General features: G+C 39.6%; 1 protein-coding gene and 2 long non-coding RNA genes across 4 annotated transcripts; 1 reads left to right on the forward strand and 2 right to left on the reverse strand.

Annotated features, from left to right (window-relative positions):
• Nucleotides 1-38,162: 38,162 nt before the first annotated feature.
• LOC132635529 (bZIP transcription factor TGA10) lies at nt 38,163-49,073 on the forward strand. 2 transcript variants are annotated; one of them, XM_060351964.1, is made up of 11 exons: nt 38,163-38,731; nt 38,845-38,942; nt 39,444-39,514; nt 39,682-39,813; nt 39,969-40,037; nt 40,397-40,456; nt 40,565-40,642; nt 40,753-40,828; nt 41,560-41,831; nt 43,266-43,505; nt 48,730-49,073. In XM_060351964.1, exons 1-11 carry the CDS (start codon nt 38,487-38,489, stop codon nt 48,871-48,873), a joined length of 1,485 nt encoding a protein of 494 aa, XP_060207947.1. In that variant the 5' UTR covers nt 38,163-38,486; the 3' UTR covers nt 48,874-49,073. The 2 variants fall into 2 exon arrangements, with proteins under 2 accessions (XP_060207947.1, XP_060207955.1); XM_060351972.1 differs by having other exon boundaries at nt 41,569-41,831.
• A 7,494-nt stretch (nt 49,074-56,567) lies between these two features.
• On the reverse strand, nt 56,568-59,112 carry LOC132637622 (uncharacterized). The gene is made up of 4 exons (XR_009581574.1): nt 58,094-59,112; nt 57,829-58,008; nt 57,337-57,765; nt 56,568-57,247 (listed from the first exon to the last, which is right to left on the reverse strand). It is a non-coding gene; the product is annotated as an uncharacterized LOC132637622 (long non-coding RNA).
• Nucleotides 59,113-60,004: 892 nt separating this feature from the next.
• LOC132637664 (uncharacterized) lies at nt 60,005-62,674 on the reverse strand. The gene is made up of 3 exons (XR_009581578.1): nt 62,453-62,674; nt 61,625-61,675; nt 60,005-60,243 (listed from the first exon to the last, which is right to left on the reverse strand). It is a non-coding gene; the product is annotated as an uncharacterized LOC132637664 (long non-coding RNA).
• Nucleotides 62,675-72,089: the final 9,415 nt, after the last annotated feature.

The following is a 72,089-nucleotide window of genomic DNA, read 5'->3' on the forward strand; positions in this document are numbered from 1 at the left end:
GCAAGACTACGATAGAAAGACAGGTAGAAAGGGAGTCGCCAATGGATAAAGAAGAGAGTGAATCACATAATGAGGCTCCATCTAATGTTTCTCCCACTCCGCCTAACCTAGAAGAGCAAGAAGGGGCTTTAATTCCAGCTCATATGCCTCCAGTTCCTCCACCGGCTGCTTGGGGTCAACAAATGACCGATGCTATTCAGCTACTGAGGCAGTTAGTTTCCGCCCAGGCACAGCAGCAGAGTTCGGGTCGAAGTGACAGGGCAGTTAGTACTAGAGCCCGTGATTTTATGAGTTTAAATCCTCCAGATTTTTTCGGGTCAAAGCCGGATGAAGACCCTCAAAGTTTTATTGATGAAATGTTGAGAACATTGAAGATTATTCATGCTTCCGAATCTGTGGAATTAGCATCTTATAGACTCCGATATGTGGTGGTCTTATGGTAAAATAATTGGAAATCTTCAAGAAAAGAGAATGCACCTCCTCCAGTTTGGCAAGAATTCGTAGATGCCTTTTGTTATATCCCGTGTCTTCACACCTTTTGAAAAATTTGGAAATATTCTTGACTTGTAAGAAATAAGATCATAACTAACTTTTATTTGACATAGGAGTTGTGTATGAAAGAATATTAATGTGGAAGTGTCGAGGAAGGCCAAGGGCAAAAATTGGAATTTCGGAAATTAGTTTCGGGAATTACAAAATAAATTTATAGCCAATTGGGCTCACAAAAATGGAAAGAAAAATGAGGCCCAAGAAGTTGAGGGTGGTCGGCCATGGACTTGGTCTTGGCCCAAGTCCATATAGTTGATCATGTGACTAAGCATGTGATCAACTAAAATAAAGGGGGGCCAATGTTCATGAAAAATCAAGAAACAAAAAGAAAAATTGAAGAACACCCCAAAAGGAGGCTCTCGGCCGAAACCCTTAGGAAAGAAAAAAAAAATCTAAGTCCTTCAATCTTCTTCTTAAAATCTTGTTCTTCTTGTATTGGTAGCAAGTTCAAGACGCTCTCCGACGTGATATAATTGGTTTAGCGAGAGGGCGACGTTTGCGGCAAGATTGAAGTTTGAAGAAGAGGTAAGAATTTATCCCTTATTATTGTGTTATGAAGTATTGTTTGTGTTGTAGCATGTAGAAATGAGTTGAAATTTATGTTGTATTCTAGTTGTGTGTATGATAGAATTCATATGGAGAATGAAAGTTGAATAAATTTGGTTGAAGTTGAAATATAGGGGTTTGGCCGTGTGGTATGGTGTTGGAAGGATGCCAATGAATTAATTTTGTTTAATGTGTTAGTTGTGTTATTGTGATGCTTGCAACGTAAATGAAGATAAAATGGTATAAGTTTGTATTGAAATGGAATGTAGAAGCTTATGTCGTTTTAGTACGATCTTACGGCATTGCGAAAATGAAGTTGTTAGGTTGCAAGTCATGATGATTATTGATGAATTTGGAAGATGAAAACATGTCATGAATATGTATGCCAAAGATTAGAAGTTTTGAATGAGTTATGACTTCGGCGGAAAGTTCGTATATTATGTATATCGTGTGTATAATTTAAGGAAACGATATGAAGCGCTTCTAAACTATGTTGTGATGATCTAGTTTGATAATGAATGTGAAATCATTGAAATTGGTTTGGAAATTGAAGTTGAAATGAAGATAATGGCATTATGTCGGCAAGTAGAACTAGTGTTGCCATATTGTGTTTCTAATGTTTGTTGTTGATGTTGATGTTGTTGTTTGGGTTGTTGTTGATGATTGTGAGCCGAGTTAAATTCTCGGGGGTGCTATATGTATAGGGGAAGTGCTGCCGAAATTTCGGTAGACAAATATGAGTTGAATTGAATTCGTAGCATCTATAGCTTACAATTGGTAAACGTGACCATTTGCAGATTTTCGACGAAACGGAGAGTGAGCTTGGATAGGCTTAAAAAGCTCCAAAGGTATGTAAAGCTACCCCGATCCTTCTTTTGGCATGCCTAAGTGTATTAGGATTGAATTCGGGCCTCGAAAGACTTTCTGCCCCTCGGAATCCGCAAGTGAAAATATCACTTTTTCTTTCAGTAAGATTGAACTCTTTTGGTATGTTTTCTTGGAAATTATGCAAACCTTCTCTAAACTCCTTGGAAAGCTACCGAATGTCCGTAGAACCTTTATAGGTGATCCCATAAGCTTAAAGGGCGTAATTTGGACCCATCGCCTTGCTTGTCCCGAGGTGGGCCCACTATTCCCGGTTTTGCCCTTAATGTACTTAAGTCTTCTTTTCGAATAGTTCTTAAAAGAAACATTTTGACTACCATCCTAGTTACCTAACAAACGTTGTTTTAAATATTCCATTAAGTCTGATAAATTGTTTTGATACTCGAAACTCATTTACTATGATTCCTTCCGACTTCATTGGATCGGTTTGTCTTTGATATGCCTCATCGAGTCTATGGAAACATTTATGATATTTTAATTGCATTAGTCTCTCACTACTCCATTCGTGGATGCCCCAATGTTTCCCACACTGAGCCCGGGCCAGGATATGTTGTCAAGCGTGATCCTCTGCATTGTTCGTCGTGCCTCGATGTGAGGGGGCAGGTATACGCGTACATGGGTTTGTGGAGTATGCTATGCCATGTACGCTTGTTCTGATATGATTTACTATGGCCATCTGATATGATATATTATGTTACGGGGTTATGCCCCTATTCTGATTCTTCTGTGTTGTGGCACCAGCGTCGGGAGGGTGGCCACGTTCTGTCTGCCGAGTCCCTTGGCAGGGGCCGGATTTGATATGACATATGTTCTGTACACACTCTGCATGTTTTGGAAATATGTATCTGATACTTTGGATTTTCCGTTTACTTTCTGTATGTTCTGCACCAGTTATGATTTTGTTTCTGTAACTCAGGCTTTACATATTCAGTACATATTTCGTACTGACCCCCTTTCCTCGGGGGCTGTGTTTTCATGCCGCGCAGGTACCGACGACAGGTTTGCTGATCCGTCCGCTTAGGATCTCATTCTGCTATTTTTGGAGCGCTCTTTTATTCAGAGCCATCTTTTGGTATAGTATGTCACCTCTATATATGTATATTCTCGTTCGTGGGTACGGCGGGGCCCTGTCCCGTCATATGATTCTGTCGGTCTGTTAGAGGTCTGTGGACATGTTTGTGGGTTGGGATCTTTCTGTACAGCTGTGTGTATATGTTGTGTTTGGGCGATCCCATTCGCCGCGGCGGCCGGTCCGCATATATTTAAATGTTACTCTGTTGGCCCTGTGTGGCCTTTGTTGGTATTTTCTGCGTGCAGGGTATATGGGATAGTCCGTAAAACAAAGGAAACTCTGCCGAAATTTTTCTGGAAATTAGCTAAATTTGAAATAAAGCCTCGTCGGCTTCTGCTGTATATTAGAATGTGTTTGAGTGCCCAGATCGGGCACTAGTCACGGCCTACGGGGTTGGGTCGTGACAAAAGTGGTATCAGAGCGGTTCGTCCTCGGAATGTCTACAGACCGTGTCTAGTAGAGTCTTGTTTATCGGTGTGTTGTGCACCACACCTATAAACAGGAGGCTACAGGGCATTTAGGATACTACCCTTCTTTCTGTCTTAGATCGTGCGATAGAGCTGTGTTATCAGGATGATTCCTCCCTAACGAATTGTTACATTTGCAGTTATGCCTCCAAAGAAGGCGACAACGGCCCAAAAGGCCAAGGCAGCAGCTGTGGGAGAGACTAGTCGGGCCCAGAGGGTTACCAGGGCCCATGCTCATATTGCTCCTGATATTTTGCCCCCGGCAGAGGGCTCTTCCACATCGCCACATGTAGAGGAGATTGGAGCAGCGGCAGCTGCAGGTCGGGGGGCGGCTCCACCGCCAGCTCCCGAGATTCCAATACCTGAGCCTCCAGCTCCACGGCCAGGGACTGAGGATCAGACTATGAGAGAGGCAGTCCAGCTATTGACCAGACTTGTGGCGAGACAGGTTCAGGGGCACGGATTGGGAGGTGACCGAGCATATAGGCGCGACAGTTCGAGAGCTCGTGAGTTCTTGACTTGTGGCCCTCCAGAGTTCTTCGGGACAAAGCCCGAGGAGGATCCCGAGGAGTTTATCAGGAAGATGCGGCGCACCTTACATTTTATTAATGCTTCCGCGACAGAGTCAGTCACATTGGCTTCGTACCGGTTGTATGATGTAGCGGCAAATTGGTACGAGTCATGGGAGTTATCTAGAGGCGACGGCGCTTCCCCAGCAGTTTGGGATGATTTTTCTCAGGCTTTTCTTAGTCATTTTCTGCCTCCGGAGTTACGGCGGGCCAAGGCTGACAGATTCTTATTGCTGAGACAGAGGGGTCGCAGTGTTCGAGAGTACAGTATGGAGTTCGACTCATTGGCCCGATACGCACCTGCTGTGGTAGCTACTATGGCTGACAGGATGCACAGGTATATTATGGGGCTGGACCGTTATTTTGTCGACAGCTGTTTGGTATTGGCTGCTCAGCCCGGCATGGATATTGCCCGGATTCAGGCCCACGCCCAGGGCATGCAGGACCGGCATAGGGAGCGTCAGCCTGATAGGAGCCAGGATCGGAGACAGCCCAAGAGGGCCAGATCATCTGGGTATTCTGGAGATTTTCGGGGCAGGCAGCCTCAGCAGCCTCAGCAGCCGCAGCAGCCTAGCAGACATCTATCCCAGCCGGCACAGAGCGCACCTCCACAGCCTACAGGTCGCAGATTTGATAGCCCAGGTTATTCAAGAGCAGGTCAGAGCTCCAGGGCTTCAGGTTCGCGGACAGACAGGGGATCTGGTCAGACGAGGCCACCTAGGCCTCAGTGTTCTTACTGTGGCAGATACCATCCTGGGGAGTGCTACAGAGCCACCGGTGCATGTTTTTCTTGTGGCCGTCAGGGCCATTCTGTGAGAGATTGCCCGTATAAGGGTAGTTAGGGTGGTGCAGCGCAGCCTACCGGATCAGCCGCCGGGTCTTCATCTTCATCAGTGGCTATGCGCCCTACGGGGCCAGGTACTTCAGCACCAGCGGGTCGCGGCAGAGGCCGTGGTGGAACTTCGGGTACTAGCGGTCCTTCGAACCGTATTTATGCTCTGTCCAGCCGCCAGGATCAGGAGGCATCGCCTAATGTCGTTACAGGTACATTATCAGTTTTCTCTCGGTCTGTGTATGCATTGATTGATCCAGGTTCGACCTTGTCATATATTTCGCCTCTGGTTGCTAGTAAAATTGATATAACATCTGAACCTATAGAGCCGTTTGAGGTAGCCACACCGATTGGGGACTTTATTGTAGCAAAACAGGTATATAAAAACTGTTCTGTAATTGTATGTGGCCGTGACACTAAGGCAGATCTGGGGGAGTTAGATATGGTCGAGTTCGATGTTATTATGGGAATGGACTGGCTAGCCTCCTGTTATGCTAATGTTGATTGCCAAAATAAGGTAGTTCGTTTCCAGTTTCCCAGGGAGTCAGTTATAGAATGGGCCGGTAATACAGCATCGCCGAAAGGTAAGTTTATTTCATACCTTAAGGCGAAGAAAATGATCAGAAAGGGTTATTTTTATCATCTGGTTCGGGTACAAGACTTGACAGCAGAAACGCCGACTCTTCAGTCAGTTCCCGTGGTTAATGAATTTCCGGATGTATTCCCAGATGAGCTTCCAGGCCTTCCTCCGGAGCGGGAGATAGATTTTACTATTGATTTGCTTCCAGATACTCAGCCGATATCTATTCCCCCGTACAGAATGGCACCGGCAGAATTGAAAGAACTGAAAGAGCAGTTGAAGGATCTGTTAGAAAAGGCTTTATTAGGCCCAGTACTTCGCCTTGGGGAGCCCCGGTATTGTTTGTGCGTAAGAAAGACGGGTCGCTGCGTATGTGTATTGATTATCGGCAGCTGAATAAGGTAACTATAAAGAATAAATACCCCCTCCCCAGAATTGATGACTTGTTTGATCAGTTGCAGGGCGCCAGATATTTTTCGAAGATAGATCTTCGGTCAGGCTATCATCAGGTACGGGTACGAGAGGCTGATATTCCTAAGACAGCATTCCGGACCAGATATGGGCATTATGAATTTAGAGTTATGTCTTTTGGGCTGACTAATGCTCCTGCGGTATTCATGGATTTAATGAACCGGGTATTCAGGCCATTCTTAAACCTGTTCGTAATTGTATTTATCGATGATATCCTGGTTTATTCTCGGTCCGAGGCAGAGCACGCAGATCATCTGAGAGAGGTACTTGGGGTACTTCGGCATCGGAAATTATATGCAAAATTTTCTAAATGTGAATTCTGGCTGGCTTCAGTGGCATTCCTGGGGCATATTATTGCAGCTGATGGTGTCCGGGTGGATACACAGAAGATTGAGGCCGTGAAAAATTGGCCCAGACCCACGACGCCCACAGAGGTACGTAGTTTCCAGGGGTTAGCTGGCTATTACAGAAGATTTGTGGAAAAGTTTGCTTCGATTTCAGCGCCTTTGACAAGGCTAACTCAGAAGGGAGCCAAGTTCCAGTGGACTGATGCTTGTGAACGAAGCTTCCAGTTGCTGAAAGAGAAGCTGACTACAGCCCCAGTTCTGACTCTTCCAGAGGGACCCGATGGATATGTTATTTATTGTGACGCTTCTGGCGTGGGATTGGGTTGTGTATTGATGCAGCACGGCAGAGTTATAGCTTATGCTTCTCGGCAATTGAAAAAGCATGAAAAGAATTATCCTACTCACGATCTGGAGCTTGCAGCGGTGATCCATGCCCTGAAGATATGGAGACATTATTTATATGGCGTTCATGTTGATATCTATACAGATCATAAGAGTCTCCAGTATATTTTCAGGCAGAAAGAGCTTAATTTGCGGCAGCCGAGGTGGCTGGAGCTCCTGAAAGACTATGATGTGCCTATTCTATATCATCCGGGCAAGGCTAATGTTGTTGCAGATGCACTTAGCCGGAAATATATGGGCAGCTTGGTAGATTTACAGCCAGACAGGAGAGAGATAGTACGTGACATTTATCAGTTGGCTAATCTTGGGGTTCGTCTGGCCGATTCTGGAGGTACACGGATTTCTGTCCGAGGGGTTTCTGAATCATCTATTAAGGAAGATATCAAGCGGCATCAATATGAAGATCCTGTTTTGGCACGATACAGAGACACAGCCTATGATAAGGAGAAGACTCCATTCGAGTTCACTCCGGACGGGACTTTATTATTTAAGGGCAGGTTGTGTGTACCTGATATTGCAGGCCTTCGGCAGCAGGTTATGAGCGAGGCACATTATGCTCGCTATTCGGTCCATCTTGGGTCTACGAAGATGTACCATGATCTCCGATGCTTATACTGGTGGGATGGCATGAAACGGGACATCGCCGAGTTCGTCGCCCAGTGTCCCAATTGTCAGCAGGTCAAGATTGAACACCAGAAACCGGGTGGACTGTTGCAGGAAATAGAAATTCCGACGTGGAAGTGGGAGATCATTAATATGGACTTCATTACAGGGTTGCCTCGCACTCCACGGAAGTATGATTCCATCTGGGTTATTGTTGATAGGCTGACAAAATCAGCCCATTTCTCCCCGTCAGAACTACTTATTCCGCCGAGGATTATGCCAGGCTTTGTATTAAAGAAATAGTGAAGCTTCATGGAGTTCCTATATCTATTATCACTGACAGAGGTGCTCAGTTCACGGCGAACTTCTGGAGATCTTTTCAAGAAGGATTAGGGACTCAACTGAGCCTGAGCACAGCTTTTCATCCTCAGAGTGACGGACAGGCCGAGCGCACTATCCAGACACTTGAAGATATGTTGCGGGCCTGCGTTATTGATTTCAGAGGCAGCTGGGAGGATCACTTGCCATTGATTGAATTTTCTTATAATAACAGCTACCATTCCAGCATCTAGATGGCTCCGTACGAGGCTTTATATGGTAGGAAATGCAGGTCACCTATCGGCTGGTTTGATATTGGCGAGACAGAATTAATCGGCCCAGATATGATCCAGCAGGCCGTTGATAAGGTGAAACTTATTCGGGAGCGACTATTAGCAGCCCAGAGTCGACAGAAATCATACGCTGACAAACGGCGTCGTCCTTTGGAATTCCAGGTTGGTGATTGGGTATTTCTGAAGGTATCACCTATGAAAGGTGTAATGCGGTTCGGCAGAAAGGGAAAACTTAGTCCGCGTTATATTGGGCCTTATCTGATTGTGCGGAAAATTGGAAATGTCACCTATGAGTTAGACCTGCCATCTGATTTGGAAGCGGTACATCCGGTATTCCATGTGTCTATGCTCCGCAAATGCATTGGTGATCCCTCCAGAATATTTCCTGCGGATGATATTCAGGTGACGGAGCAGTTATCTTATGAGGAGCAGCCCGTAGCTATTTTGGACCGCCAGGTAAGAAAGATCCGGAACAAAGATGTAGCCTCTGTTAAGGTGCTGTGGCAGAACAACAATAGGGAAGAAATGACCTGGGAGGCCGAAGAGGAGATGAAGAAGAAATATCCTCATTTGTTCCCTACGCCTACAGGTAATCTTGAATCCTTGCTGAATTCTATTTCAATAATGAATGTGTATCGCATGTGCTGTCTATAAACAGAAACTTCCCCCAAAGTATTTTCAAACCCTATAAGATTAATTTAACATTCGGGGACGAATGTTCTAAAGAGGGGGAGGATGTTATATCCCGTGTCTTCACACCTTTGGAAAAATTTGGAAATATTCTTGACTTGTAAGAAATAAGATCATAACTAACTTTTATTTGACATAGGAGTTGTGTATGAAAGAATATTAATGTGGAAGTGTCGAGGAAGGCCAAGGGCAAAAATTGGAATTTCGGAAATTAGTTTCGGGAATTACAAAATAAATTTATAGCCAATTGGGCTCACAAAAATGGAAAGAAAAATGAGGCCCAAGAAGTTGAGGGTGGTCGGCCATGGACTTGGTCTTGGCCCAAGTCCATATAGTTGATCATGTGACTAAGCATGTGATCAACTAAAATAAAGGGGGGCCAATGTTCATGAAAATTCAAGAAACAAAAAGAAAAATTGAAGAACACCCCAAAAGGAGGCTCTCGGCCGAAACCCTTAGGAAAGAAAAAAAAAATCTAAGTCCTTCAATCTTCTTCTTAAAATCTTGTTCTTCTTGTATTGGTAGCAAGTTCAAGACGCTCTCCGACGTGATATAATTGGTTTAGCGAGAGGGCGACGTTTGCGGCAAGATTGAAGTTTGAAGAAGAGGTAAGAATTTATCCCTTATTATTGTGTTATGAAGTATTGTTTGTGTTGTAGCATGTAGAAATGAGTTGAAATTTATGTTGTATTCTAGTTGTGTGTATGATAGAATTCATATGGAGAATGAAAGTTGAATAAATTTGGTTGAAGTTGAAATATAGGGGTTTGGCCGTGTGGTATGGTGTTGGAAGGATGCCAATGAATTAATTTTGTTTAATGTGTTAGTTGTGTTATTGTGATGCTTGCAACGTAAATGAAGATAAAATGGTATAAGTTTGTATTGAAATGGAATGTAGAAGCTTATGTCGTTTTAGTACGATCTTACGGCATTGCGAAAATGAAGTTGTTAGGTTGCAAGTCATGATGATTATTGATGAATTTGGAAGATGAAAACATGTCATGAATATGTATGCCAAAGATTAGAAGTTTTGAATGAGTTATGACTTCGGCGGAAAGTTCGTATATTATGTATATCGTGTGTATAATTTAAGGAAACGATATGAAGCGCTTCTAAACTATGTTGTGATGATCTAGTTTGATAATGAATGTGAAATCATTGAAATTGGTTTGGAAATTGAAGTTGAAATGAAGATAATGGCATTATGTCGGCAAGTAGAACTAGTGTTGCCATATTGTGTTTCTAATGTTTGTTGTTGATGTTGATGTTGTTGTTTGGGTTGTTGTTGATGATTGTGAGCCGAGTTAAATTCTCGGGGGTGCTATATGTATAGGGGAAGTGCTGCCGAAATTTCGGTAGACAAATATGAGTTGAATTGAATTCGTAGCATCTATAGCTTACAATTGGTAAACGTGACCATTTGCAGATTTTCGACGAAACGGAGAGTGAGCTTGGATAGGCTTAAAAAGCTCCAAAGGTATGTAAAGCTACCCCGATCCTTCTTTTGGCATGCCTAAGTGTATTAGGATTGAATTCGGGCCTCGAAAGACTTTCTGCCCCTCGGAATCCGCAAGTGAAAATATCACTTTTTCTTTCAGTAAGATTGAACTCTTTTGGTATGTTTTCTTGGAAATTATGCAAACCTTCTCTAAACTCCTTGGAAAGCTACCGAATGTCCGTAGAACCTTTATAGGTGATCCCATAAGCTTAAAGGGCGTAATTTGGACCCATCGCCTTGCTTGTCCCGAGGTGGGCCCACTATTCCCGGTTTTGCCCTTAATGTACTTAAGTCTTCTTTTCGAATAGTTCTTAAAAGAAACGTTTTGACTACCATCCTAGTTACCTAACAAACGTTGTTTTAAATATTCCATTAAGTCTGATAAATTGTTTTGATACTCGAAACTCATTTACTATGATTCCTTCCGACTTCATTGGATCGGTTTGTCTTTGTTATGCCTCATCGAGTCTATGGAAACATTTATGATATTTTAATTGCATTAGTCTCTCACTACTCCATTCGTGGATGCCCCAATGTTTCCCAAACTGAGCCCGGGCCAGGATATGTTGTCAAGCGTGATCCTCTGCATTGTTCGCCGTGCCTCGATGTGAGGGGGCAGGTATACGCGTACATGGGTTTGTGGAGTATGCTGTGCCATGTACGCTTGTTCTGATATGATTTACTATGGCCATCTGATATGATATATTATGTTACGGGGTTATGCCCCTATTCTGATTCTTCTGTGTTGTGGCACTAGCGTCGGGAGGGTGGCCACGTTCTGTCTGCCGAGTCCCTTGGCAGGGGCCGGATTTGATATGACATATGTTCTGTACACACTCTGCATGTTTTGGAAATATGTATCTGATACTTTGGATTTTCCGTTTACTTTCTGTATGTTCTGCACCAGTTATGATTTTGTTTCTGTAACTCAGGCTTTACATATTCAGTACATATTTCGTACTGACCCCCTTTCCTCGGGGGCTGCGTTTTCATGCCGCGCAGGTACCGACGACAGGTTTGCTGATCCGTCCGCTTAGGATCTCATTCTGCTATTTTTGGAGCGCTCTTTTATTCAGAGCCATCTTTTGGTATAGTATGTCACCTCTATATATGTATATTCTCGTTCGTGGGTACGGCGGGGCCCTGTCCCGTCATATGATTCTGTCGGTCTGTTAGAGGTCTATGGACATGTTTGTGGGTTGGGATCTTTCTGTACAGCTGTGTGTATATGTTGTGTTTGGGCGATCCCATTCGTCGCGGCGGCCGGTCCGCATATATTTAAATGTTACTCTGTTGGCCCTGTGTGGCCTTTGTTGGTATTTTCTGCGTGCAGGGTATATGGGATAGTCCGTAAAACAAAGGAAACTCTGCCGAAATTTTTCTGGAAATTAACTAAATTTGAAATAAAGCCTCGTCGACTTCTGCTGTATATTAGAATGTGTTTGAGTGCCCAGATCGGGCACTAGTCACGGCCTACGGGGTTGGGTCGTGACACCTTTATCCGCCACTACTTGCCACCCGAGGTTCGTCGATCTAGAGCGGATAGATTCTTAAATTTGAAGCAAGGAAATATGAGCGCCCGAGAGTATAGCCTTCACTTTAACTCATTGGCTAGATATGCTCTGACCATGGTGACCGATATAGGAGATAGAGTGCATAGGTTCGTGAGAGGCCTAGGGCCACATTTATTTAAAGATTGCCTGATGGTTTCGCTACAGGAGGGGATGGACATTTCCAGTATTCAGGCCCATGCCTAGAACCTAGAAGAGCAGCAGCATCCGCAAAGGGGTGAGCGTGATATTAATAGAGGGAAAAGTAAGAGGGCCAGATCTATGGGTGCCGGTAGCGACTATAGAGGGGGATCACGGCAGTCACATTCTAGATACTCAGGCCAGTCGGCGACTAGTGCACCTCCACGATTTGCAGGTAGGATATTTGACTATTCTACTCATTCAGGGCAGGGTCAGAGTTCGAGAGCTTCAGGTTCCTAGTTTGGGGGTGATTATAGCCAGGGGAGACCACCAGTTCCACGATGTAGTCAGTGCAGAAAGTTACATTCGGGGCCATGTCGCCAAGGATCAGACGCTTGTTATGTTTGTGGATAGACTGGGCACGTGATGCGTGATTGCCCCTCGAGGTACGGTAGAGGTGGGGTTCAGCCCACAGGATCAGCGGCTGGTTCTTCTTTAGTGTGCCCGGTAGGGCAGACTCCCCAGATTCCAGTAGGTCGAGGTAGAGGCAGTGGGGGAGCATCTAGTTCAGGTGGTATCCAGTCCCGTATCTATGCTTTTAGCCGGACGACAGGATCTTGAGTCCTCCCCAGATGTGGTTACAGGTATATTATCCGTATTTTCTCATGACGTATATGCATTGATAGATCCGAGTTCTACACTATCTTATATTACTCCGTATATTACTAGTCGTATTGGGGTGAAACCAGAGCCAATTAAACCTTTTGAGGTGTCTACTCTGGTTGGTGATCCCATGATAGCTAGACAAGTATACAAAAATTGTGTAATTGTGATATGTGACCGCCAGACTAAAGTTGATTTAGTTGAACTGGAAATGCTAGATTTTGATGTGATTATGGTTATGGATTGGTTGGCCTCATGTTATGATAATGTTGATTGCCGGATGAAGGTAGTTCAATTTCAATTTTTCGGGAGAACCTGTGCTTGAATGGAAAGGTAATACAGCATCTCCAAGGGGTAGGTTTATTTCCTACCATAAGGATAGAAAGATGATATCTAAAGGATATATTTATCACCTAGTTTGAGTTCATGATGCCAAAGCAAAGTCACCAACTTTCCAATCCGTTCCGGTAATGAATGAATTTCCAGATGTATTTCAAGATAAACTCCTAGGCCTTCCTCTGAAAAGAGAGATTGATTTCGCTATTGATGTGTTGCCGGACACCAAGCCTATTTCTATTCCTCCTTACCGAATGGCTCCTGCAGAATTGAAAGAGCTAAAGGCACAATTGAAGGATTTGCTTGAAAAAGGATTCATTAGGCCTAGTTCATCACCTTGGAGAGCACCAGTCCTATTTGTGCGAAAGAAAGATGGTTCTTTATGGATGTGTATTGATTACAGGCAGTTGAATAAGGTGACGATCAATAATAAATATCCTCTTCCAAGGATTGATGATTTGTTTGATTAGTTACAGGGTGTCAAGTGGTTTTCCAAAATAGATCTAAGGTCAGGTTATCATCAAGTGAGAGTTAAAGAAAAAGATATTCCCAAAACAGCTTTCAAAACGAGATATGGCCATTATGAATTTTGGGTGATGTCTTTTGGGTTAACTAATGCTCCGGCAGTGTTTATGAATTTGATGAATAATGTAGAGCCTGTTTGGATGGGCTTAAAAAAAGCAGCTTATAAGCGGTTTTCAGCTTATAAGCTGCTTTAGATAAGCTAAGCCAAACGGGCCTAATTATTTTTTTGAGCTTATTTTAAGCACAAAATGGCTTTAAGCTGGCCAGCCAAACACTCAAAAAAGCTGAAAACAGCTTATAAGCAACTTATAAGCCAATCCAAACGGGCTCGTATTCAGGCCTCTTTTAGATCTATTTGTAATCGTGTTTATTAATGATATTCTGGTATACTCTCGGACAGAAGCCGAGCATGCAGACCATTTACGCATTGTCTTTAGGATTCTTCGAACTCGTGAATTGTATGCTAAGTTTTCAAAATGTGAATTCTGGATAAATTCTGTAACTTTTCTGGGCTATGTTATTTCGGCTGATGGCATTCGAGTTGACACTCAGAAAATTGAGGCTGTGAAGACTTGGCCAAGGCCCACAACTCCTACCGAAGTCTGTAGTTTTCTGGGATTAGCAGGTTACTATAGGAGATTCGTAGAAGGGTTTTCATCTATCTCAGCATCGTTAACGAAGTTAACTCAGAAATTAGCTAAATTTCAGTGGCATGATGCTTGTGAACACAGTTTTCAGGAATTGAAAGATAGGCTAACTTCAGCCCCAGTCTTGACACTCCCAGAAGGGCCAGATGGTTATGTTGTGTATTGTGATGCTTCTGGCGTTGGGTTAGGATATGTATTAATGCAGCACGGTAAAGTCATTTCTTATGCTTCAAGACAGTTGCGGAAACATGAGAAGAACTACCCAACTCATGATCTTGAACTGGCTACAGTTATCCATGCACTAAAGATGTGGAGACATTATTTGTATGATGTACATGTTGATATCTATATAGATCACAAAAGCCTCCAATATATCTTCAAGCAGAAGGAGTTAAATCTACGGCAGAGGCGGTCGTTAGAGCTACTAAAAGATTATGATGTGAGTATTTTATACCACCCCGAAAAGGAAAATGTAGTAGTTGATGCACTTAGCCGCCAATCAATGGATAGTTTATGTGAAGTTCCTTTAGAGAAGAAATAACTAATCCATGAGATCCACCAACTAGCTAATCTTGGAGTTCGCCTAATTGATTCAGGCAATGCAGGAATTGGTATTCACAACCCAACTGTTTCATCCTTAGATATGGAGGTGAGAGAGCGTGTCACGACCCAAACCCCGTGGGCCGCGACTGGTACCCTAACTGGGTACCCATACGTACCTACCCGATCGAATTCGAATCATACAGATTTTTTTTTATTTTTTTTTAAAACAGAAGTTACAGAAGTAGGTCGATACAACTACGGCACGCGCGCAAATATATATATATCTGGACATACAGAAACATACAGATAAGCCGATAAGGCTAACATACAGACGAAACCCGTAACCCACACATCTATCTACAGGCCTCTACAGACATACAGAATCATATGACGGGACAGGGCCCCGCCGTACCCAGAATATCCATACATACAGAGTATACAGAAGACAGAAGATATATATACCAAAAGTATACGCTCCGGATCAAAGGAGCTCTTCAAACAGCAGAATTAGAACCCTACGCTGGCGGCGTATCACCTGGTGCGTCGGTACCTGCGGGCATGTGGCGCAGCCCCCGAAGAACGGGGGTCAGTACGGAAAATGTACCGAGTATGTAAAGCAGAACATAACAGATATAAACATAGTCCGAACCGGAGTCACAGAAATATAACGAACAGAACCATAAATCAGACTGACGGACAGAGTCATGATCCAGACAGACATACAGAACCGTGTACCATACAAATAAACAGAATTATGGTTCGGACAGACAAACAGAATCATAATACGGACAGACGAGCAGAATCAGAATCCATACGGACATACAGACGTAGTCGTCTTTCAGACGGACAGACAGAAGTATGTCGGACAGAATTATGCATGCAGAGTAGTACAGAGTCATACAGAATCATACAGAGGCATGTGCTTATATAAATATAGATAGCACACGCATACATTTATACAAATCCCGGCCCTGTCTGGGGGCGCGGTAACAGAACCCGGCCCTCTTAGTACGGGACGCGGTGGACAGACAGAATCAGACCAGATCATATGCCATCCTGGCCGCCATCCCCATACACAGATCATAATATCATACAGACATACAGATCCCGGCCCGTACGCCGAGGGACGCGGTGAACAATGCAGAGAAATATGCACGATAACAGAACCTGGCCCGGGACGCAGTGAAGGAATGCATTGAGACAGACACGAACCGATAAATGAGAAACTACTTACATACAGACTCAACATACAGACTCAATCAAACTGAAGGGTGCCAAACGGCGAATCAAAATCAGAGTATCCAGATAGTATGCATAGTACGCGCCTATATCCTACTTGGGAAGGCACGACAGATTATTAGCAGAATCAGATTCTCAGATGTTCAGAAATCATTTTGTAAGAATTGCATAAAAATAGTTGTATCATAATCAAAATAATAGTTCAAATGTTTTCTGAGAAAATCGGACAAAAGGGAAGTATTTAAAGTATTACAGAAGATATCGGGCCTTGTGGGCCCGCCTCGGACCAACTCGAGGCAACATATGTAAATTATCGCTAATAGACCTTATGAGGTCATCCATAATCGTTTGGAAGTGTTCCGACTCCGTTTAGGGAGGTTTTGTACAAAAACTCACTTTAAAGGCAATTTGCAAGAAAATAGCTTCAAATGAATTGAAGGAATTGGAGCGGTTTTCCGTCTCGAATTCCGGGGAACGGAGTCGTACTTAAGGCTCGCGGCCGAGCCTATCACATCCAGAACATGCCTAAGAACAAAGGGAAAGGCTCCACATACCTCGATAACGCGTTACGCTCGCTTGGCGTCAATCCAAATTTCGTCCAAAATCTGGAAATGGTCAAGTTTACCATTTGGTTAGTTTCAAACTTTCAATATTCCAACTTTACACATACTTGTCTACCGAAATTTCGGCAGCATTTCCTCTGTATATACGACATCCCCGAGACTTAGCTCGGCTCAATTCATCAACACAACAACCCAGAAATGACATCCAAACAACAACAAACATCAAGACATACATTAAGGCATCATTAGCCATCTTTCGACATAACGAAACATTTTTCGTTTCAAACTTGCATTTCCAAACCAAACTTATTATTTTCATATCCATTATCCATCAAAATCATTACGACATACATCGGAGGCATCCATACCATTTTCACATAATATTCATAAGATACACAAACATTCAAACTTTCCATTAAGTCACTACTTTTCCAATCTTTTCCTAACTTTCGACATACAAGTTCATAAACACATTTCCATATTCCCAATTCATTATCATTAATCATAATTTCAAGAAATCACGCTAAAGCGACATACTTTCCGACAACAACTTAACCAACAAATTCTTCGTTTTAGCTTAACCATTATCCTTCCATCTACTTCACAAAGTCATAACAACACAAGTATTGCATTAAATAAATTCAATCCATCCACTTTCATACAAGGCACCACACGGCCAACACACCCTTAGTTCCAACACACACAATTTCCATGTTTTTCATTCATTCACACATACTACAACATACATATACCATTTATAGCATAACAAAAGCATGAAATCCTCACCTTTCTTCAAGTTCTTCACTTGGAGGATAAAATTGCTTTCTTGCCACAATACTTGTACCAACTAGTAGAGGGCTTTGCACTTGGTAATAATTTCACAAAAGATGAACTTTTTAAACCAAAGAATTGGCTCCAAAATTTTTTTCTTTCTTTTCTCTCTTCTTTTCTCCTCAAACCCGAAATGCCTTGTTCTCTCTTTTTTTGATTTTTCTTGCTTTCTTGAACATTTTATGGATATGTATCACCATATATAATATACCTAATTAAATTATGGACTTGGGCCCCCTTTTTTTTTCATTGAATGGCCGGTTGGACCATCCCTTAATGGGCCTTGTTTTTCTTATTTCTTTTAGAGCCCAAAATTGTTGGTTACATATTGTAGTTCATGGGCAAGTTTCCAAAATTCCAATTTTGCCCTTGGCCACCTTTCGTAATTCCACACCATTGAATTCATAACCTACACATTCATACCAAGTAAGGTCCAATTGTGGCCTTATTCATCACAAATCAATTTATCTTGAATCTTTCGAATAAACAAAAATGTCAGATGTAACATCCTCCCCCCCTTTGGAAACATTCGTCCTCGAATGTTAAATTGACCTTATGGGGCGTCATACTACTTCGGGAGGGTTCTCTTTATAGTCGTCCTTTACTGACTTTCCGACATGGCTTCTTTACCAACATTATGGGGTAATTTTTCACATCACTGATTCAAATGCCTTCATAATATACTCTCTCATACCGCACATAATCCTCGAACCATAAGCTATATTCTTGTAACAGACAAATGCTTTCCAGACGTCATAGTCCATATCATTTCTTGTGACACTGCTGAGTTCCCTACCACGCTATCATAGTCCCACTTCAAACCAGACACTTCATACCAAACAGATTCAGAACTAGGACCGGACGCGTAGAAGCATATCGAACGGATTCGTAATCGGAGGCAGACGTACTAAACCATGGCGGACGGATTCGTAGTCAAAGCCAGGCGGACAGAAATGTATCAGATAGGGTCATAATCAAGATCAGACATACGGAGATGTATCAGACATGCGTACGATCGAAATCAGACGCACAGAAGCATATCAGACGGATTCATATCCGGAGTCAGACATACAGAGGTGTGTCAGACAGAAACGTATTCAGGATCAATCATACAGAAGTATGTCGACCAGAAACATATTCAGGATCGGATGTACAAAGATTTATCAGGTGGGGACATAATTGAGTTCAGAAGCATAGAGGCGTAATAGACACAGCCTTAGCAGAATCGAAGTGCAGAAGCATAATAGATAGAATCTGAAGCCGAATCAGATCACTCTTAGTAAGGCTCCAGTGCTTTATGGAAAATTTCCTTATTGGTACCCTGGTCAACCAAGTTATCACACAAATCGTCTCGCGTGTCGCTTATCGACTTTTTCCTACCATCCATACTCATTTTCTTTTTCAGACCTCGTCATACCAGACTGAGTTATAATGGAATAGGGGTTTTTCTGGTCCTTGACAACATTTGTGTCCTCACCCCCACTTCGCTTCATGTATTCGGTTTAGTAAAACCTTTCGTCTATCACAACGTTAGTTGCCGGGACTCGGCTCTTAACCCGCATGGGCACCAAACGAAAATCATACATACACACATACACACACATACACATACACACATACAGATATATTTACTAATATCTTACTGGCGAGCGTCTCTGACTGTTATTCGAATTCGCTCAATTTCCCGAGCGGTATCGCACCTTTCCTTTTTGCCCATTTAATCCGTGTCGGTCTGTGTGGCTTCTGTAAAGGCACTAATTACTCCACACATTCTCTTTTCCTTTAGATTACCCCAAATTTTTCATTTATATCCATCATACCTACACTCGTGCAAAACTTTGCATTACTTCCCAGGGGGTCACCCATCCCAGAATTGCTCTGGCTTGAGCACGCTTAACTCCAAAACTTTCATGCATTTCGACGCGCTAGTGGGCTGATATAATTTCGTCGATCGCCCCGCACGACCTTTGTCGCGTAATTTTAGAGCAAATCGGGGTCTTACCAAATTTTCGGAAAATTTTTTGTAGCGGGTCCCATCCCCGGCTAAATCGTACAATTACCATGTCGCCTTTTGAATCTCGGTATCTACCAAGTTAGCATTTACCTTACAAATTCTAATACCCAGAAGTATAAGATCACGTAATGCAACAAAATACAGACTTATCCATACATACATCTCTCAAAAAGAATCGCTGGCGTACCTGGGCGTGCGCTCGCAGACGCTCCTGGGTCCTGCCGGCCGGTTAAAGCAAACACGCGGTTCGAAGGACCGCTGTAACCAGAAGCTGCACCACGTCCTCTGCCACGACCCGCTGGCGCTGGTGCTGGTGCTCCTCGCCCCGTGGGGTGTATAGCTGCTGAAGGAGAAGATGAGCCTGCAACGGACCCAGCAGGTCGGGCTGAACCTGAACTGCCCTTAAGCGGGCACTCTCTGACTCGATGGTCTGGGCTCCCACAAAAATAACAAGCGCCCGTAGCGCGATAACACTCCCCCGGGTGGGGTCTCCCACAGTAAGAACATGGGGGTATGGGTGGCCTCGACTGACCGAGACCTCTGCTCACCTGTGGGCCTGGGACTCTGGAGCTCTGTCCCGAGAACTGTGGGGGTGTACTGTAGGCTGGCTGGGACGAATACCTGTTACCCTGCCGCTGGGAAGGCTCACCCTGAAATCCCCCTGAATATCCAGCCGATCTGGCTCTCTTAGGTCGGCCCCTATCGTAACCCCTATCAGGCCGACGCTCCCTACGTCGGTCCTCCATGCCCTGGGCGTATGCCTGTACCCGGGCTACATGCATCCCTGGCTGAGAAGCCATGGCCAAGCAACCGTCAATCAGATAAGAGTCTAGTCCCATCACATACCTGTGCACCCTGTCGGCCATCTCGGCTACTATGGCGGGCGCATACCTAGCCAGTGAGTCAAACTCTAGGCTGTACTCGCGAACACTTCTACCATTCTGTCTCAGGTTCAAGAACCGATCAACCCTAGCTCTCCGTAGCTCTGGTGGTAGAAAATGGTCAAGAAAGGCCTTAGTAAACTCGGCCCATACCGCTGGGGAAGCATCGTCACCCCTGGAGAGCTGCCAAGACTCATACCAATTTGCCGCCACCTCATATAATCGATACGAAGCCAACTCCACAGACTCAGTCGGCGAAGCCTTAATCAATCGTAGTGTGCTCTCCATCTTTCTAATGAACTCCTGGGGGTCCTCCTCAGGTTTTGTCCCAGAGAATTCTGGAGGCTTACATGTCAAAAACTCCCGAGCCCTGGAGCTCTCATACCTGTCCGCACGACCACCCCCAAATCCATGCCTGTGAACCTACTCTGTCATCAACGTGGTCAATAACTGAACCGCATCTCGCATGGCCCTACCCTCCGCCCCTGCCTGTGGAGCTGGAGGCTCGGGCACTGGAACCTCAGGAGCTTGCGGTGGAGCCGTCTCCCGATTAGCAGCTTCTGCTGCTCTGATATCTTCCGGCAAGGGGGGTGTAACCGATCCAGACAACGGGGGCACATCCTCAAATGCAGGCTGCACACTGGCCCTGGTAACCCTCGGGGCCCGGCTGGTCTCTCCTGCCTCTATCCTCGCCTTGCCCTTCTGGGCAGCTGTTGCCTTCTTCGGAGGCATCACTGAAACATAGCAGATCGTTAGGAGAGGATCATCCTACTAATACAGTTCTATCGCACGTTCTAAGAATCCAAAGAAGGGTAACATCCTAAATGCCCTGTAGCTTCCTGTTTATAGATGTGGTGCACAACACATCGATAAACAAGACTCTACTAGACACGGCCTGTAGACATACCGAGGACTAACCGCTCTGATACCACTTTTGTCACGACCCAAACCCCGTGGGCCGCGACTGGTACCCTAACTGGGTACCCATACGTACCTACCCGATCGAATTCGAATCATACAGATTTGTTTTTTTTAAAACAGAAGTTACAGAAGTAGGCCGATACAACTACGGCACGCGCGCAAACATATATATATCTGGACATACAGAAACATACAGATAAGCCGATAAGGCTAACATACAGACGAAACCCGTAACCCACACATCTATCTACAGGCCTCTACAGACATACAGAATCATATGACGGGACAGGGCCCCGCCGTACCCAGAATATCCATACATACAGAGTATACAGAAGACAGAAGATATATATACCAAAAGTATACGCTCCGGATCAAAGGAGCTCTTCAAACAGCAGAATTAGAACCCTACGCTGGCAGCGTATCACCTGGTGCGTCGGTACCTGCGGGCATGTGGCGCAGCCCCCGAAGAACGGGGGTCAGTACAAAAAATGTACCGAGTATGTAAAGCAGAACATAACAGATATAAACATAGTCCGAACTGGAGTCACAGAAATATAACGAACAGAACCATAAATCAGAATGACGGACAGAGTCATGATCCAGACAGACATACAGAACCGTGTACCATACAAATAAACAGAATTATGGTTCGGACAGACAAACGGAATCATAATACGGACAGACGAGCAGAATCAGAATCCATACGGACATACAGACGTAGTCGTCTTTCAGACGGACAGACAGAAGTATGTCGGACAGAATTATGCATGCAGAGTAGTACAGAGTCATACAGAATCATACAGAGGCATGTGCTTATATAAATATAGATAGCACACGCATACATTTATACAGATCCCGGCCCTGTCTGGGGGCGCGGTAACAGAACCCGGCCCTCTTAGTACGGGACGCGGTGGACAGACAGAATCAGATCAGATCATATGCCATCCTGGCCGCCATCCCCATACATAGATCATAATATCATACAGATATACAGATCCCGGCCCGCACGCCGAGGGACGCGGTGAACAATGCAGAGAAATATGCACGATAACAGAACCTGGCCCGGGACGCAGTGAAGGAATGCATTGAGACAGACACGAACCGATAAATGAGAAACAACTTACATATAGACTCAACATACAAACACAATAAAACTGAAGGGTGCCAAACGGCGAGTCAAAATCAGAGTATCCAGATAGTATGCATAGTACGCGCCTATATCCTACTTGGGAAGGCACGACAGATTATTAGCAGAATCAGATTCTCAGATGTTCAGAAATCATTTTGTAAGAATTGCATAAAAATAGTTGTATCATAATCAAAATAATAGTTCAATTGTTTTTTGAGAAAATCGGACAAAAGGGAAGTATTTAAAGTATTACAGAAGATATCGGGCCTTGTGGGCCCGCCTCGGACCAACGCAAGGCAACATATGTAAATTATCGCTAATAGACCTTATGAGGTCATCCATAATCGTTTGGAAGTGTTCCGACTCCGTTTAGGGAGGTTTTGTACAAAAACTCACTTTAAAGGCAATTTGCAAGAAAATAGCTTCAAATGAATTGAAGGAATTGGAGCGGTTTTCCGTCTCGAATTCCGGGGAACGGAGTCGTACTTAAGGCTTGCGGCCGAGCCTATCACATCCAGAACATGCCTAAGAACAAAGGGAAAGGCTCCACATACCTCGATAACGCGTTACGCTCGCTTGGCGTCAATCCAAATTTCGTCCAAAATCTGGAAATGGTCAAGTTTACCATTTGGTTAGTTTCAAACTTTCAATATTCCAACTTTACACATACTTGCCTACCGAAATTTCGGCAGCATTTCCTCTGTATATACGACATCCCCGAGACTTAGCTCGGCTCAATTCATCAACACAACAACCCAGAAATGACATCCTAACAACAACAAACATCAAGACATACACTAAGGCATCATTAGCCATCTTTCGACATAACGAAACATTTTTCGTTTCAAACTTGCATTTCCAAACCAAACTTATTATTTTCATATCCATTATCCATCAAAATCATTACGACATACATCGGAGGCATCCATACCATTTTCACATAATATTCATAAGATACACAAACATTCAAACTTTCCATTAAGTCACTACTTTTCCAATCTTTTCCTAACTTTCGACATACAAGTTCATAAACACATTTCCATATTCCCAATTCATTATCATTAATCATAATTTCAAGAAATCACGCTAAAGCGACATACTTTCCGACAACAACTTAACCAACAAATTCTTCGTTTTAGCTTAACCATTATCCTTCCATCTACTTCACAAAGTCATAACAACACAAGTATTGCATTAGATAAATTCAATCCATCCACTTTCATACAAGGCACCACACGGCCAACACACCCTTAGTTCCAACACACAAAATTTCCATGTTTTTCATTCATTCACACATACTACAACATACATATACCATTTATATCATAACAAAAGCATGAAATCCTCACCTTTCTTCAAGTTCTGCACTTGGAGGATAAAATTGCTTTCTTGCCACAATACTTGTACCAACTTGTAGAGGGCTTTGCACTTGGTAATAATTTCACAAAAGATGAACTTTTTAAACCAAAGAATTGGCTCCAAAATTTTTTTCTTTCTTTTCTCTCTTCTTTTCTCCTCAAACCCGAAATGCCTTGTTCTCTCTTTTTTTTATTTTTCTTGCTTTCTTGAACATTCTATGGATATGTATCACCACATATAATATACCTAATTAAATTATGGACTTGGGCCCCCTTTTTTTTTCATTGAATGGCCGGTTGGGCCATCCTTTAATGGGCCTTGTTTTTCTTATTTCTTTTAGAGCCCAAAATTGTTGGTTACATATTGTAGTTCATGGGCAAGTTTCCAAAATTCCAATTTTGCCCTTGGCCACCTTTCGTAATTCCACACCATTGAATTCATAACCTACACATTCATACCAAGTAAGGTCCAATTGTGGCCTTATTCATCACAAATCAATTTATCTTGAATCTTTCGAATAAACAAAAATGTCGGATGTAACAGAGCGCCAATACGAAGATCCTCAGTTGAGCTATTATAGAGATACATTTCATGAGAAAGAGAAGTCACCATTTGATGTTTCTACAGATGGAGTTCTTAGGTACCGACACAGGCTATGTGTCCCAAATGTTGCAGGGCTACGTCGTCAAATTCTAGAAGAAGCTTATCATTCCCGGTAATCTATTCACCCAGGAGCGACAAAGATGTACCATGATCTCAAGTTAATGTATTGGTGGGATGGAATGAAGAAAGATATAGCAAAATTTGTGGCCCAATGTCCAAATTGTCAACAAGTGAAAATTGAGCTTCAAAAGCCAGGAGGATTATTGCAAGCAATGGAAATTCTGTCACGACCCAGCTAGGGGCCGCGACGGGTACCCGAAGCTAGTTACCGAGCACCGCTCACTCTACTACTTGTCTCGCTCATTTAATACTCTTTTATCAATTTTACATACCAATTGTAGGAAAATCATATTTAATCAAACATAAATACTTTATATACGTTTGCCTCTTGGCCATCAAAATATTATACATACATATGAAAACATCTTGTGAGACCATCTAACCCACACTGTGTATCTACGAGCCTCTACTAACATAATGAATACATTGACGGAACAAGACTCTGTCATGCCCAAAATATGCATATGTGAATGTACATCAAAAGAATAGCCATAAGCACCTCCGAACAATGGAGTGCTATCTATCAGCTGACAGCTACTGAGGACCTGGACCAAGCTCTCCTCCCTGTCTACCTGTGAGCATGAACACAGCGTCCGAAGAAAGGACGTCAGTACGAATATTGCACCGAGTATGAGGGGCATACATAATGAAGGGAAACATCAGTAATATGAGGATAACATCAATATGAGACAACTGAATTTGACTGATAATCATACATGAAGTAATGCATGCTGTCTTACTCATCATCATAACATGTATGCATCATATGCAAGCTACCCGTCCATGTCGGAACGGTGTGATAATCAATAATATTAGCCCGCATCCAGGCCTCCCGCGTCCGGGGTACCATCTCATGCCGCCCACTAGTGGTGTCTGCCCACGCCCGTAGGTCGTGGTGTATCCGTATCGCCGAAGCGGTGTCTGCCCGGCCAACTAGGCCCGGTGTGAATGCAATCGTGACATGCTTATGAAAATACTCATAGTAATATGCTTATCATAAAATACTTATCTTATCATAATGCGTATATATGACTCATGATCAACTTTACTCTATCGGGGTGACGTAAGGTCGTGATCCCCGATCACATTATGGAACCATCATGGACATTCTGGCTCACCTTGAAAGGACTAGTACATAAGATGAGTTCATCTAAGTGCATCGATCGGCGGCTAAGTGCATCTGCTACTACATTCGCCTTCCCTGGATGATATAGAATGTTCACATCATAATCCTTCAGTAATTCTAACCATCTCCTTTGCCGCAGGTTCAACTCCTTCTGTTTGAAAATATATTGAAGGCTTTTGTGATCCGTATAGATGTCCACGTGCACACCATATAAGTAGTGTCTCCATATTTTCAATGTATGAATGACCGCAGCTAGCTCAAGATCATGAGTGGGATAATTCTGTTCATGTTTTTGCAACTGCCTCGAAGCATATGCAATAACTTTCCCATTCTGCATCAATACACATCCCAATCCCACACCGGAGGCGTCACAATATACTACATAGCCATCTGATCCTTCTGGAAGTGTTAGCACTGGCGCTGAGGTCAACCTGTTTTTCAACTCTTGGAAGCTACGCTCACAGGCATCACTCCATTGGAATTTAGCTGACTGCTGGGTTAACTTTGTCAATGGGGCTGAAATAGATGAGAAGCCCTCTACAAATCTTCTACAGTATCCTGCTAACCCAAGGAAACTACGAACTTCCGTGGGTGTCGTAGGCCTTGGCCAAGTGTTTACAACTTCTATTTTCTGAGTGTCAACTCGGATACCATCATCTGAAATAATATGACCCAGGAATGCAACAGAATTAAGCCAAAACTCGCACTTTGCAAACTTTTCATACAATTCTCGATCTCGAAGAACGCCAAGAACAATTCTTAGATGATCTGCATGTTCTGATTCTGTGCGAGAATATACCAGGATATCGTCGATAAATACTATCACGAAGAGGTCCAAGAATGGCCTAAACACATTATTCATTAAATTCATGAACACTGCCGGGGCATTCGTCAACCCGAACGACATTACTCGAAACTCGTAGTGATCATATCTTGTCCTGAAGGCAGTCTTGGGAATATCTGCTTCCCTAATTCTCACCTGATGATAACCCGATCTCAGATCTATCTTGGAGAACCATTTAGCACCTTGCAATTGATCGAACAAGTCGTCAATTCTAGGAAGGGGATATATGTTCTTCACCGTCACTTTGTTCAGCTGTCTGTAATCAATACACATTCATAACGAACCGTCCTTCTTCCTTACGAACAAGACTGGTGCTCCCCATGGCGAGGAACTAGGCCTTATAAACCCCTTCTCAAGTAAATCTTTTAGCTGTGCTTTTAGCTCTTTCAGTTCTGCTGGAGCCATTCGATAAGGAGGAATAGAAATAGGCTCGGTGTTTGGTAATACATCAATGGCGAAATCAATCTCCCTTTCTGGAGGAAGGCCTGGTAACTCGTCGGGAAACACATCTGGGAATTCATTCACTACCGGGACAGACTGGAAAGTTGGCACTTCCGCTTCCGTGTCATGAACCCGAACTAGATGACAAATATAACCTTTAGCTATCATTTTTCTCGCCTTAAGGTAGGAAATAAACCTACCCTTTGGGGAAACTGTATTACCCCTCCACTCAAGTGTGGGCTCTCCTGGAAATTGGAATCGAACTACCTTTGTCCGGCAACAAACATTAGCATAGCATGATGCCAACCAGTCCATACCCATAATTACGTCAAAATCTATCATCTCAAGTTCAATCAAATCAGCCCTTGTCTGACGATCACATATAATGACTACACAGTTCTTGTATACTTGCCTCGCTATTACAGGATCACCAACCGGAGTGAATACCTCGAAAGGTTTAATCGGCTCGGGTCTCACCCCAACACAATCAGCGATATACGGAGTAATATATGAGAAGGTAGAACCCGGATCAATCAGAGCATATATATCACGGGAAAATATAGTCAAGGTACCTGTGACAACATCTGGGGAAGACTCAAGATCCTGTCGCCCAGCTAAGGCATATACACAGGGCTGAACAGCACCTGAAGTAGATGCTCCCTCTCTACCTCTGCCTCTGCCTGCTGTAGTCTGAGGAGTCTGTGTTGTCGGGTGCGCTGAAGAAGACCCCGCTGCTGAACCTGTGGGCTGAGTCCCCGCTCTATCTCTGGCTGAAGGGCAATCTCCCATCATATGACCAACCTTCCCGCAAGCATAACAAGCATCCGAACCCTGACGACACTGTCCGGAATGCAATTTACCACACTGGCTACACCGTTGTACTGAAGGTCTCCTCTGGCTAAAGTCTCCCCTAGACTGCGAATCTGAGGCCCTCGAACTCTGCCCCTGGCCTGACTGAAAAGAACGGTCGAATCTCCTATCCGAGAATCTGGGAGGTGCACTGGTCACTGACTGACCTGAGTACCTAGAATGCGTCTGTCTCGGTCCCCCTCGGTACTCACTGTTCTCCCCCATAGATCTAGCCCTCTTACCTTGTCTTCTGTCTCCATCACGATCACTTCTCTACTGTCGTTGTCGTTCCTCGAGGTTCTGAGCATGGGCCTGTATCCGGGAAATATCCATCCCGTCTTACAAAGAGGCTATCAGGCAATCTCTGAACAAGTGTGGTCCTAAACCACTCACAAATCTATAGACTCGGTCCCCCATGTCAGCCACCATTGTCGGAGCATACCGGGCCAATGAGTTGAATTGCATACTATACTCTCGGGCACTCATGCTTCCCTGTTTCAAATGCATGAACCTGTCCGCTCTAGCTCGGCGGACTTCAGGTGGCAAGTGATGACGAATAAAGGCATCTACAAACTCTTGCCACACGGGAGGTGGTGCATTATCTCCTCTTGTTATCACCCAATTCTTATACCATAGTACCGCCACGTCGCGAAGTCCATATGAGGCCAACTCCACGGATTCAGTCTCGGAAGCATGCATAAGTTTCAGCGTCCGCAATATCTCATCAATAAAACCTTGTGGGTCCTCATCCGGCTTCGACCCGAAAATTTCTGGAGGGTTTAGAGTAAGGAAATCACGGGCTCTTGTACTAGCCGAACAATCACTTGGGCCCGCATTCTATCGTTGTGCCTGAGCGGCAACCAACTGTGTCAACAAATGTATGGACTCGGACACTTGTTGACCCGAAGCGCCCGGTGGAGGAATCGGAGCTGAGGCTCCTCCCTGCTCTTATACATTGGGCGCGGCCTCACTTTGCGATTCACTTTCCTCTACCTCCGCCGGAGGCTCCCTTTCTGCCCGTTTCTTCGTCGTTGCTTTGCCTTTCTGGGCAGCTGTAGCTTTTCCTTTCGGCGGCATTTTTCTGAAACCATAACGCACTTTTAGGAATGATATAATCCTAGACATGGCTCTATCGCACGATCTCATGAGAAGAAGAATGGTCATTTTCCTAAATGCCCTGTAGCCTCTTGTTTATTAGCGTGGCGCGCAACACACCATAAACAAGACTCTACTAGACACGGCTCGTAGACACTTCCTAGGGCGAACTGCTTTGATACCACTTCTGTCACGACCCAGCTAGCGGCCGCGACGGGTACCCGGAGCTAGTTACCGAGCACCGCTCACTCTACTACGTGTCTCGCTCATTTAATACTCTTTTATCAATTTTACATACCAATTGTAGGAAAATCATATTTAATCAAACATAAATACTTTATATACGTTTGCCTCTTGGCCATCAAAATATTATACATACATATGAAAACATCTTGTGAGACCATCTAACCCACATTGTGTATCTACGAGCCTCTACTAACATAATGAATACATGGACGGAACAAGACTCCGTCATGCCCAAAATATGCATATGTGAATGTACATCAAAAGAATAGCCATAAGCACCTCCGAACAATGGAGTGCTATCTATCAGCTGACAGCTACTGAGGACCTGGACCAAGCTCTCCTCCCTGTCTACTTGTGGGCATGAACACAGCGTCCGAAGAAAGGACGGCAGTACGAATATTGTGCCGAGTATGAGGGGCATACATAATGAAGGGAAACATCAGTAATATGAGGATAACATCAATATGAGACAACTGAATCTGACTGATAATCATACATGAAGTAATGCATGCTGTCTTACTCATCATCATAACATGTATGCATCATATGCAAGCTGCCTGTCCATGTCGGAACGGTGTGATAATCAATAATATTAGCACGTGTCCAGGCCTCCCGCGTCTGGGGTACCAACTCATGCCGCCCACTAGTGGTGTCTGCCCACGCCCGTAGGTCGTGGTGTATCCGTATCGCCGCCCGCCGAAGCGGTGTCTGCCCGGCCAACTAGGCCCGGTGTGAATGCAATCGTGACATGTTTATGAAAATTCTCATAGTAATATGCTTATCATAAAATACTTATCTTATCATAATGCGTATATATGACTCATGATCAACTTTACTCTATCGGGGTGACGTAAGGTCGTGATCCCCCGATCACATTATGGAACCATCAATGACATTCTGCCTCACCTTGAAAGGACTAGTACATAAGGTGAGTGTAGGCAAGGAATAACATCATCACCATTCTAGTGTCATCATATCGCATAACTTATCTCATATAGACATTCATAGGTACAAGCTTTTAACTTCTTAGAATGTAAGAATTCATGAAAGGAATAGGGATTCAAGCTAAAAGATTCATGCCATTAGAAAGAAGGACTATCCTCACATACCTTGGACGTTTAGCTAAGATATCGCTCACTTGTTCTCCGTCGATCTCACGTCGTTACCTTCATAAGAGAATTCGTATCAACATTAGTAAACTAACTATAAGAACGCGTCGCTAATTCTAGGAAAAGTCGGACAACGCTTCCTTCGCTCATACCACTTTTCCCACGTTGTATATCAACTCCCAATATTCATAGTATTATTCGCAATATCATAATCGACAATCATCATTCATGCACAATTAGTAAAATCCACCATTTTCCTCCAATTTTTCCTACATTTCTACTTCTAGCTCATCTTTGTGTTTCCACGCATTTAACACTTGTTTCATGATATAAACATCATTCATAATGTATTCGTACTCACAACACTTCAATATCCATAGTTCAATTCCACTATCATTCACCTATGTCACTATTCACTCAATAATGACCAATTTCTATGTTCTTCTACATTTCAAGTGTCTAAGCTTTCCAATACTTCAAACAACATGGAAAAATCATGAAACTTACCTTATATGATGGTTGAACAATACTTAAGTTTAAATACTTCACTTAGCCAAAACCCTAGTTCCACCTTCTTTGAAATTTCTTCACTTAGATGATCCTTTATGGAGTTTTTACACTTGATTCCATGAAATTAGTGTTGTTGGTCTTGATATTCCCTTTAATTCTCTTGAATTCTTGTGGAGGAATTATTTGGAATGTTCTAGAGGTCTCTTGAGTTGTTGGATGAATAATGAAATAATATGAAGTCTAAGTCCCTTTTTAAAATCACAAAATCTGGTCTTTAATGAATTCTTGTCGGGATGAACAGTGGCCGTAAACCACCATATACGGGCCGTATTTTGATTTACGGTCCGTCCACTGTGGTCGTTTTTAAGCATATGAAAAACAGAAAGTTTTGGCTGAAGAACATGGTAGTTTACGACTTGGTTTACGGATCGTAAACCAGTTTACGGGCCGTAAACTGGGTCGTATTTAACCATATCATCACTGGGCAAAACTTGAGATTTTTGGCAAGCTGAAGGACGATTGCACTATACGGTCCGTAAATCACTTTACGGGTCGTATAGTGCCATATACGACCACGGGACAGAAAATTTTTCGCGACTTTCTTATTTTCCAAAATTTTTAATTAGCCATTCCCGACTTAATAAAACATCATCCACTCAACTTTTCATCATTCCACTCATCATACAAGTATGGAGAAATTTCCGAGGTGTAACAAATTCCAACTTGGAAGTGGGAAGTAATAAACATGGATTTCATTTTAGGGTTACCTCGTTCTCGAGGAAAGTATGACTCCATATGGGTGATCGTTGACAGATTCACGAAAGCTGCTCATTTTCTTCCAGTCAGAACCACATACTCTGCAGAATATTATACAAAGTTATACCTTAAGGAGGTTGTGAGACTTCATGGTGTTTCGATATCTATTATATCAGACAGAGGGGCACAATTTACAGCCAAGTTCTGGAAGTCTTTCCAAGAAGGTTTGGGTACTCAGGTGAGACTTAGCACAGCATTGCATCCGCAAACTGATGGGCAAGCCGAATGCACTATTCAGACCTTGGAGGATATGCTAAGAGCATGTGTTCTAGATTTTGGTGGTAGTTGGGATAACCACTTACCTCTTATTGAATTTGCATACAACAATAGCTATCATTCCAGTATCCAGATGGCCCCGTATTAGGCCTTATATGGAAGAAAGTGCAGATCGCTAATTGGGTGGTTTGAAGTCGGGGAGACACAATTAGTAGGCCCTGAGTTGATCCAACAAGCAGTGGAAAAGGTCAAGGTTATCCGAGATCTACTATTGACAGCCCAAAGTCGCCAGAAATCTTATGCAGACAACCGTCGGCGAGACTTAGAATTTCAAATTGATGATTGGGTATTTCTAAAGGTATCCCCGATGAAAGGCGTGATGAGATTTGGTAAGAAGGGAAAGTTAAGTCCTCGATACATTGGACCTTATAGGATTATCCGCAAGGTGGGTCAAGTAGCTTATGGACTAGACTTACCTCTAGAACTTGAATCAGTCCATCCGGTTTTTCATGTCTCAATGCTCCAAAAATGGTTCGGAGATCCTACTAGGATTGTGCCAGTAAATGATGTTCAAGTGACAGAAAGGTTGGCTTATGAAGAAGTACCTATGGCTATACTAGATAGGCAAGTACGGAAGCTCAGAAATAAAGAGGTACTTTCAGTCAAAGTCTTATAGAGAAATAATAACCGAAAATAAATGACTTGGGAAGCGGAAAAAAATATGAAGTTCAAGTACCCGCACTTATTCCAACTCTCGGAAGAGATCCAAGATGGGACGTCAATATTATGAGGTATGTATGCTTTCTTTCATACTTTTGATCATGTGTGGCCATAATTCTTATTATTGTGGGCTGTTGTGACAGGATGGTAGTGCCCTATTACAGGGGAAACTCTGGCGAAATTTCTGTAGGATTCCTGAGAACTTAACATTCGAGGACGAATGTTTTTAAAGGGGGAAGAATGTTACACCTCCCGTTTTATTGCAAGACGATTATGACTTATTGGCGGTGTACACCTTCCGTTCGGTAGTCCGCACAAGAGCTTTGGTCACGAGATATTTTACTTTGTGTGCGTACAGGAGTATAAGTATGTATTCTTGACATTATGAGGGAATTAGATGTGAAACGAATTGAATCGGAGCAAAACGGAGCAGCTCAGAAAACTGCTGAAACCAGTCAGCGTCGACGGCCCAAGGGACGGACCGTCGACATGTCGACGGGCAGTCGCCTGGCCCCGTCGATGAGGTTCTGCAATCAGACATCTCAGGCGGAGAATCGACGGCGCATGTCGACGGATCGTCGACACGTCGACGTGCCGTCGACCCTGCTCGTCGACCCGCGGATCTGGAAGTTTCCAGCCCGAATTATAAATATAAGCTCCCACATTTTAATTCATTATTTCTCCCTAAAACAGACTCTACATCTCTCTAGAACCCTCTAAAACCCTCTCTCTATTTCTACAAAAATCTATACCAAGAAATCAAGATCAAAACTCAAGATTTAAGAGATTCACATACTAGGAAGCCTATTAGGGTTTGTGGAGAGTAAGAATTTCTTTGGCATGCAAGAGGAGGATTTCATCCTAATGGAGTAGAGTGACTCAAGTCTTGTTCCCAAGTGTTTAAGGTGAGTTTTATGTTTATTTCCTATTATTGAGAATATTGAGGGGTTGAAAGACTTGGATTGTGGGAGAAAATAGAATATAGAGCTCAAATGTGATAATAATGGTATTCTTAAATAGTAGTTGACATGAATCATGACTCTTGATGTATTATGAATAGAATATTGTTATAAGCGATATTAAGAACATGGGAGAAACATAATAGGAGGATGAATGCAATATTGTATTATGACCATGGTTATGGAAGCCCTTGAAATACGAGTAGGAGAACTGAATGATGTACGGTTGACGAAGATTGAGGATTATGAGATTATGAATGTTCTTATAGACGTTTGGGAGTTGATATATAATATAGAGAAAGTTGTATAAACAAAGGAAATGCTGCCCAATTTTCTCTAGCTTTAGTCAAGTATACTTAAGCTATCGATTATCTAATGTTAGTACAAACTCTCTTGAAGGTAGAATCGCAAGTTAAAGAGGCACGCAATTAGACGATAGAGTTGAAGAGATACAAGGTATGTAAGGCTAGTCCCTTCTTTTCTAAGGCATGATCCCTATGACATGAATTCCCCTATCTCTCCATGACTTTCTCATATTCCATAAACAATGAGTCTACGTCGATGAAAAGCTCCTTATGAGGTAAAGATAAGAGATATGTCATGAATATGATAATGATGATGATGAGTTTAAGTCTAAGGAATTATTAAGCAAGATATGATATCCATGAGGTTAATGATCTTAAGTATGATCCTTTGATGTTGTTCGTTGTGTACACTCACCTTGCAATGTTAGTTCCTTCAAGGTGAGATATGATGAATATGATCACTCCATAATGTAATCGGGTGTTCTGGACCTTATGTCACCCCGATATAGTTATAGATTGTCCTTAAGCTCTAATGCATGTTCTATGACGAATGTATGATGATGATAAGTTTATGATGAATTCACGATGACACGATTCCACCGTGCCTCGATGGTCGAACATGTCACCGCTAAGGCGAGCTACTTATGGTTCCACCGTGCCTGAATGGACGGACATGTCACCGCTAATGCGGGCTGCTTGTGAGTACACCGAGCCTAGAAGACCGGACATGATCACCACTAGTGGGCGGCGTATGATGGTTACCCGGACGCGGATTAATGATGTTGATATATTTAAAATGCATTTACTCTTAAAAGCCAAGCAGGTTATATCTTCACCTTACGTTTCATGATTTCTTTATTATGCTCATTTTATTCATGCCTTACATACTCAGTACAATGCTCGTATTGACGTCCTTTTCTTCTTGGACGTTGTGTTCATGCCCACAGGTAGACAGGGAGGTGATCCAGATTCATAGGAGCTATTAGCATACTTTGAGAGCACTCCATTGTTTCGGAGGTGCCATTGATTTATTATTTTGTGTATATATATATATATTTTGGGCACGACGAGGTCCTGTCCCGTTCAGATGTCTAGTACTCTAGTATAGGCTTGTAGATACGTATATGTGGGTAGTATGGTCTCATGATTTCCTCATTATATATATATACTATTTTGAAAGCCGAAAGGCTTATGTATATAAAGGTAAATATGTTTCAAAGTGAAAAAGGGCTTTCCTATGATTAAAAGCATGAGAATAATGAATGAATTCAGGATAAGTATGGTGAGTGATAGAATGAGTGGTGCTTGGTGGTCAGCCTCGGGTACCCGTCATGGCCCCTAATCGGGTCGTGATATTTATCCGCTTACATAGAAGCATACAAGTAGATACAAACAGTTGTTGTAAATTCAACTTCAAGTAGGAGTTTACTATTTGAAGGTTGCTTGCTAGTCAGAGTGTGATTAGTAAGATTAGAGTGTAGTTCCTAGGTTACAGGTTTGTAACTTGAATTTGCAGTTGGCTTATTATTGGAGTGAAGTGTTGGGGAAATCCTACAGGTCGTGGTTTTATCCCCTTTTGAGCGGGGTGGTTTCCGTGTAAAAATCTTGTGTTCTTTACCTTACGATTTGTTTGTACCCTGCAAACACGCTTATAGAACAGGTTAGGTAATGTGTTTTGTCCTTAGGTGAAAAGTAGGTACACATTGGGACAGACACTTAGGACGTCCAAAGCTAACAACATATCTGCTCTATCTGTTAATTCCTGACTATTTATATGTGTGAACTAATCATTGTCGGCCTATGATACCTACGAGTACATGTGTTTGTACTCATACTACTCTTGATGCACTTTTCTTTGAGTGCAGATTACGTTGCTGGTTCCAGTTCCCGTCCTTGCGAGTGATCCAGAGGCTTTCTGATAAAGATTCTAGGGTGAACCATTTTCTAGATCCGCAGCCCAGAGACTCATGCTTATATATATCTGTCCTTTCTTATTCTGAGACAGTATTATTAGACTTTGGGATTTGTATTTCCTATTCAGGCTATGTATTTTATTATTAGTGGCTCTTGTACTAGTTTCAGACCAGATTTTGGGGTTATTTATGTATTAGTACTTCCGCACCATTGATATATATATATATATATAACTGTTAGTATATTTTTTGTTTATTTCTGCTTGATAAATGTTACCTAAAATGAGATAGTTTAGGGGAAGGGTTCGCCCACCAAGGGGGTTAGTGTGGGTGCCCTCATGAGCCACGAGTTTGGTCGTGACAAAAATACTGCCCCAGAATGCACCAAGTAAAAATAGTAACCTGTTAATTCTCAAGCTTGGAAGCATCTTCTTTGGGCCAGAGACAAAAGTGAAAACTGCATTCAGTGGAGCATTAATTCAGGATCTTGTAGCTTCTTGTGGGACGATTGGACAAACATTGGTCCAGTTGCTCATATATTTCAAAACTACATTACCAAGAACTTTTATAGAGCCAAGATGCAAGATGTCATAGTGGATCATAGATTGAATGTTCAAAAATTGTACAAAACACTACCAAACCAAGTAGCACTGCATATTATGTCTATTGATATTAGATGTGAAGGCACATAAGACTATCCTCTTTAGAATCCTACTGAAGATGGTAATTACTCAAATAATTCTACTTGGAATCTAATTAGAAAGCACAAAAATGTTGACACCTATATCAACAAAATTTGGCATAAAGCAATTCCTTTAAAAATGTCTTTCATTTGCTGTAGGATGTTTTTGGATAAACTTCTTTTCCTTGAGTCTGGAATAATGCTAATGCTAGAACTCAAGAAAGAATTGATTGTATTTGTTGTTATGTTTCTCAAATAGAAAGCATGCAACATGTAATGGTGAAAGGTAAGGCTGTAGAGTGCATTTGGAAAGCCATGGGTACTCCTCTTGAAATTATTCATCACCACTTGCCTATAAGAGTTGTTATAAGTAATCGGTGGAATATAAAGCCCAAGAACAAAGTTCATAAACTGGTCATGCAAGCTACACCAGTGCTGATATGTTGGGAAATTTGGAAATCCTAGACAACTTGCAGGTATGGAGATAATAATAGATTTTACCATTACAAGATGGTCACACAAGGCATCTGGAATATCAAAGCGGTGATTAATGAAGTTTTTACCTCAGTTATTACTAAAGTGAGATGGACAAATTTATGCAAGTGGAGAGACTCAGTCCCATGTTGAGATGTACCCTGTTTCTTAGGTAAAACCTTTCACTAGTATGGTGAAGGTAAATACAGATGGAAGCTTCTTCAATGATACAATAAAATATGGAATGGGAGGTGTCGTGAGATCTGACACTAGTTTTCTTTTTCAGTCTCAACTTAGTGCAGTAGTAATAATCAAGTTGAAGCACATGCTGCTAATTATGGTATCAACTGGTGTATTCAACAGGGATTGGATAACTTACATATTGAGCTTGATTTTTTAATTGTACCCAACATGTTGAAAAACAAGGATACCAGTAACTTGAAACTCATATCACCAGCACTTCCAGACTGCTCAACATGAATACTCAGTATCAGATTTCTCATTGCTTTAGAGAAGCCAATCAAATGGCAGATCTCATGGTAAAACTGGCTGCTACTAGTGGAGATAGGACCTTATATCATTCTTTTCAAGATCTTCCTAGAGAGGCCAAGGGACTATTTCAACTAGATAAATGGCAAACTCCTACTATTAGGAGGAGATATGAGAAGTGTAATTTTTTTGTATGCTAACATCTCTTTTGTAGTTATGGAATGGAAATTGTATAAGCTAGCTCCTTTCCTCTTAGATTGAATTATCAGTCTCTTTTGTAAGTTAGAGGCAAGGTTCAATGTCCCCCTCTAACCATTGTAAGTTCTTTTGACTTAAATATAACATGGTAGGGGTCAAGCCAAATCCCCCACACCTTAGGCTCACGACCTACTGGTGATGGCTTATTTTTTATTTTATTTTTAAATATCAGTCACGTGTTAAAAGTACAGTGATAGTATAATTTCTTATACTATCAGTGTATTAGTTAAATCCATTATTATTGTCCTCTTTAATTCAAGTAATGAGTTTTAGACCATCTATAATTTAACCTGCTACTCTATTCGTTTCAATTTATATGTCTTATTTTTTTTTTTTAATCTATATTAACAAAAATTTTACTTTCTATATTTCGTATTCTTAAACCAATATCCTACCTAACACATTTAAAACGATAAGATTTAAGATATATATATATATATATATATATATATATATATATATATATATATATATATATATATATATATATATATATATATATATATATATATATATTCTTCCTCCGTTTCAATTTGTTTGTTTTACTTTCGTTTTTAGTCCGTTTAAAAAAGAATGTTTCTTTTTTTTTTTCGGGCAATTCTCTAGAATTTCTACTTTCCATATGAAATGTTTAAGACCATAAGACTAAAGGATATTTTAGTACGTTCTATATATCTTTGTTTAAGACTATAAGATTCAAAAGATTTCTTTAATTTCTTAAATTTCGTATCAAATCAAAACAATATAAACAAATTATAACGGAGGTAGTATAACTTAAACTCTGATGAAAATGTCAATGGTAATAAAGAAGGTGGAAGGGCATAAGGGTCATTAAAGAAAGGGAAATACTGAGATGGTCGGACAAGGAAGCTGAAAAGCGGTTTCTATAGAAACAAAACAAACCAAAAGGCAAAGAGTGGAGAGATAGTATTCTTCTTTCTTTTTTCCTCATAGTCTTCAGTGATTTCACCGAGTGGAACCGTTTTAGAAAGAGAAAGAGAGAAGTCTTCAAAATATTGTTCTTTATCATCTTCTTCTCCAGTTTTTGTCCTCATTTAAAATTTAATTCTTCATTTTCTTATCCTCTCAAAAACCTTAGCCGTTTGGTTTAATATACATATAGCACCACCGACTGGACTATCTTTCCTCTCTTTGGGTTTATCTGATTATGGTCATGTCTATAAGTAGCTCTCTAGTGGAAACAAAAAGAATAGTAATCATCATCACTTCTATATACTATTTGAGGAATGGGTTTTGAACCTGAGCAAAAAAATAAGCTTTTTGTTGGTGTTGGTGTTTCTTTCATGGAGTCTTCTAACAAAACCAACGATCCACTAGAGAGTAATAATAATGATCAGATTTCTTCTGGAGATCAGCACCAACAACAGTTTTATCAAATTCCTCCTCCTCATCATCAGCACCAGCAAAATAATCAGATATCTTTCGGAATGATGCAGCAATCATCTTCTGCTAGTATTCATGGAAGCTTCTTGTAATTAATTCATTTTCCTAATTGTTTGATCCAACGTACCCTCATCTTAATTTTTTATTTCTTTAAAGATCATTTGACTTTTTCATTTCATGGTTTTTGTGTATGAGCTGAAGCAAAGACAGTGCTGGAGCTTATGATTTAGGTGAACTAGATCAAGCACTCTTTCAATATCTTGATGGCCAAGACCCTTCATCAATCCATGTCCAAAGACGTCAGTTTCTTCTCTATTTTATTTTAATGTCTTCTGATCAATTAAAGGGTTTTACCTTTTATTTCTATTTTATTTTAGGTTCTTTCTGTTGAGATTCTCCATATACGGGGAATAGTTTTTTTCCCAGTCATGAGAAGAGCATGTTTCCAGACAAATGAATATCTCTCATACTACTCCTTTTGACCAGATCCTCACAACAAAAAACTATTTTCCTTTTCAATTTTGTTCTTTAGTTTCTAATTTCAAAAAAATAAAAGTAGCTTTCATTTTTTTCCCCCATGTCAGCTGATCCTTTTTTGTTTTCTCACATATACCAAATCTGTTTATTCTGTGAAATGTACGAAATGAAAGATTTTCTGTTTTCCTCTCGTACAAGCTTTTTCCCAGAGAACTAAAATGCATGATCTGTCAGAAAGACAGAAACTCCCTTTCTTGACAAAAAAAAAAAGGATCTTTCGAATATTAATTTAAGTTTAAATTTTCTCTATGGTGTAACTGCAGAGATGAGACCACCAACTCTGAACATATTTCCATCTCAACCCATGCATGTCGAGCCATCTTCAACAAATAAGGTAAGTAATAGAGATCATATTATATAAATATGGATAACATCTGGGGTCTTATATATATATTCAGAAAACGTAACCGTTAATTATGTTTACATTTTTCTTGCCTACTAACTACTTTAGGTTTTTATTTATTTATTAAGATCTACAAAACTAATTCCTGTGTTTGGTAGATGAATACTGGATTAGTTTCTCCAGCAATAAGTGGTTCCAAGAAATCATCTCAGCCGTCCATGGAGTTATCTAACCCCAAAAATAATGACGTTCCTTCTGCTTCTGGTCCTGAACAACCAAAAGTTGCTAAGGTATTTTCAATTCAGAATGTTATCTTTTTTGTATTTCTTCTTTCCTTAGATACTATAATAGGAGTACTTTCTTTCTTTTTTTTCAAAAAAAAAAAAAAAGAAAGAAAGAAATTCTTCTTAGATGTTCTAATTCCTTTCATTCAATATGGTGACAGCGAGAGGGGAACAGGAAGGGTCCAACTTCAAGTTCAGAACAAGATGGACCGAAAATACCAGATCCAAAGGTGGGACTCTGGTTTTATCAATTGAGGAAATTTTACTCCCTCCGTTTAAATTTATTAGTCTTATTTTCTTTTTTAGTCTTCTTAAAAAAGAATGTCTCTTTTCTAATTTAACAACTCTTTTATTTCAATGTCCTACATGAAATGTTTAAGACCGCAAGATTAAAAGACATTTTGGTACATTGGACATATCTTTAGTTTAAGAACACAAGATTCAAAAGTCAATTATATTTTACTTTCTTAAACTATGTGTTAAGTCAAATTAAGACAAATAAATTGAAATGGATGGAATATCTGTGTATCTTCCCTTTACTTAATTATTTTATATATTTTGTTGGATTTTAATTTAATTTTCTTCGCAGACATTGAGGAGACTTGCTCAGAATAGAGAGGCAGCAAGGAAAAGTAGACTAAGGAAAAAAGTACTTATCGTTCTTTTAAATTTAAATCATTACTGTTAAAACAATACTATCATTGAACATTATTTTATGGCAAAATTTTGTTTACATCTACTTGGTATTTCGTTACAGGCTTATGTTCAACAGCTAGAATCGAGTAGAATCAGGCTTACTCAATTAGAGCAAGAACTACAAAGGGCTAGAGCACAAGTAAATTTTCTCTTCTCAATGGCTTGATTTATTTTAGAGATTTACCTACTTTAGGTTTTTTTTTTAGTTCGTCCAAGAAAATTAAATCCGGAAAAATTGCATTTTTCTAGGGATACTATTTTGGCGGAACTGCCGTTTTAGGAGGAGACCAAAACCTTCCAGTTAATATGGGCAGCATCAGCTCAGGTACAATTCTATTTCTAATCTTTGTTCTGTAAATTTTCCCTTTACTTCTCTTTCATTTCTTAATTTTTTTGGACTCATATATAGATACATACAGTAATATTTTTATATGTCATCAGTGTAAAACTATTTCACTTCATCAATTCACTCAAAGGATATCTACCAGTAAACAGGGGTGGATTTGGAGGGTGGGGAGGGTGTTCACTCAAACATCCTCGGCAAAAAATTACATTTTTTATATAGGGTAGATTTTGTGTTTATGTACTTATATTAACTTTTGAATACCCTGAACAAATACAAAAAAAAAGATTAGCTCAAGCGGTCGAGGGTATTTAAAATTGTTTGTAGCGTCCTAGATGCGATTTCCAAGGACAACATTATTTTTTATATTTAGCTTTTGTTGTTTTTTTTCCAAAACCCTTTGTAAAAATCCTGGATCCACCACTGTTGGTAAACCTCCTTAAATTGTGAATCTTTTAATCTTGAAAATAAGAAGCTAATGGTTTAAAAATCCTTACACTAATGGTTATATAAATTAAAACTCATAAGTAAATTAGCTGCCTCATTTTTCAGGATGTACTAATCCCGATTATGAAAGACATTTATGGTTATCTTTTTAGATGATCCGATAGTGTAAAAATTTGTCCATGTATTACAGTTTAACTTGTTTTATTTCTGTGTGTATGTATGTGTGTTTGATGTGTTTATGGAGAGCTGATGTTTCTTGAATGTAGATGCTGCAGTTTTCGACATGGAGTATGCAAGGTGGCTGGAGGAACACCATCGACTAATGTGCGACCTTCGAAATGCAGTGCAAGAGCATTTTCCAGAAAACGAGCTTCGAATCTATGTCGACAATTGTGTAACACATTACGACGAGATAATGAACCTCAAGAGTATGCTTGCAAAGTCTGATGTCTTTCATCTTGTTTCTGGTATGTGGAAGACTCCAGCTGAACGTTGCTTCATGTGGATGGGAGGCTTTCGTCCATCTGAACTCCTCAAAGTACGTTTACGTAACAAAACCCTAACAGAAAGTTACATCATGATCAAGAATATTAAAAAATCATGCATGCAAACCCTAGTTTGCATAAGATAAATGTTCTTTATTAGATAACCGTGATGTCCGGACCAGCTTGCATATGCTTTTACTGTTTCATACACTAAAAAAGAATGAAATTTGTTTTTATGCTATCAAGTCACTGAAAAATAACTATATAAATAATCGTTTAAATTAATACCCCCTCTGTACCAAAAAGATTGATAATTTTCGTTTTTCGAGAGTCAAACTTCTTAATTTTGACCGTGTGTTTGAACATAGAATCTTTAATTTTTTCAAAATAAAATTTACAGGTTTGAAAATTACGTAAAAATATTATAAGTCGCCATCATTAATAATTTAAAATATTTAAAAGACATATGAAAGGGAAAAGTGTCAATCTTTTTGGGTTGGAGGGAGGAAGTAATAACATAAAAAATAAGGCAGATCAACATCAAAATGCTTTAAATAGTGTAATATGAGAGAAATCCTAGGTTAAATGTACTTTTATCTCTTTTTTTCTCATTTTGATCTTGAGTTAGTGAAAAATGTGTTTGTATATCCAGCTTGGTTGACAAATTTGGAGAGACATCATGAGAAGCCTGACGGGGGAGACGAGAAGTTAATAATTCCATGGGTGGAACTTGTGAGAACATCTCATGATGTTCTGTAATTTCTGTTATGCAATACTATTAATGAATGACGAAGTAAGAGACCCCCAAGCTTTCCCTTATAGGATCAAGTTAGGTATTATTCCATACTCAACCATAAAGACGTGTCCGTTACCCCCTTTTCTTCTTTGTCTTCCCATTTCTCCCTTATTATATCTAGTTGAATATTATTTGTATGATCATACACACACATTAATGTTCACTTTTTGCCTATACGAGAGTAAATCGAAGTGTTAATTGAAGCTAGGCTAGGGGCGGGGTGGGAGGGGATTTTTGTTATGCAAACTCTTACTTAGGTAGTGTTATTATTTTTTTAAGTGAAAAAAATTCCTCATACGGTTAAAACTAAATCGTTATCTTTAAAAATATACAAAAACATTTATCCATGATAATTACTTGATATTTATATTTTATACTACGTGTAATAGTGGGGCCCGGAGAGTGATGAATCTTGCAAGGTTATTTGGCACCCTATCTCTATCTTTGTCTCTATATTTCATTCACACAAAAAAACAGTCGCACTTTCTTCCAGATCTATCAACATTTAATTAGTTCGGGGTAAGTAACAAGAAACAGAAGACCTTTTGGATATTATATTGTGAACCACAACAACCTACACGTTTCATTTGTTTTTCATCAAAGACCGTACGTTCTGATTACTGTTAATAGTATTTTGGAAGTTTATATTTGGATAAGCTAATCTTAATTAGTTTGGTTTGATGATTATTAGATTATCCTGAGTCAGATTGAGCCATTAACAGAACAACAACTCCTGGGCATTTGCGGGTTACAACAATCAACACAAGAAGCAGAGGATGCTCTCTCACAAGGACTTGAAGCTCTAAATCACTCTCTCTCAGACACCATTGCCTCTGATGCATTGTCTTGTCCTCAAAATATGGCCAACTACATGGGCCAAATGGCTCTTGCCATGAACAAACTCTCCACTCTTGAAGGTTTTGTTAGACAGGTACGTACGTCATGTTTTTAACATACACTTATAGTGTAAAAAATTTATTTACACGGTCAGCAAATACAGGTTAAAACGTAGATTACAATATTTCTATAATGATTGGATTTATTTATTTTCCTTGTTATCGTTTTAAAGTAAAAATTGAAAGGAAGTTTAGGCCTAAAAAGAGTAGCTTTCCACAGTAAGAATTTGTTTTAAAATGAGATGACAGTAATGCAAGTGATGTTGATGGATAGGTAGGGCCAACGAATAGAAGAATCTACTCCTACTTGAGTTGGAAAACCTACTCCATCTGATGACCTACTACTCTATCCAGCTGATTTTCTATATATAATTCAACAATTACGTACATGCCCTAAAATTAATGGCCATAAACTATAGGGTAACCTAAGAGCTCTATCTGCTCTAGCAATACCGTATTGAATTACTTAATTCATCTCATTTAAAAGGTTCAATTTTTAGAAATACATTTATATATGTACTCGACCCAACCTCCTCGTCATTCTCTCCAAAAGGAGAAAAGGAAAACAATAAAGAGTCTATCTTCGGAACCAGCTGATCCCCTCGGGTGCTTCTCCACCAGTTTACCGTTTGATTTGTGACACGTGTCATTTAATAAATTAATGGCTTTGATTTAGAGTCATATATATTAGGAAAAAAAATCATAGCCATTAATTTAATTAAGTGACACGTGTCACAAATCAAACAGTCAACTGGAGACGGGAGGGGAACTGGTTCCTATCTTCTCCTTTCTGGAGAATTGCACATGCCTTAATTCTATGAAAACTAGGAGCACCAGACCCTAAGAGTCATTTGGTTTGAGGTATAAGCCAAGTAAATTTTGGTATATAAATTGGTATTGCTTTATATCGCGCTTGGTTTTTGGTATTAAAATCCGTATAAGTTATGCGAATTTTAATATCGGAAACCAACCGTTTTTAAATAACATGGATATAAGCTATACGATAATTTATATATTATTTTATGCGAGATAAAATGTTAAATAAATAATCCGTGTATATCCGTACAAATAATTCACGCATTAAAATCGCCGTATGACTAATAAATCAGATCAAACGGCCCCTAATTGCATAGAGGACCTTTATTTTATCATTTTTGCGTGACATTTCTCAAGCAAAGTAACAAGGCAGCACAAACTTATAGAAAGACACTACAAAATAGGAGAGGGACTCAAAAATATCCCTATCATAAACAATTTAGGCTCATTTTTTTTTTTATGTCATAATCATAAACCTTTTGACTTAAACCACATTGAATAAAAAACACATTAAATAGACGATACATATGTATCCCCCATGACCCCAAAGTTTCTTAAAAGAGTGGGAATGAAAAGGAAATCCATTGTCATCTTCATATAATTACATCAAAGTCGGGGAACTTGACACCCTTTAACTCATTCTTTTACTCAACATAGAAACTTAGGGTTTTTTCTTTTGAAACTTATAAATCTTGTATTTATAGTACATGTAAGAGAATATCATTTCTTGTTTCCTTTTCTGTTGTCTTTTCATTTCTGTTGAAGTAATCAGGGTTGCTAAATATTTATTGACTAGATGTTACAATTGTTAATTTTAGAAAGAATGCTGCCATTATTGATAAATTTTGGAACTCGCATAGCTAATATCTCATGCTGCCATTAATTCTAAAGAACATACTTTTAGTCTAAATACTAGATGATGAAAGCCCGTGCTAGCATGGGCCCAACACAAAAAATAGTATCACACTTTTTTTTTTAGTCTCTCTAAAAAAGAATGATATATTTTTATGTTTAGAAATCATTTAACTTGAAACTTCCCCTTTTACCTTTAATGAAATTATTTAAATCCACACAAATATCTATGACTTGTTTTAGACCACAAGTTTCAAAGATCTTTCCTTTCTTTTTAAAACTTCGTGCTTAGTTAAACTATGTCACATAAATTAGAACAGAGTACCTTAAGGAGACCAGTAATTAATCCCTTTCATATCATTTGACCCATTGTAACTTCTTGATTTCAATAGTTGAAGTATTTAGCAAAGACTCAGAATAAGTAAGAATAGAAAATTCGATTTTTTAGTAATATAATTATGGAATTTTTATTATAGAAAGTATTATAATTCAATTAATTGAAAAATATCAATAAATTATTTTACTTAGTCCGCTTCTTCCATATATGACTTTCCTGTTTTGGTTCTCCAATTGAAAGATTTGAAATACAACTTCTCCTACCGAGTTTCATGCCATCATCTCTTTCTACTCAACAACACTGAAAAGCGCTTTCATGCGTTAGTATCTGTTGTAGTCTTAAATTTTTAAGTATAGACCAACTTCATCATTTTAAGAAAATATGTGTATACGTTTCTTGACCGTTTATATTTCGTCTGCTTGATGTTATTCCTCATTATTTGTGTGAGATGTATGTGTCTAAAATTAGTGCATTTTTATCCTTACCCAAAGGTATAAGTTTTAAATCTTTTGGTTTTATGACTTCTTTAGCGGTTTTTGTGTTCAATTTAAATCGTTATTTTTTCCCCTGAATTTCTCTGCTTTATATTTTCTCTAAGCGTACCTTTACCATTTTTTGGACTTACTATCATTATTTAAATGTCTTTTTTTCTCTCTTGCAATTGTCTCCTACTTCTTCACGTGGACCCCACCTTCATTTTTTTTAATTAACTATTATAGAAGAGTGGGTGGACGACGATCCCTTGCCCAACCCACTCTTCTATAATAGTAGAAATATATTACTCCCTCGGGTTCAAAATAAGCGTCTAACAGCCTTTTGCACACCCTTTAAAAAATACTAGTAATTCTTTATAAAACAAAATAGGTTTTTTGACTAAACTATCATTTATTAAAATTTGCATATTACTATTACTTTGACACATTGGGATCTGGTCACTTATAGTACTTAATAAGGGCAAATCTAGAAAAATAAAGTTAAATATTTTTGTATTATGTAAATGGACACTTATATTTTAACAAAATAAAAAGGCTAAGTGGACATTTATTATGAACCGCATGGAGTAGCTTAAGGAGGCCCGGAAGGGGAAAAAGCACCATAATTAGTGTAGTTATCGGTTTTTCTTAGGATAAATTGAATAGGAAATCCACATTTCCCCTCATTGAATTGGAGTATAGTATATTGTTTTATAAAATTTACCGTATTCGTTTTTTGTTATCCAAAATTATGACTGCTGGCTGTTTTTTTTTTTTTTTCTTTTTCTTGTCGCAAAAGGTTGTTTGCCGCAATCTAATTCCCTCAACACACATAAACTTACTCCCTTTTCTTTTACTTTTACTTGTTCACAGTTAATTTAGCACATCCTTTAGAGCCTGTTTGGATGGGCTTAAAAAAGCAGCTTATTAGCTGAAAACAGCTTATAAGTCAACAAAAAAAATAAGTTGGGGTAGCCCAATTTTTTTTTAATTTTTTTTTTGGCTTATAAGCTGTTTTCAGCTTATAAACTACTTTAGATAAGCTAAGCCAAACGAGCCCAATTATTCTTTTGAGCTTATTTTAAGCACCAAATGGCTTTAAGCTGGCCAGCCAAACATTCAAAAAACCTGAAAACAGCTTATAAGCTGTTTTCAGCAACTTATAAGCCAATCCAAACGGGCTCTAAGAAATTATCTATTTGAAACTTATTTCTCACAGCATCTATGCTTTACTAAATTGCTCACAGTATCTATACTTTGAAAATTTAAATTTAATTAATAATACTCTAGGTAAATACTTAACAATAAGGCAATATTGCAAAAAACAATCTTTTTTTCTACTTAATAAAATAGACGAGTACAACAAAAAATTATTTAGTGTAATGGACAAGTAAAAAGAACCGAAGAAAATAAATATTTTTCCCAAAATAATTTAAACATAGAGAACATTTTTGTCTACATATATAGATTGTGATCGAGTATGTAACGTAAAACTATTAGTTTGTATTTTAAATGCCTCATATAAGGTACTAATTATATGAACAAAAAAAGATATAAGATACTCTTGCCGCCCAATTAAGTGTTTTAGTTCGATGGATACAAAGTTTAGAAATATGTGAAGACTATTTTCAATCTCGAAGTTCGAAATTAAAGATGTGTGTAATATATAATGGTCATTTGAATCTTGTGGTTGCAATGTATGGTGTTCGAATAATTAACTTACTAAATATAGAAAGATGTATTTTTTCTTGGGACAGACTTAAAAGAAAAAAGTAAGACACTTAAATTAAGACGAAGAAAGTACTAATTTTCTTGTTGAAACTGCTAATTTTTTCCTAGTGCATCTTTACACCATATATTCTCTTAACTAATGTTTTGTAATCTGTAGAAGAAATTGGTAAATAGATAGTTTTTGATAGCTAATTAAGTTTTAGCTAGTGCTTCAAAATATTTAGTGTTTAGTTATTTTCAATTTAATGTGAAAATAAAATTTTGATAAAAATACTCTTAGTTAAAACATGAAAAGCCTCCGGGAACATTTTATCAGTTTGAACTTCAGCAAAGCTAGAATTCGTAATGGAGTTGCACTTGTCAAAAGTTCAAACTCTAACAAATTAACACTCAGCTGGAGGTGGTCCTATTTTTAGTTAAGAGTATTTTTATTCAAATTTTGTTTTCTTATTAAAAAGTTGCTATCTACTACCATCACATTTGAAATAGTGGCTAAATTTTAATTGCCAGTTCAAAAACTGGTCTCACCTCATTTTTATCTTATTAATGTACCTAATTTAGGCGTAGACATCTGCATTATAGTAGTCAACTGGTCATTATTTGCATTCGGTAATCCAACTACATATAATTTCCTTTTCCCTCATTTGTTCTCTTTCCTTTTGAATTGTACAGCAAAAGGAACGTATATATAACTTAATAAAGTTAATGTTTTGTACTGTACAATTTGTTTTTGTTATATATACTACTTAAATCTAATGATATAAACAAACAAAGAATTATAACTCTAAAATTAGAAATCCAATGTTCTTAAGTCCGTTCGGCAATCAAATCAATCACTACCGAAGTCGGAAGAATTATGGGATTGCCACATATTCTGAACTCCTGACAATATTAAACTCTTGAATAAAAGAATCCCTTCAAAAGTCAAACTTATTATATGCATGACCTCTTACTTGGCTTTTTTATTTGATTTCACCTACAATTATCTTTAATAAACTAATTCTTGACTAAATTCATGAAAAAATATTGTTTTTTTTTTCTTACTTACAGGCAGATAATTTGAGACAGCAAACAATACATCGGCTGCATCAAGTGCTCACGACTCGTCAAGTCGCTAGATGCTTTCTGGCAATCGCTGAATATTTTCATCGGCTTCGAGCTCTCAGCTCTCTTTGGCTGGCGCGCCCACGATAGGAATAAGAGTGAAAACACTTTTAATTACATAATCAGCTGGGCTTCTATAATTTTTCCTTATCTATTTCCCTTTCATTATTTATGTTTTGCTTCCTTTTTAATTTCCATCCCGTTAACCTTTTTTTTTTTTTTCATAGAGATGTATAGTTAGACAAAACAAACAACTAGAATAAAATTATAAACTAGAAGCTGTTCATTTTTGATCTTGTTATCTTCTTGGATTGAGAAGTCTTGGCTAATCATCAAACTAAGCAAGCAGCCATCTCTGACTAAGAATTGGAGTAAAAAAAGGAAAGATGATATAGTTTTCAACATGTACCCCAACATATCTGTAGCAAGAAAAAAAATATTGAGATACAGTTTTGTGTAGATACATTTTATGTGGAATCAACTTGACAAAAATTAGAGCCGATTTTACCAAAAAAAAAATAGAAATTAAAAAACAAATGGTGCCGCAACTTAAATGACTCAAAAAGTGACACTTGAGACCAAAATAACCCATTAAAAAAAAAAGTACATCAGTACCTTTTGCGCACTAAATTAGTGCGCAATGGGGGTTTAATAAAACGACCACAATCCTTTGTTCATTGGCCAAAAGTTTTGAAATTCACGTTTTCTCCGTACTTTGACCAAAGATTAGTCATGTTTAAAAACGCAATATCTTTTTCTACGAACAATAATGTAGGCTCAACACATCAAGTATACCTATACATTTGGATCGTCGTTTTAGGGGTTGTAAAGTGTCCCGAAGTAAGTTTTGTTTGTTTGGAAACTTGTTATCTTTATCATTAAGTGTTTTATTTTATAGGGTTTTGATTCATTTAGGACGTCGCACGAGTTATTATTAAACGACAATAAAAACTAGGATAACTAATTATCATTAAGAAAATAATACCAAAACAAAAATATAATATTAACATAAAATGTACATTTTATTTACAAATACACAATCTCCACCCTCCTAGGTCCCACATGTGGGAGCCTTTAGAATAACCTTAGGCCTAAGGCCACCCCCACCACCCTCACCATCACCTCCATCCCCTTTTTTCCTCTTAATCCATACATGCTCTATGGCATGATCATCCTGCCTTCTCTTCCTTGCGCCCTTGAGCATAACATGCTTTTTGTGGGGCCGGTGTGGGATTTGTATGGTCAGAATCTCATCAGCAGTAGGAGATGGGTCAATCTCAGCAGGAGACGGGTCCACAGGCGTAGAAGAATGAACCTGAAATAACATATAAACAATTTAGTTTACATTTATTCTAAAATAAATATGAAATAACATATAAATAATTAATTAATACATTATTTTATTGTAAAAAATCAAATTTGTGTGTCGACGGGCTCCTGAGCGGGCCCCAGAGCCGGAGATGTAGCTGGTGCAGGAGGTGGAGCTGGAACCTAAGAAATGGAATATTATATAACAATTAGTATAAATATTTTAATTTGTTAAAATAATTGTTTTAAACACTTACATCTTGGCTCGAAAATATGTCAAAGTCCTCGAATAAGTACTCAAAGTCCAACTTCGTGCCACCCTGTAGATCACGAACTGGCCGCTCACCCTGTGGATGACGAACTGGCGGCTGTGCAAACGATGGCCAGGACACGTGATCTCAAAATAAATCTGGCATATATAGAGGTTTCGACGGTCGCCCTAAAGTCGACGGGTGCTCTGAAGCCGAAGGGATCTCTGAAGTCGACGGAGGCTACTGGGCTGGAGCAGGAACTGGAGCATGCTCGTCAGGCTCATCTACTAGACCACCAGCCACTCTGGCCCCACACTTTCTGTGACCAGCCCCTACCACCTCGGCCACCAACCCCTCTGCCCCTACTGATGTAAGAAAAATAACAAAGATAGAAAGAAGACACAATTTGATTAACAATTGGACAACAACTAGAAGAACTAGTCCTAGTTACCTCCCAATAGGATCAAAAGGCACCTATCCTATTCGAACAATCCTCAAAAGAATAGCCATCTCTTGCAAACGGTTAGATCAAACGGGGGTTGTTCAATTTGGAGTCCACCAAATTAATACTAGTCATTCAAGACTAAAGGGTTTCAATAATATTCAATATTCAAAGATAGGTTCCCTTCAAATGATTTACAAGCACCTTTAAATAAGGTTCTTAAAATATACTAGTCAAAAGAAATAAATGGAAGTGTAGTCTTCTAGGTGCATAGAAGAATACAAAATGCATACTCCTAGATGCCTTGAAAGCCACTACACATTATGAAAGTCAAAATAGCCTTTAATAAGCCTAGAAAACACAAAAAGGGAAGCTTCCTTCGTTCACATTAGACCAGCCCCTCATGTTCACACTAGAGCTTCTAGAAGTCCTAATTTGGGCTGCTAGACTTGTTCTTTCTGTGGGGCAGATCTTGGGCTTCAATCCACATCCTCTCGGGCTTCAATTTGGGTCTCCTCGGCTTGAACACTTGAGTCGTCACCATGGTAATTTGGATTGCATCATCCTCCCTTTCTTGGAAGAATTTCGTCCTCGAAATTACAACATTAATATCAACCTCGACCACAGCATCAACCTCTACCACATCATTATGGCACAGTTGGATCATCATCATGGCTATATGGACTACATCATTCTCCCCCTCTTGAAAAGAATTTGTCCTCAAACTTGATCCCTGCAAAACAAGGACGAGAATGAGTATGTGTAGCTTCCAAGTCTCAATTGGGTAATAGTTAAGTAGCAACATGAGTGAATAATCATGATATGAAACAAGAGTGCTACAAAACTGCCCAAAGATAATAGAGATTACCGTCATGGATTTGGAAAGCCCAAGAAGAAGCATGAGCCAAGAAAACCTACCATCTTCATGGAGTTTGCAAGTCGTGGCCGCATACCACAATGATGTCCAGGGAAGATCTTTCCAATGGCCCTCCGCCTGATTCACCTTAAAATACACTAAATTCTTTCCAAGGATAAGTACAAAACAAGCAGAATAACTCAACTCCCAATAACGAAGTAATGTACCAGCCCGCCCCAAAGTCATCAATTCCAACAAGTTATAAACCTTATGATCAATTTCGGGGTCAAAAACAAAAATGGTCAACACATCAAGCTTAGCATATGTCTTAAGCATATCTACTAGTAACTCGAATAGTAACAACAAACAAGAGTGACAATGATGTATACAATTACTACAAGAGTACTCCAGAGAAGCATGAATCATGAGGTAAGAATATGTGCCATCATTGATCTTAGAAACATCAAAGGGATCAAACCATGTGTGATGACCAGATTTCTCATACTTCTCTCGTCTTTTCCTTTGACAAGAACCCACAAAAAAGTCAAATAAGCAATCAAACTTATCAAAAGGAAGAATTTTACCTCTAAGATCGTGACTACTATCCCAGGATTCAAATGCATAACTTCCACATTTCAAGCTAAGGAACTTGGTATAGCCTATCTCAAGTGAGTGATCCATGTAAGGATCACAATAAGTAAAGTAATAGACACTAGAACAAGCATCCACCATTCTACTTTCCTTTTCCGCTTCAAGCTTATTCACACCTAGACATTTCAACTCAAATTCTGCTCCTAGTGAGAACTCATCCTCACATTCTTCTTCACTATTAAAGAATTCTGCACTACTTTCCCAATCCTCTTTAAGATCACTTCCTACATGTCTAGCACACTCAAAGTCACACTTTAAGTCCTCCACATCACAAAATCTCCTAAAACAGTCATGACCCTCATCATACGCAAACAAATAGTAAAGAAAAGTGCTACTTAAGGTCACTTCACCATCATTATGTTCACTTTCACAATCATGAATACTATTAAGCACAAGATCACGATTTGGACCACACAAAGAAGATTTATTACTTAAGCAACTTCCCGCACTTTTCTTTCCAAGACAATGTCCTTTATCAAGTAAACTATCCAACAAGGAGTTAATTCCATCACAAGAAAGAGTATTAAGAAACTCAAACTCATCATTAAACAAACAAGCATCTCCAAGTAAAAATAGTTTCACAAGAAAGGTCTCACCCAATTTCACATCATCATTGAAGTCCACATGTTCAAATTCATCATTTAAGTCAATTTCATTATCATACGCAGATTCAAAATTAGAAAGACTCAAAGATGAATTGCTTTCTTCCTTATCAAACATGAGTGGTGTGCCTAATTCCAAACAATCACATTTATGGCCAACAATTCCATCATATCCAGAATAATCATCAACTAATAATGGAATATTACTCACACATACACAAAGTTCAAGATTGCTTTCTAAAGACAAAACATTAAAATCAATCAACTTGTTGTTATCCTTCCAACCACAGAAGTTGTGTCTTTTTCATTAAGACTCTCATCACAAGTGTCAACACTAGTTTTCATCAAATCAAACTCACAAGTAGTTTCAGTTTCAGGATCACCATCGAGAACAACTAGTGTATCTCCACAAGATTCATTCAGTTTATCATCACAAGAAAAAGAATATTTTAGCCCAAACAAGATAATTCCTTAGTCATACTCACACAATCAACATGCTCAACATTACCATCTAAAGTAGTGAGTTTAGCCGACTTACCTTTAGGCTCACAAGATTGATCTTCTTTACCTTCAAGTCCCTCTTTTGGACAATTCTGCTCTTCCGAAATTGTTGCATCCTTTTCATGAGTTTCCATTGTATGAGGCTCATTCTCAAGATTGTTTCCAATGGTACCTACAAAAGAATTCAAAAAACTAGAGAAAAAATAAATATTGTGAGTGTTAGAGTGAAGAACTTCATCTCCCTCATTATTTTTCTTTTCTCTCTTGTTCTTTTCAATTCCATTCTCTTGTTTCTTTTGTGGCAGCCCACTCATTCCAGTCAACCCGGACTTCCCATTTTGCATGGCATTACACTCCCCTATAGGCATAGAAGAGACATATGCACTATTGGGATTTTCTTTCGGAAGTGGGAATGGAAAGAGAGGCCATCCTTCCTCGTCCATGACATACCTTATCCAATCTCGTACATTTGGAACATCGTGTTTTCGAAACCAGGGCTGTCCAAAGCATAAGTGACTTATTTTTAGGGGAAACACATCACATCGGACCGTTTCAACATAATCTCCATGAGATATTACCACCTTGACCATCCACTCAACTTGATACCCATTATAGTCATATAGATATCTCTTTTTAACCCATGTCAAATTCAACAAATCAGCCGCATAAGGAGAGATGAATGTGGAGTCACACAAATCGTCAAGCTCTAGATCAAAGCCATTATACCCACAAACATTTACCTTCAATTTTTGAAACCTTGGCTTAGGCAATCTCTCTCCTTTTCTTGGAAATAGTGGTCCTCTCCTTTGTGTAAGCCATCTAGTTCTTACTTCCGATTGAACGGGCTTAGTCCTCATTGCTCCTTGGGCCATCGTACCTGCATAACAAAGCTCAAATAAAAGGTTATGAGTTAGAAATCACCTTACTCACTCCCTTACTTTATTTGGGTGGCGCTCGGTTCCCTCAATAATGTAAAGGTTTGGTTCGCTCAGACTTGTTGTAATTGGCTTTCTCGGAATTGACCAACTCCTTTTCGATCACTTCATTAGACAAAAGAGGCTGCTGCCTCCTCAGGATTAGAGTGAGTTTATGGGACTCTATAGTCAGACGGCTCCTTTAAATGTGGCGCACTTGAGTCAAACAATTCACTACGAATCAAAACGGGAAAAGTTTAAAAAGAATTAGCACGAAAGAAGTTGTAGCTCAAGAACTAGTAAACTTTGAGTAGGTAATTACTCAATGGATACTAGCTAGAAGTTATGTCACAAAGAAATGATTAAGAAGCTTCCCAACCCCCCTTAAAATGTGCAAGGCAGCCCCCTAAGTCTTGCTAATTAATATCCTTTGACCAACTTGTCTTGGAATTTAATTACTACAAGTTTCAATGTAGCTTCTCGTCTTCCCAAAAGATGACTAAGGACTTGCACACTTGACTTCTCATTTTCCCAAGAGGTGATTAGGAACTTGGACACTCTTTTCTCAAGGTGACTGTTAGTCTTCTCAAGAATTGACTTGGGAACTTGTGTCAATTAATGGTTTGACTATTTGTTTGCCTCTACTCCCTTTCACACACCCCAAACTGATTTTTGACTTCTCCTAATGAGTGCAGCCCTCTTCTCCACGTTTTGGAGGGGTTCAATGCACCAACTCCTTGGGAATCAACTCTTGACTAGTCCCTTTGACTTCCAAAACAGCTTTCACACTCCCTAACATCTTGAAAGCTTAACTTATCACCAAAATTACATCAAACAAAGTTAGTAAATCTGAAATTATCAAGAACACACATGAACATTCACAAAATATTTATGAACACTCAAGAACGCAAGTATTCAAAACATTTCAAATAATATACCAAAATGACCATCTTGATGTCTAGTTTCCAAATATCACCATGGATCACCCAAAACACCTAAACTAATGGCACGATTGGAGACTTTAGAAATAATAGTTCATGAAATTTTTCTTGAACATATGAACATCCAAGAACACAAGTCTTCAAACACCAAAAATCAGATTCACCAAAAAGATCAAGAACACCGAAATACTCCAAATCTTTCCAATTTTTGGATTCTTGCACTTCTTAACTAAGAGAAATCAACCCAACAACTTTCAACCCTCAATTTCAACCTCTTCTATAAGACCCACTTTGAGTCTTCAAGTTTCAAGTCTAACAATGGTGGAAATTGAAAATCTAACTTCAATTGACTCAAAACTTCAGATTTAGAACCTAAGAACTCTAAGGAATTCGAATCTAACACTAGAATCAACAACAAAACAAGGAATTCAAACCAATTTTGGAATTTTTTTTTCCAGATTTTTTTTTTGTGAATACCAAACCCAAGACTAGATTTGTTAAAACAAATCTATACTAGGCTCTAATACCAAATGATGCAAGAAAAATAACAAAGATAGAAAGAAGACACAATTTGATTAACAATTGGACAATAACTAGAAGAACTAGTCCTAGTTACCTCCCAAAAGGATCAAAAGGCACCTATCCTATTCGAACAATCCTCAAGAGAATAGCCATCTCTTGCAAACTGTTAGATCAAACGGGGGTTGTTCAATTTGGAGTCCACCAAATTAATACTAGTCATTCAAGACTAAAGGGTTTCAATAATATTCAATATTCAAAGATAGGTTCCCTTCAAATGATTTACAAGCACCTTTAAATAAGGTTCTTAAAATATACTAGTCAAAATAAATAAATGGAAGTGTAGTCTTCTAGGTGCATAGAAGACTACAAAATGCATACTCCTAGATGCCTAGAAAGCCACTACACATTATGAAAGTCAAAATAGCCTTTAATAAGCCTAGAAAACACAAAAAGGGAAGCTTCCTTCGTTCACATTAGACCAGCCCCTCATGTTCACACTAGAGCTTCTAGAAGTCCTAATTTGGGCTGCTAGACTTGTTCTTTCTGTGGGGCAGATCTTGGGCTTCAATCCACATCAAATGATGCAAGGAAATAAATACAAGATAGAAAGAAGACACAATTGATAAATAATTGGACAATAACTAGCAGAACTAGTCCTAGTTACCTTCCAAAAGGATCAAAGGCACCTATCTTATGCAACAATCCTCAAGAGAATAACAATCTCTTGCAAATTGAATGATCAAAACAAGGTTGTACAATTTGGAGTCCACCAAATCACAAGTCTCAAATAGAGAGAAAAGTTCAATATTCATATATTTCAAGATAGGTTCCCTTCAAATGATTTACAAGCACCTTTAAATAAGGTTCTTAAAATATACTAGTCAAAAGAAATAAATGGAAGTGTAGTCTTCTAGGTGCATAGAAGACTACAAAATGCATACTCCTAGATGCCTAGAAAGCCACTACACATTATGAAAGTCAAAATAGCCTTTAATAAGCCTAGAAAACACAAAAAGGGAAGCTTCCTTCGTTCACATTAGACCAGCCCCTCATGCTCACACTAGAGCTTCTAGAAGTCCTAATTTGGGCAGCTAGACTTGTTCTTTCTGTGGGGCAGATCTTGGGCTTCAATCCACATCCTCTCGGGCTTCAATTTGGATCTCCTCGGCTTGAAAACTTGAGTCGTCACCATGGTAATTTGGATTGCATCACCTACCCTCTCGGCCACCAACCCCCCTGGCCCCACCCCATCTGGCACCCGTCTCTACTGCCACCACCTCCTCTAGCATGACCACGACTATGACCACCTGCTACCTGATGCGGAACCTCTGGAACATGTTTATCGAGACGTCCGAGCTCCTGTGCTTGTAGCATACCACCCTCGGCTAGCTGAACCATCCGTGCTACATATCCCGCTGTCTCGGGGGCCTACATATGGTCCAAGATCCCCCAGATCATCCTCTGTATGGTCTGTAGCTACATTTGTTTTCAAATATTAATGATTGAATAAATTTGCAACGTAATACATAAGATGATTAATTAAGTTTAAGACTAATAAAACTTACCTACGCCTCATAATATTCTGCTAGTGCTACATATCCTCGGCCATCTGCACAAGGCCTCGCGGGGTTGCCAATCAAGCTGCGAGTGATTCGCGTGTACCACTCCATATACCTCTGGACCAGAGTCGCATGTCCGACCACCGCTAGCGTCCCCATCCTCTGATTCTAACGCTGGACCTAGAGCTGCATAAAGGACCGCCATGCATCAGTGACGGCCACACGCTCATCCTATGAATAATGGTCGTGCTCCCAAGTAACCGCCTCAGGTATATTCTGTATGTGGCCTAACTGTCGTAAGACGCGGTCGGGCACATGATCCTCAACGATATCCATATGTATCAATAGACACGGCGAGCTCCACATATGTATACCACCCCTACAAAACACCGGCAGCTGATCCAAAATCTGATCATACGGCGTCCATAGAAAAGCCTGTAAAAAGAATTGAATTATTTAACAATAAAAGTCTAAAATAGTTAAATCAAAAAAACTTACCGTGTCCGCCATCATATGATTTAGCTGATCCCTCAATGGGAGAGCTCTGTGGTGCGTATCCACATCTTAGATTATGCCTCCCGTCCATCTCAGCGCCTAGGGCATCACCTCAACAATATAGTCAAGCGGAGGGTGAGCAGCTGTGGGCTGAAAAGGCCTCATTCTAGTCCACAGCCATATCTTAAAAGGTTATTAAAAAAATGTTTTATTAGTCGTCCTTTCAAAAAGTTATATTAGAATAAAATTACACACTTAAATATATTACCTGAAGGAGCGGGTAAAATGTAGCGACATCGGTCCTCGAGCCCATAGACGCTCGACAGAATCCTCGATACATGTAAGCCAGAGCAGCAGCGCCCCAACTGTAACATCCTAACTCGCCCAGATGTTCCAGAAATGGCAGATACCTCAAGCTCACATAGGAACCCGATGTGTTCGGAAACAGGATGCCCCCGAATATGATAAGAAGGTACAAACGAGCACGTCGATCAACATCCACTTGAGGCATGTCCTCTGTAATCAGATGCTCGAGGTCTACGAGGTGCAAGTGAGTACCGAGGGAATGCATCGACACCCGAGTATGTCCCCATATATCACCCTCTTGAGGCACGAAACTAGTGAGCCTAGTCAACTCCTCCTGATACCACGACATCTGCTGAGGCTCCTCAATATACAACACGTGTCTATCTACCTGTAGACCATAAATGACCTTCACCTCCTAAAGGGTGATGGTGGCCTCACCAGTGCAGAGATGAAATGTATGGGTCTCCGATCGCCATCGCTCAATCATGGCCGTATCATACTGTACCCGACCTGCAGCGATGCAACTGTAGATACCGTCCTGATATAGTATATCTAAGATGCGACGATGTGGGGGTCGAGCGCCTAAAATATCCCATGCTTGTTCCATCAACCGGGGACGGAACAAGCGGTTGGCATCTACATCCTCATCCCATACTAGCTGGGACCTATGATGCTGCTGTAAATGAAGTACCTCTGGCTCGAAGGGCCCCGGATGAAGGGGATCGGGATCCATGGAGGTGTCGTATCTGTTTTACGCATTTTTAATTAATCATTAACATGTAATATTAATTATGTAATCTTTTATCAAAAAACTATACTAAGGATGTTCAATTCTAAAGTAAAGATGTTCAATCCTAAACTAAGGATGTTCAAACCTAAACTAAGGATGTTCAATTTCTAATTAGCACTAATCAAACAATTAACAAATAAATAAATTAACAAATAAAGATATAAAGATTAACAATTCATTATCAAACAATTAACAAATATTTCACAAATAAAAATATAAAAATTAACAATTCATTATCAAATAATTAACAATTAGCTAGCAAACAATTAGCAAATAATTAACAAATAGTTAAAAAATAATTAACAAATAAACAATTAACTAATCAAACTATTAACAAATAATTAATAAATAATGAACAAATAAACAATTAGCTAATTCGACAATTAACAAATACTAAATAAATAATCAAGAAATAAATAATTAGCTAACAAACAATTAATAAAAAATTAACAAATAAACAATTACCTAACAAATAATTAACAATTAATTAATAATGTTTTTTTAAAAAAATAACGAAAAAAGGGCAGTGGCCAGCCCCCATTGCGAAAAAAAAGTGTGTAATATTTTTTTTTGAAATCCGCAACTATTACACAATAAAAATGCTTAGGATAATAAAATATTTAACAATGTAATAGAAAATTCATAGTGAAATGCCTAGATTGAAGATTGTTTTTAGTTTTTGAAATCGAGTTCTACGCCGCTTTATTCCGGAATTAAAGTTTTGAAACTTGATCCTTGCCTTGAATATATCAAGAATATTGACTTTTGGGTTAAAAAAAAATATGAAAACGACATATTTGGAATGTCGGACCTCGGGTGTTGAACTTTAATGGCGTTGTTTTTTTGGTAAAGGGAAAGGGGGGGACCGATCAATTGGGAATATGGTGGGCCATTTAGTATACCTCTGTTGCGCACTAAATTAGTGCGCAAAGGGTATTTATGTCATTTTCTTTGTCACACCCCGACCTTACTAAGGTGTGATGGGCACCCGACCCCATATCTGGAGCCGAGCGAACCCGCTGACTCTTGTTACATACTTAACTTTCTTAGACTCTTATATCAATAAAAATGGAAAACATAGTAAAACTTTCAAGAGATTTTTTTTTTCCATCGTACTCAAGTCAAACAGAATCTGCAATCACATGGACTTTATGATACAACATATTATCGACACTCTATACCCACGACTCTGTCTGCAAAGTCTCTAACATCAAACAAACATCATGGCTCAGACACTCTGACTCGGCAGCACTCCAGAACAAGTGGAGCCTGCCAACTCCGCTGGAACATCTTCTATGATAGCTGTGGCTCATCTGGTGTACCTGCGCGGCATGAACGCAGCCCCCGAAGAAGAGGGGTCAGTACGAGTAATGTACTGAGTATGTAAGGCATGAATAGTGACATAATAAAGGAATATACAGTATGATTAATAACGGAATAGACATATGGAGATTATCTTGGACAGAAGTAACCTGTACATATGAATGCCTTTCAGGCAGATGCCATGCATGCTTAGTCCCTTTTTCAGAAAAACAGTACTTCTTACTTACATGTACATAAAACAGAACATTTCAGAAAACGGTATCCTTTATTCACATTTACAGACGCCGAGTACATCGGCTCTCCCACCCCCCTCCCCAACAGTGTCCCAACATATTATATATAAATATATATATCACATATACAGACGCCGTATCCGGCTCTCCCATATCCCGCGTCCGGGCATCCCGCGTCCGGGACGAAATCCAGCTGAATCAGGTGGTGATATAACAGTGGCCCTTTCCCTTTTCCCTGTATACATATACATATACATATACATATTCACATTCATATACATATGTCATACCATTGGCATGCATGAGAGCTCAAAGAAAGTCATGTGTCCATCGGAGTGACGGAAGGTCGGTAGCCTCCGATTACATTATGGAACAACCATAGTCGCTTTGTCTCACCTTGAAGGAACGAGTATTATGAGGCGAGACTACCAATGAAAAGTGTCATTATGAGGAAAACATCAAATAGGGTCATAGGTTACAGTTTCATATACGTAGGACCTTTTAGAGTAGTCATTACCTGTAATAGAGTTGAGATATCAAGAATTAGTTTAACGTTTCCATATTTTCCTTTTCATAGCAGAACATTTTGCCAACACATCTACCGTAGGCATTTTCTTATCTTGGACTACATCATTATCATTATAAGATCATATTCATCATCTTAGTCATGGAATCATCTTTGTCATACTTATCATAGGCATATTCCCTTTCTTAACATCATCATTATCATTGTCATCATAGAAGTATCCTCATTAGCATAGTTACAGTACTTGTCACTCGATGAACGGGATAAGGATCAAAAGTTTTCTTTGGATTCTGCTTCAAAATAGATCAAACGGAACAATAAGGAAAATCCGGGGACCATGGGCCTACCTCGGGTCAAATGAGGCGGCGTACCAAATTTACATATGTTACATGTCATGGCGTTACTTGTGAGGGTTTTAGGGTAGTCGGGTCCTATTTATGCGAGTTCTGGAGGTTTAAGAAATTCTTCCAACATTTTGCACACTTTTTAGTTCAATTCTACTGATTGAAAAAAGAGAAAACTTTAGGCGCGGATTCCGGAGGGTAGAGTTATTCCCGAGGCTCATATCCAACATATTCCGTCTAAGACATGCCATAGAAAGAAGGGTGAAGCCTTACATACCTTTTCTGCTTCTTATGCGACTCCAAATTCACGTTCCAAATCCGCCAAAATCTACAAATTGGTCATGTTTACCAAAACTTGATTAGAGCCTTTAGAAGTTGATTCTTTAAAGTAACACTTTGTCTGCCGAAATTTCGGCAGCATTTCCCCTGTAATATGCCATCCCCGAGAATATGGCTCGGCCCAATTCAATAGCAACCCAACCAACAACCAAGCTATAACGTCAATAATCAATTCAAGAATACATTCTAACATTAAGCTCTCTTCCTACATAGTCCGACAACATTCACAATATTCACAATGATTTAATGCTACCCGAAAACTTCAACAAAAGTGTAACCACACATTTTTATTCTAGATTCATAACCCACATTAAAACCATGCATTGCTAACATCATATTCATACAAACATAAAGAAGCATACTAATATTACATTAACTTCTCCACCAATCTACAACCAATTTCCATTTCGTTCCAACCCTTTAAACCTTCATATAATATCATAGAATCCGCAACGACATCGACTAGAATATTACATGAAATCAATTCATCATAGCTTACCACACAATAACATTCTCGGCCACAACAACTACACCCCTATTTTCATGAATTTCCATCCTTTTCCATACATTGCAACAACAACTAACATACTACATAGAATTAATCCATTCTCTTCCAAATCACACTATGACCACACGGCCACAACTACATATACACGGACAACTATTCAACATCCATATTTTCATAATCTTCATGAGTTCCATTCACTCCCACACACCACAACATATACAACCATACATAAAATATAAAAGAAGATTAAGTTCTTACCCTTTTTCTTCAATTTCCCACTTGGCTAGAATGTTGATCTTGCAACAATAAATGTTCTACTTGTTCCAATGACCTCTTCTCCTTGCTAGGGACCTTTCAATTAGTAGAGAGTAATTTTTGAGAAATTTTTCCAAGGTTCTTGTTTCCTCCAAGCTTGGCCGAAATTGGCCCTTTGTTTTTCTTCCAAAGTGTCTTCTTTTTTCTTTGTTTCTTCAACTCTCCAAATTGATGAATTAGTCCTCTCCTTTTATATATATATATAGTCTCCTCCAATCTTATGTGGCCACCTATCCATCTCTAGATTCTTCTTAATTTGGTGGCAAAGATGACTTATTTGTCATTTTGTTTTCTAGAGTTTTCTTGAAATTTTAACAAAGAAGACTAATGTCTTCTTTGTCAAGCTTTGCCCCTTATGTTGTTATAATTTACCATTAGCCCTTATTAATTAATAAAAATGTGGACATATAGGGGCATGCCACACGGCCAAGGGCCCTTCAAGAACATTCTTGATATTTTTTGTGAAATTCCCATTTTGCCCTTAGTCCTTCGCAATATTTTCCATGAACCCTTTTCGCGAATTTTCTTTTTTATCCTTAGTCTTCCTCACTATTTCCATACTACCAATGTTCGTAAATAATATTCACAACAACTTATACATTATAATAAATTTTTGAAAATGGTCATTCCCTTTACTTCGTCACGACTACTTTGGGATATCCGAACGTACGAAATACGGGATATAACATTCTTAATGAGTTATTTTGATCTTAGATGTCATTTTTTGGATCATTTAAGTTGCGGACTCCACAAAATCTTGCTACGTGCGAGTATCGGTTCACATTGAATTTATTGTATACAACCTTGTTTTACCAAGGATTAGAGAGTAAAATTATTTGAATAGGCGAGTGGTCAATTTAAGTGGGGCCTTCAAAAGGGAGGACATTTGGTAAGAGAGACAAAATGGGCAATGGATGTGTAGGGAGATTCATGCATCCATTTGGGTATTGGTGCAACTGGTTACAGGGTATTAGATGGCATTTTATGTAACTGAAAACAAGACCAGCCAACTTTGGTAGCTTTTCAAAATTTGGTCTGTTTTTCATTTTTCACTTGGAAAAAAACAATGTCTTCTACCTTTTCAAGATTCCATGGTATTCTGGATAGCTATGGACTTATAGGGGAGACTATTGATTACAACAGAAGAGATTAGGTGATCTAATGTATATGAATTTCCTATCCCAAAGTCAAACAAACATAATCATATTTAAAAACATTAGCCAGGGAAAAGGATTAGTTAGACTATGAATACAAAATTCAGCAATGAAACTTTAAGGGGACACATTTCATGCCCAAATTAGAGGTTTTATTATAGAAGTAATTTTATTATAGAAGTAACCAATTATAGGGATGAGGCAGCTTACTGCCTTTGCCTCTAACAATTGGCTTTTTCCTTTTTCTTTTTCTTATGGCAATACAAAAATGCTACCTTAGTTATCAACAGGTATATATGGTTATCAAGGAAAAAATATTTTCCCTTTGTACCATTTTTTATTGCTACTGCCTACTAGTATTTAAAAAGGCAAACAATTTTCTTATCATAAATTTTTAAACACTCTTTATATCATTTTTATTATATAATCTGTGATTTATAGTACTTATTTTAAATTTTACATATATAAATTTTATTTAGCAAAAAACAAAACAAAAGCATTTTCAGAATTCACAAGCCTCGCATACTTTGAATTCGGTTTTCTTTTTCGACCGAAGTGATTAATTTATCTGTTATACTCTACGACTTGTTGATTGCGACAAATTAAATCCTTTTTTTTAATGGTTCCTTTGAGTTGTTAATAGAATGCATAGCTTTATTAAGAAAAGGTTGACAAACGGTCATGTACCAAGTACTATGTATAAATATCCGTTTAACCCAAAAAAAAAAAAAAAAAAGGTTGACAAACGGTAATGATAGCCGGATTAAAATTTAGCCACTTTGAGTTGTTAGCAACTGATACGGCAACAATTAAATTAATAAAGAGAGACGAATAGTAGACCTGCGACATCCATTAGGCCATTGGAAATATGAAAGTGAAAGATCACCCATGAAAGACTAGTGCAAAGAATGAATGCTAATTACTTAAACGTAGAACTACGGAGCTGGGCCATAAAATTTAGAAGAAGGAACCACTTATTGTCTCTTAGCGTTGAAAAAAAAAACTTATCTAAATGTACCCTTCGACCAATTAGTTTACCAATATCGTCAAAGTATCCACTATCTATACACTTCGACTGTATATTTGTGTATAGATATGTATATTATATGTGCATTTAGTATAAACTAGTCTCTATGAATGTACGTTGTACGTTATTCCCCATCAATTATCACAAAAAATTAAAAAATATTAGGTAATACTACTTGTAATTACGTTATAGTTGTTTTATGAGGTACAAAATGTTATTAGACTTAATAGTGAGGTAGAAGATCCCACTATATGTAAATAGTGAGTACAGACCCAGCGTCAGGAGATGAGAGAGGCTGTTCAGTTATTGACGCAGTTAGTGGCCGCTCAGGCCCGGCTTTAGGGTACGGGTCTTGGTGATAGACCTGTTATCACCAAGGTTCGTGATTTTATTAATTTAGAGCCTTCAGAATTCTTTGGGTCAAAGCCAGATGAGGACTCGCAGAACTTTATCGATGGGATGTTGAGGACGTTGCGGGTGATGCATGCATCAGCTAATGAGTCGGTAGAGTTGGCTTCTTACAGATTATGAGAGGTGGCCGTTCATTGGTATGATACCTGGATGTCTTCTAGAGGGGTTAATGCGCCTCCACATGTATGGCAGGAGTTCGTGGACGCCTTCCTTCGACATTATCTGCCGCCAGAAATTCGATAAGCCAGAGCTGATAGGTTTTTGAACCTTAGGCAGGGGAACATGAGTGCTCGAGAGTATAGCCTTCATTTTAATTCATTGACTAGGTATGCTCCAACAATGGTAGCTGATAGGAGAGATCGCATCCACCAGTTTGTGAGTGGATTGGGGCCACATTTAATTGATGATTGCTTGACGGCCTCACTTCAGGCAGGTATGGATATTTCCCTCATTCAGCCGCGTGCTCAGAATCTTGAGGAGCGCTAGCAGCAGTGGAGGGTTGAGCATGAGCATGACATGGGTCAAAGTAAGAGGGCTAGATCTTCGGGGTTCGATAGTGAGTTCAGAGGTGGCCCGAGGCTGCAGTTCTCCAGGCGCTCAGCTCATTCAGCAGCTAGTGCGTCTCCACAGTTTCCAGGACCCAGGTTTGATAGACCCGCTCGTTTTGGGCTAGCTCAGAGTTCCAGGGCTTCCAGTTCCAAGATCAGGAGTGGTTCCAGTCAGATAAAGCCATCTTTACCATGATGTACTCAGTGCGGTAAGTTGCATGTGAGGCAGTGTCGTTTGGGTTCAAATGTTTGTTATACCTGTGGTCGGCCTGGCCACGTTATGCTAGATTGTCCCTTGAGAGGTGGTGGAGGTGTGGTTCTGTCGACAGGGTCTGCAGCTGGCTCTTTGTCATCTGTGCGCCCTCCTGGGTAGACTTCTCAGACTCCAGCCAGTCGCTGTAGAGGTAGAGTGGGAGCACCCAGTTCGAGCGGTCCTCAGAATCGTGTCTATGCATTGGTGGGTCAACAAGATGTCGAGTCTTCACCCGATGTTGTGACAGGTATATTATCAGTGTCCTCTCATGATATATATACATTGATTGATCCAGGATCTACATTGTCGTATGTTACTCCTTTTGTTACTGGTCAGTTTAGGGTAAATCCCGAGTCAGTCAAACCTTTTGAGGTGTCTACACCCGTTGGTGATCCAGTCATAGCTAGATGGGCATATAGAAATTATGTGATTATAGTTTGTGATTGTCATACTATGAAGGATTTGATTGAGTTAGGTATGATCGACTTCGATGTAATTATAGGCATGGATTGGTTGGCTTCTTGTTATGCTAATGTTGATTGTAGAATGAAGATGGTTCGATATCAATTTCCAGGAGAGCCAGTTCTAGAGTGGAAGGGTAATACAGCATCGTCGAAAGGTAGGTTCATTTCCTATCTTAAGGCAAGGAAGATGATTGCTAAAGGTCGCATTTATTATTTAGTCCGAGTTCAAGATACAGAAGCAAAGCCGCCGACTCTTCAGTCCGTTCCAATAGTCAATGATTTTCCAGATGTATTTTCGAACGTGCTTCCAGGTCTACCACCAGAGCGGGAGATTGACTTTGCCATCGATGTATTATCAGATACTAAGCCAATATCTATTCCTTCTTATAGAATGGAACCTGCAGAATTGAGGGAGTTGAAGGAGCAACTGAAGGATATACTTGAAAAAGGCTTTATCAGGCCTAGTTCATCACTGTGGGGAGCACCTGTGTTGTTTGTAAGAAAGACGGATGGTTCGTTACGAATGTGTATCGATTACAGGCAACTGAATAAGGTGGCAATAAAGAATAAATATCTACTTCCGAGAATTGATGATTTATTTGATCCATTGCAGGGTGCTAAATGGTTTTCAAAAATAGATCTGAGATCAGGGTACCACCAGGTGAGGGTTAGAGAGAAAGATATCCTGAAGACAGCTTTCAGAACCAGATATGGTCATTTTGAGTTTCGAGTAATGTCGTTCGGGTTGACTAATGCACCGACGATATTCATGGATTAAATGAACAGTGTATTCAGGCCTTTCCTAGATCTGTTCGTGATTGTATTTATTGATGATAGCCTTGTATACTGTCGATCAGAAGCGGAGCATGTAGATCATTTATGCGTTGTTCTTAAAGTTCTTCAAGTTCGGAAGTTGTACGCAAAGTTCTCTAAATGTGAGTTCTGGTTGAATTCTGTGACTTTTCTGGGGCATATTATTTCAGCAGATGGTATTTGGATAGATACACAGAAGATTGAAGCTGTGAAGACCTAGCCGAGACGTACCACACCTATGGAGGTTCGTAGTTTCCTGGGTTTGGCGGGCTATTACCGGAGGTTTGTAGAAGGTTTTTCTTCTATTTCTGCACCACTGACAAAACTGACTCAAAAATTAGCTAAGTTCCAATGGACAAATGCTTGTGAGCGAAGTTTTCAGGAGTTGAAGAACAGATTGACTTCGGCCCCAGATCTGACACTTCCAGAAGGATTGGAGGGCTATGCTATTTATTGCGATGCCTCAGGCATTGGGCTAGGTTGGGTATTGATCCAGCATCGTTACGCAATCTCCAAGATGATTTTTTTACGAAAAAAACGACTTGAATGGTACGATCCCTCCATCACCACAGAATGAAAGGGGTGATCTCGTAGTTCTTGGTCTGTGATGATGCGTTGTTAGGTGCTCCATTTTATTTTTCCATTGTGGCGGTAAATTTATTGCTTACGCTTCAAGGCAATTGTGGAATCACGAAAAGAACTATCCAACACATGATCTAGAGTTAGCCGCGGTGATTCATGCATTGAAAATATGGAGCCATTATTTGTATGGTGTTCATGTGGATATTTATATAGACCGTAAGAGTCTCCAATATATTTTCAAGCAGAAGGAGTTGAATTTGCGGCAGAGGCGATGGTTAGAGTTATTAAAAGATTATAATGTTAGTATCTTTAACCATCTAGGTAAGGCAAACGTAGTGGCCGATGCTCTTAGCCGCGAATCCATGGGTAGCTTATGTGATGTCCAGCCAGAGAAGAGGGAGATTGTTCATGGACCTCAACAGTTAGCTAGTCTAGGAGTTCGATTGTTGGACTCGGGCGACATGGGGATTACTATTCATGATGTGGCAGTTTCATCTTTAGCAGTTGAAGTGAATGAGCGTCTGTATGAGGATTCCATGTTAGTTCATTATAGAGATGCAACTCCTCGGAAGAAAAAATCACCATTCGAGATTTCTGTGGATGGAGGTCTTAGTTACCGAGGTAGACTATGTGTTCCAAATATTGCGGGACTTCGTCAGCAGATTATGGGGGGAGCTCACTAACTACTCCCATTATTCTATTTACCCTAGAACGACGAAGATGTATCATGACATTAGAGAGTTATATTGCTGGGATGGAATGAAAAAGGACATAGCAAAGTTCGTGGACCAGTGTCCTAACTGCCAACAGGTGAAGGTTGAACATCAGAAACTCGGTGGGTTATTGCAAGCTACGGATATTCCAATATGGAAATGGGAGGCAATTATATGGATTTTATTACAGGCTTGCCTTGTTCCCAGCGTAAGTATGATTCCATATGGGTAATTATTGATGGGCTTACTAAATCATCCCATTTTCTGCTAGTCAGGACTACTTACTCAGCCGAGGATTATGTGAAGCTTTATATAAAGGAAATAGTCCGACTCCATGGTGTTTCGGTATCTATTATCTCCGACAGAGGTGCACAGTTTACAACAAATTTCTGGAGGTCTTTTCAGGGTTTGGGGACTTAGGTGAGTCTTAGCACAACATTTCATCCCCAGACAGATGGACAAGCTGAGCATACTATCCAAACCCTCGAAGATATGTTAAGGGTGTGTGTGTTAGATTTCAGAGGTAGTTGGGATGATCATTTGCCACTTATCGAGTTTGCATATAATAATAGTTATCATTCTAATATCCAGATGGCCCCATATGAAGCTTTATATAGGTGGAAATGTAGATCACCAATGTCACGACCCGACTAGGGGCCGTGACGAGTACCCGATACTTGTACCGAGCACCCCTTATCTATCATTTTACCTTTACTTCTCAGCGGGCCGTAGTGACTGTGCCATATATTTTTTTTCGTCACTGAACATTATCGTTAGTAGCATCTTCATAAGCATAGACTAGTAAACTTTGCCATCACGTTATAGAGCGACGCTAAGATGCCAAAATACAACATATCTAACTGTACATATCTGTCTACGAGCCTCTAAACATAGTACACATATACGTAGAAAGGGCCGAGTACTGTTGTGCCCAAATATATCTACACAAAAATAGTACCAAGGAACTGAGGCTCAGGGACAACTGGAGCGCTGCCAACACTGCTGATAGAACTCCTAGGAATCTGGTCCGTCTACCTGCTGACCTGCGCGGCATGAAACGCAGCGTCCACAAGAAGGGACGTCAGTACGAATAATGTACCGAGTATGTAAGGCATGAATAGTAATATATGGAAAATATGAAACAGGGATAATGACATAAAAGAGTTATAGCACATGTCCTGAGGTAGAAACATAACCTGTACATATAAGTGCCCTTGGGCAGATGTCATGTATGCTTAGCGTTCCATTGAAAATCTTTTCTTGTTCATATATATATATAAATAGAACATGTCATATTGCCGAGGCGTCGGCAGCCGATCCATTTAACCATAAATATACACATCCCGCGTCCGGGACGATATCATGTCAAATAATGCCAACTGATCAGGTGGATATGCGTATATAACGCGCTGCCCTTATCTCCATCTTCCCCGTATACATATGCATGCATCATGTACATATATCAGCGTCTATAGCGCTCTGGCTCTTTCATCATATACATGTACGTGTGTCATGTACATACATCAGCGTCTATAGCGCTCTGGTTCTTTTATCATATACATATACTTATAACATGCATACAACACGCTCGAGATTCTAAGAAAACCATGTCCACGTCGGAGTGACGTAAGGTCGGTAGCCTCCGATTACATTATGAAATAATCATGATCGTCATGTCTCACCTTGAAGGAACTAGCATTATGAGGCGAGACTATCAATGAAGAATAACATTAAGAGAAAACATGGGACAAGATCGTAAAACTCATAAAACATTACTTCGTGCACCTTAGAGTCTTTGGAAAATAGAGTCATGCCAAAGGAATAGAGTTGGACTCAAGAACTAGTCCATTATTCTTGTATTCATACTGAATCCTTCACTTAAGGCTTTTAGACATGCAATCGTTCTCGTCGTTCTCGTCATAGACATATTCTCTTTCTTACATCGTTATTGTCATTATCGTCGTAGGATTATTCTCATTAGAATAGCTACATTACTTGTCATTAGATAAGCGGTATAAGGATCAAAGGTTTCCTTTAGGTTCTACTTCAAAATAGGTCAACCGGAACAATAGATAAAATCCGGGATCCATGGGCCCACCTCGGGTCAAATGAGGAGGCATATCAAATTCACGTTCGTTACATTTCATGACGTCTCCTGGGAGGGTTTTAGGGTAGTCGGGACCTCTCTATGCGAGCTCTAGATATTTAGGAAGTCTTTCTAACATTTTGCACAATTTTTAGTTCAATTCCATTGAACGAAACGTGGAAAACTTTGGGTGCGGATTCCGGAGAACGGAGTTGTCCCCGCGGCTCGTATCCGACTTATTACATCTAAGACATGCCATAGAAAGAAGGGTGAAGCCTTACATACCTCTTTCCGCTCTTTATGCTATTCCAAACTCAAGTCTCAAATCCGTCAAAATCTACAAATTGGTCACATTTACCAAACTTGATTAGAGCATTTAGAATTGGATTCTTAAAGTAATACTTGGCTACCGAAATTTCGGCAGCACTTCCCCTGTAAATACACCATCCCCAAAACTCAACCTAGCAAATTTTTAATCAACAACAATCCGGGAATTCAACCCGGCCAAACTATCAACATAATGTCAACAACCATACTAACAATTTCCATATTCAATCCAAAATACATTCTAACACTTCCATTAACATTCTACTTCCTTCAAGACTTTCCAATCCCAATAAAAGCTATAACAACCTTATAATGTATATTCCAACAACACCATACTAACATCATTGTCTTCCCTACATGCAAAGACATTATATACAATTCACATAATTTCTAAAACAGGTCTCCAATTACTACAACTTCACTAAGCTCATCCAATTTTTCATTATCAACATAACATCCACAACAACAACAACCAAATATTAGATAAAATAGTTAAACCATATTTCCTACACACACCCATAGGCACACGACCACAATATAGTTTTTCTCTTCCATGAATTTCATCCACTTTTACATGCTACAACACACAAAATCTCCCATAACATATAAAAAAAGAATTAAACCTTACCTTTTTCTTCAATTCTTCACTTAGCTAGAAATCTCAACTTGCATGAACTTGTGTTTTTCTTGCTCTAATGAACACTCCACCTTGCTAAGGACCCTTTAATTAGTTGCTTGGCTAGGAAGGAATATTTTTTGATGAAAATCTTCCAAGGTTTTGTGGTGGCCGAAAATGGCCCTTAGGTTTCTCTTCTCTCTTCTTTGTTTTCTTATGTTCTTGGAGGTTCTAGAGGATTGTGGGAAAAATTAGAAGACTTGGTCTTCTTTTATTCCCATGGATTTTTAATCCAACATGGGCTTGGCCCATCAAGAAGGATGGATAGCCAACCTTGGCCCAAAAAAAAATCAAGCCCATTTTTTTTTTTGTACTCCATGACAAATTTTAATTTTTTTCCAATTTCCAAATTTTCCCTTCGTCTCCCTCCATAATTCCACGAGTCATATTGCGAATTTACCTTTTCACCCCTAGCCTTTCTTATCATTTCCACTCCTAAACTTTTCATAAGCAACTCATATGCCAAACAAAACAAAAAATAAGGCCTTGCTTGTTGTCTTCCCGCGATTGTCTTGAATTTTCCGAT

Source organism: Lycium barbarum, chromosome 1, assembly GCF_019175385.1.
Source record: "Lycium barbarum isolate Lr01 chromosome 1, ASM1917538v2, whole genome shotgun sequence".
NCBI lineage: Eukaryota > Viridiplantae > Streptophyta > Magnoliopsida > Solanales > Solanaceae > Lycium > Lycium barbarum.

Coding starts and splice junctions, on each gene's coding strand:
- LOC132635529 (XM_060351964.1), top strand. CDS start 38,487: ATGGGTTTTGAACCTGAGCAAAAAAATAAGCTTTTTGTTGGTGTTGGT. Junction 39,515..39,681: donor AGCCATCTTCAACAAATAAG/GTAAGTAATAGA, acceptor TGTGTTTGGTAG/ATGAATACTGGATTAGTTTC. Junction 40,829..41,559: donor TATGGGCAGCATCAGCTCAG/GTACAATTCTAT, acceptor TCTTGAATGTAG/ATGCTGCAGTTTTCGACATG.